At 32.2% G+C, this 71,328-nt stretch overlaps 9 protein-coding genes and 2 non-coding genes across 13 annotated transcripts in view; 5 read left to right on the top strand and 6 right to left on the bottom strand.

The window, feature by feature from the left end:
* The window catches only part of LOC125876108 (H/ACA ribonucleoprotein complex non-core subunit NAF1), a 5,010-nt gene extending 4,161 nt beyond the window's left edge, over nt 1-849 (top strand). The window contains exon 3 of one of the 2 annotated variants that reach the window (XM_049557224.1): nt 1-849. This exon is cut by the window's left edge and continues 908 nt beyond it. In XM_049557224.1, the coding sequence (XP_049413181.1) occupies nt 1-388 (388 nt within the window). In that variant the 3' untranslated portion in view covers nt 389-849. The other variant, XM_049557225.1, reaches the window with a different exon arrangement.
* A 2,526-nt stretch (nt 850-3,375) lies between these two features.
* On the bottom strand, nt 3,376-7,195 carry LOC125876123 (protein ULTRAPETALA 1). Of its 2 annotated transcripts, none has more exons than XM_049557242.1 (4): nt 7,045-7,195; nt 6,610-6,851; nt 5,287-5,599; nt 3,376-3,693 (listed from the first exon to the last, which is right to left on the bottom strand). In XM_049557242.1, the coding sequence occupies exons 2-4, from the start codon at nt 6,815-6,817 to the stop codon at nt 3,519-3,521; spliced, it is 696 nt and encodes a 231-aa protein (XP_049413199.1). In that variant the 5' UTR covers nt 6,818-6,851; nt 7,045-7,195; the 3' UTR covers nt 3,376-3,518. The 2 variants fall into 2 exon arrangements, with proteins under 2 accessions (XP_049413199.1, XP_049413198.1); XM_049557241.1 differs by having other exon boundaries at nt 7,073-7,111.
* An 18,148-nt stretch (nt 7,196-25,343) lies between these two features.
* LOC125876115 (beta-glucuronosyltransferase GlcAT14B) lies at nt 25,344-33,239 on the top strand. The gene is made up of 4 exons (XM_049557232.1): nt 25,344-26,893; nt 31,912-31,987; nt 32,095-32,210; nt 32,530-33,239. Exons 1-4 carry the CDS (start codon nt 26,257-26,259, stop codon nt 33,045-33,047), a joined length of 1,347 nt encoding a protein of 448 aa, XP_049413189.1. The 5' UTR covers nt 25,344-26,256; the 3' UTR covers nt 33,048-33,239.
* Nucleotides 33,240-33,820: 581 nt separating this feature from the next.
* On the bottom strand, nt 33,821-37,089 carry LOC125876118 (uncharacterized). Its single transcript, XM_049557234.1, has 3 exons — nt 36,938-37,089; nt 34,681-35,092; nt 33,821-34,505 (listed from the first exon to the last, which is right to left on the bottom strand). The coding sequence occupies exons 1-3, from the start codon at nt 36,959-36,961 to the stop codon at nt 33,991-33,993; spliced, it is 951 nt and encodes a 316-aa protein (XP_049413191.1). The 5' UTR covers nt 36,962-37,089; the 3' UTR covers nt 33,821-33,990.
* Nucleotides 37,090-40,385: 3,296 nt separating this feature from the next.
* LOC125876119 (uncharacterized) lies at nt 40,386-47,519 on the bottom strand. The gene is made up of 2 exons (XM_049557235.1): nt 47,052-47,519; nt 40,386-41,164 (listed from the first exon to the last, which is right to left on the bottom strand). The coding sequence occupies exons 1-2, from the start codon at nt 47,446-47,448 to the stop codon at nt 40,650-40,652; spliced, it is 912 nt and encodes a 303-aa protein (XP_049413192.1). The 5' UTR covers nt 47,449-47,519; the 3' UTR covers nt 40,386-40,649.
* Nucleotides 47,520-49,462: 1,943 nt separating this feature from the next.
* Nucleotides 49,463-52,449, top strand: LOC125876126 (uncharacterized). The gene is made up of 2 exons (XM_049557244.1): nt 49,463-49,867; nt 50,402-52,449. The coding sequence occupies exons 1-2, from the start codon at nt 49,688-49,690 to the stop codon at nt 52,292-52,294; spliced, it is 2,073 nt and encodes a 690-aa protein (XP_049413201.1). The 5' UTR covers nt 49,463-49,687; the 3' UTR covers nt 52,295-52,449.
* Nucleotides 52,450-59,609: 7,160 nt separating this feature from the next.
* LOC125876124 (protein MHF1 homolog) lies at nt 59,610-60,585 on the bottom strand. The gene has a single exon (XM_049557243.1). The coding sequence runs from the start codon at nt 60,372-60,374 to the stop codon at nt 59,934-59,936; it is 441 nt and encodes a 146-aa protein (XP_049413200.1). The 5' UTR covers nt 60,375-60,585; the 3' UTR covers nt 59,610-59,933.
* A 4,311-nt stretch (nt 60,586-64,896) lies between these two features.
* On the top strand, nt 64,897-64,989 carry TRNAY-GUA (transfer RNA tyrosine (anticodon GUA)). Its single transcript has 2 exons — nt 64,897-64,933; nt 64,954-64,989. It is a non-coding gene; the product is annotated as a tRNA-Tyr (tRNA).
* Nucleotides 64,990-65,773: 784 nt separating this feature from the next.
* On the bottom strand, nt 65,774-68,262 carry LOC125876114 (QWRF motif-containing protein 3). The gene is made up of 6 exons (XM_049557231.1): nt 67,060-68,262; nt 66,858-66,977; nt 66,644-66,760; nt 66,387-66,476; nt 66,161-66,268; nt 65,774-65,866 (listed from the first exon to the last, which is right to left on the bottom strand). The coding sequence occupies exons 1-6, from the start codon at nt 68,260-68,262 to the stop codon at nt 65,774-65,776; spliced, it is 1,731 nt and encodes a 576-aa protein (XP_049413188.1).
* A 1,025-nt stretch (nt 68,263-69,287) lies between these two features.
* On the bottom strand, nt 69,288-69,359 carry TRNAD-GUC (transfer RNA aspartic acid (anticodon GUC)). The gene has a single exon. It is a non-coding gene; the product is annotated as a tRNA-Asp (tRNA).
* Nucleotides 69,360-70,061: 702 nt separating this feature from the next.
* LOC125876175 (homeobox-leucine zipper protein HAT22-like) lies at nt 70,062-70,843 on the top strand. Its single transcript, XM_049557293.1, has 3 exons — nt 70,062-70,334; nt 70,425-70,504; nt 70,600-70,843. Exons 1-3 carry the CDS (start codon nt 70,062-70,064, stop codon nt 70,841-70,843), a joined length of 597 nt encoding a protein of 198 aa, XP_049413250.1.
* The last annotated feature ends 485 nt before the right edge of the window (nt 70,844-71,328 follow it).

Genomic DNA, 71,328 nt, shown 5'->3' with positions numbered 1-71,328 from the left:
TTTTAATCAATCACCTATGGCGATGGGCTTACCAGGCCAATTTACTCCTGCACCCATGAATTTGGGAGGTCAGGTACCAGCGAATGGACCACAATCAGGACAGAACAATAATTCACAACCAAATGCTGTGGTTCCTGGGTATCTTAATGGCTCTCCAAACTTCAATCAAGGACAATCACCTTCGCCAATGGGCTTACCAGGCCAATTTACTCCTTCACCCATGAATTTGGGAGGTCAGGTACCAGAGAATGGTCCAAAATCAGGACAGAACAATATTAATGTCTCTCCAAACTTCAATCGAGGCGCTCATTCTGGTGGTGGTCGGAGAGGAAATCACAGGGGTGGTGGCCGTTTTGGTGGTAGGAGAGGTAGGTCACAACGTAACTGAAGTTGTGGAAGCCTTTACTTTGTAACTTCCATTATAAAGGTAGTATAGTAGTTTTATTGTTTTACTTTTCCCTTCTCCTTTAGGGGGTCAAGTGTGTGTAGGACTATCCACCTTATGTAATGAATTTTGTCCCAAATTCGAAATGTTTGTTTTCCACCAGTCCTCTCCTTGCTCGAAAATGCACAACGATACACAAAAGCATTGGCCTTACACATCTGCTCTCAGTTTTTGCCTTGAATGATCTTAGAGTGTGATGGGATCAGGTACTCATATGCAAAGAACCAGCCTTTGGATTCTTCCATTTTCGGTTTTCCACCAAGCACTTGGTAACTTTCTTTTTGGAGCTCGATTAATTCAGATTTGTACTGGGAAGTCCCACTTTGGAGAGTAAAGTACTTTCTATTAGGACTCCCTAGTCCAGTACTAATATCATGTCTCTGTGTAGTTGTACCATATATAAATAGCTGATGATGTATATTGACTCCTTGAGCCGTGAGTAATCTGTTACACTTTCTATCAAAGGCGACTTCATTTCCAGGACTTGAATTGGAGTCCTCTAATTAGGGCGGAGGGGTATTTTCCCACTCGCCCACCACAACCTTTGGTGATAAACAGACTTTGTACTGATTCCTTGTGAGACAAACCACTTGTGTTCCTGGATTCTTTCTTCATTTTTTATTTTTTTTTACCTTCTCTAGGTTTTCTTACTGTCCAAATATTGTTGACCTCTTTATTTAGATGACAGGTCATTGATATTTGTGGCGTTATAAATCATTTCATTAAAAGTTCGAAGTTTAATGAAGGAGGAGTTTAAAGTGATAAGACTTAATAAACCAACTATTCTCTCGATGATATTATGGTTTATTTCTAATTTCGTATAATATTTTGACTAATATGAACTTTAATGTTTAATCAATTGTGAAGGGAGGTTCATATGGAACTAATCGTACTTTTCGTATAGTTTTTAAATATCTATATTTTATTTATGAAATATTGAGGTGATTTAGCTTAGAAAATTAGTCACATTAACTCTTGAGAAGCAAAACATAACTATTAATTTAAGACGAAGGGAGTGCTCCTAGAATAATCAAAAACCGACTAGGCGACTGTATATTGAGGTTATTTTTATGTAAAATGTTTAAAACTTATAGTACATACTACATACTAATCTTTTGTACTCAACAAGTATCACGTAATTATGTCCACCAATACTAAAATGAAATCACCTAATATTTTTCTTTGCTAGAAATTGAACCTGAAACTTCATGATGCTCACCCCACGTAATCAGCCACCAGGCCACACCCTTAAATACTTGTTAGATAATATTCTTATTCATATATGGTGGTTGCACCAAATTAAATAAGTTGATCCTTTAAGAGAAACTAAATAAAGAAAACATATGGTGAAGTAGTAAAAATATATTTAAGAATTTATTGATCAGTTTATTTACGTCCTTTACCTCTCTCATGGCTTTCGACATGTATATTTGCTTCTTATTCACTAAAGTACTACGTTCTTCTTTTGCCAAACTTTTTGATCAATTATCCAAATTAAGTTATTTTGGAATAAGTTATCGCATATACATGGTGGAATAACTTATCTCATCCCTAAGACAAAATGATGGATAAACAGTCCCAACACTATATAATATCCAATTAAACGCAGAATAAAATGGTCCTGTATTTTTTCTTAGAATTATTATACCTTTTACTAAATGACTCCTTAACCTTTTGCTTTTTCAGTGACTAGATTAAGACTTTGTGCTTTTATGGGAAAGGTCTAATCCATCTGTGTTCCACTAAAGTTGGCACAAATTTTCACTTAAACACCTAAACTAAGCTTTGTTCATTTTAGACACCTCATGTCATGTCTCGTTGTGTCATTTTGACACTTTTTACTGACATGGCATAGTGGGTGTAATACACTCAATACTAGCGCGTGAAAGGCTCATTTAATCATTTTTATTTTATTTTTTTCATGTTCTTCCTCATTTTTCAGCCACCATCTCTCAAAACTTGAACTCCTTCCATGGAGAAATAGTTTTGATGATGCTACAAACAAAAAAAACGAATTTCAACACGAAGATATTTCACAATAAAACAAATTTCAACCCATTAGGAGGGCCAACGATTCATGTTGTTGCAAAGAAGAAGGACATCGAAAAATCTAGAAAAAGACGATGTGGGTGGGGAAGGGATTGGGGTTAGAGTGGGCAGAGGTGGAGAAGATGATCTGGGTGGGTGGGTGGGGCGGAGAAGATGACCTTGGTGTGGTTGGGTTATTTTTTTTTTAATTTTGTGTGTAAAAGATTCCACATGTCATTTAGTCATTGGCTACTTCTTTATTCTACTAAAATATTGTTATTTAAAAATTATTTTTAATATATATGCCATATGTTTTTATTTAATTTGTCACTTTGACACAACGAGTGTGTTACACACACCTTATATATTTGACTGATTGTTAAAAAAGTGTTAAAATGACACAATGCAGTATGACATGAAGTGTTTAAAATGAACAAAGCTTAGCTAAGGTGTTTAAGTAAAAATTGGTGTCAACTTTAGGGGGCTACCGATGGGTTAGGCCTATGGAAATGATTGATTCAGTCTTGCAAATTCATCCTCCATTAATAAAAGAGGTTTACAACAAATGATTTTTCTTTCTTCCCATCACTAAAAAGTGTACATAATGATGTTATATATATATAGGGCTAACCCATCGGTGGAGGCATCTTTTTGGAAATATGAAATACTTTAATAACTTTTAGCAGGTTTATTCTTTGTCAAAATATGCTGTAAAGATCACATATACATTTATTGGTGGACCAAAAATTTGAACTTTATATTAAATATAATGGGTTCAGACATGACGTTTCATGAAGTTTTACTCATAAATTTATATTCCACATTAAAATAATAAATGAAAAAGGGAAACAGTCAAGCACTTGATGCATCAATATATTATAGAGAGAAGAAACCTTTGATTGTGAATGTAAAACGGCAATTTTGGGATTAATGGGTCTTAATATTCTGTCAGTCAGCAAAAACATGAGTAGCATGGATTCTTCAGATGAATTAATGATGGGGAAAACATACCCCATACAAATTTGGAAACAAATTATAGAATAATTCAGCCTTTTGCATTCTCAGTGAAGTCACTGCACGTCTGGCAACTGCAGTCCGAAAATCGGCATATTTGGCATCCAAAACAAACACAGGTGGTGCAACCTTTACATGTCGGAGAACGAGAACATCCCCTGTACACCCTACGGCTTGCTCGTTCTTCATCATCATCACATGAAAATCTGTTACATACAAGCCAGCAATCGAGTAAGTCCATAAATTAACAACAACAAGACTAAGATATCTTGGAGGTCAGCATCACTTCATATTTGACACCTCCAAGAGAAGAGAAAGAACAAAGTAAGCTAACACTCTAACAAACAAATTCGCAAATTTTGAGTGACATTGGAAGTGAGTTCAACAACTGCAAAAGGATAGATCGTTAAAGAAAGCTTTTTACCCCCTATTAAGACGGACATGCATCAGCAAGTTCCTTTATATCACTTGGCATTCTACCAACTAATACGGTGGGACATGCACATCACTTGAAACTACAATATTTCAGATCCAAGGGTACTCACCAATACAAACCAAGAAAGTAGATGGCATGTGCAGGGGAGTGGATGCAATTGCAAGGCATGGCATTTTAAATTCCAATGCTCACAATAAACAATTAAGTATTTATCTCAAGAATAAGTGGTCGACTTCCAAAATATAACAAAGCAAAAAAGTGTTCTCAACTAGAGAAGTAAGTTCTGACCATAAGCAGAGATCCCATGAGCATATGATAGGAAAACAGAATTCTTTGAGAGACACTACTTCTGGAAATGAAATTGGTAGCTATTTCAATGCAGTAATAGCTGTAATTAAGCTTTACTTCCAGTCACCCTCTATCTGTTAACTCTTCATACATCATCAAATCCGAAGTGCCATTCAACTTGGATGTGGGAGCAAAGCGCCTATGAGTTCCCTTCCCACCCCAGAATAAACACTTTTTTCCTTTTTCTGTTTGTGCTTGGGGGTGTGAGTGTAAGATATTACGTGAATATCTGCTACAAAACTAATTTGTAACCAAAAATCCTAAACTATCTTTCCATTTCTAGAGCATACATGGAGAAAAAGAAAATAGAGCATCATATGTAGGTAAATAGAGCTGTACTTTCTAAAATAAGGTTCTTTCAACTTTTACCTACACGGTATTAGTATGCTATAGGTCATACATCACTGCTTAGTCATAGTTCAAATTCAGTCAGATCGTAAAGTACTTTGCTAATGACGGTTCACTAGGATGAAGATCAAATATTTCTTTGAATCCTTCTCCAAAACATGCAAGTTGCACAGCATGCAAAAGTTGCCTGCCTGTACTTCTGTTTCAGCTTTCATGACTTTCCTCCTTTTGCCAGGATTTCACCATTATCATATGAAAGTTTTTTTTTATTATTATTTGGGGGAGAAGGAGGAGGAGCAAAACTAGAAATTAGAATGGACAAGATCCACCGATAAAACACATATTTGCCTGGTCTTTCATGCTGAACTGAAAGACATGAAGTAGGAAAACAAAGCATATACAGATTTTACAAAGGTAAGAGCACTCATGAATTAACTAAAGACTTCCAAGACAAACTAACAAGATGCAACTATTTTATTTTCCCATTCCATGACTTCTGCAACCAATGACAATACCCATTCTGTGAACAAGATACAAATTTTGTTACTTTGATCAATTAAATAAATATTCTTTTAGGAAAAAATCAACCGCAGCATGTATGTATAAGAGGGTGGTGAATCCAGAAAAATGAAGAACAAAATAACAAACTTGAATAAGAGGAACATACTTGTCATAAGGAATACAAGAGCAGTTCCAATGCACATTCGCCAAAGCATCATGGTAAGTTCTGCACTCTTCCTTTGAACGGAGACGGAACCTGCGGTCTTTGTTGCACTCGGTGCATCTTAGGAACTCATCACGATGACAAGCTTTTCCATTTTGAGAAATAGCATGCTTTAAAGACTTGTTATAATATTTTAGCAATGGGGTCTTTACCACAGGAACTTTATCACCATTGAGAATGATCCATACATTATTTTTCCATTTCCTAGCAGTTTCTCTCCCAGAATGCTTCTCAAATGCAGCCGGAGTAAGCTTGTCTGTTCACAAAACACAAAACTCTTAATAGGAGCACAATGCACAACAAGACTATGAAATAATGTAAAAGAGAGAACAATATAGCATAAAGTTCTACTTAACACGTTCAATTAACTCTCCACTCATTTTTACAGCATATACAAGAAGTATTAACAACTAAGAAGCTGACTATCTACATTCCAGACAGAGAAAAAAGAGACTCTTGTTAAGTAGCACAAGTACAAGTGGTAGGACTTAATTTACTTTATCAGATAATTCTTCTGTGGGGTGTTATTTTATCAAGTACATAATCGATTCTTTGTGGCTTATGATTGTAAAAAATAAAGAAAGGAGGAAACCAAGAAGATACATATAGTGAATGATTAAAAAGAGAAATATGCTCTGACAACAAATGCTGTCGAGAGAATCTGGTGAGTGATAGTATAAGATTTCTTTTGATATCACAGCTAAATATTCAACCAAAACACTGCACAAGCCCCACGATAAGCATTAATAAATTAAGAGTTGATAGTTTTCAGAAAGTTGTCATTGCCAAGTTGTAGAAATGGTAGAACCAATGAGTTGTTTAGCATAAGTTGATACCATCAAAAATGAAAACTATCATCAACCAGAAAGAACAATGCTTTGAAGAAAAATCAAACAGAACTCTAACTCTGCATCAAAGGTCAGACCCTTAAACAACCATTATCACATAACGAACACACAATGTATTTCTACCTTTGTGGACATGCTTATCAACAACATATCCCGTATAATCTCACAAGTGGATAGAATGTAAGGTTGACATGCTTATTAGACACACAAAAATGTCAAATAAACATCAAAACCCTTCAACACACACTACCACAGAGGCAGAAACTATGCTCTCTGAGGCAAATTTACATACACATAAAATGTTATACATAAATCAAACCGGCTAAGAACACAGAGTGGACGATAGAATAAAACCCACGAACAACATGCATTTGACGCAAACCCCCTTTTGATCTAAAGTTTTTTAAAAAATAAGAACCTTCAGTGCATCCAGGAGTACATTCACAGGTGATTTCAAGTTCACCAGATGAGAAAATCCTAAGTCTAGCAACAGCATCACCATATCGGTGGCTTGTACACCCACACATCACCTCCACGTAATCATCGCATCTCTTGACCCCACTTATCTCACGCAACTCCTCTTCCGTGAACAACAACGTCACCACGCCGTTACTACCATTCTCCATTGATGATGAAATCTCTTCTTCTCCAACTCTCTCTCTGTTATCGCAAAACCAAAACAAAAACCGTAAATCAAAATCAAATCAAAAAAAGAATCAAATCACCCACTTGCCATATATATGCGTGTCTGGTTTTGTATGTGTCGATGCACAGATATATATATATACATACACAGATTATGACTGCAAATGCATTTGCAGATATAGAGAGAGAAAGTAAGAGAGAGAATGACCCAGAAAAGAGTAGATGGTAAAAATGACCTCCCTCAGCAAGCACGCATCTCCAAGGAGTCAGTCCAAGAGATCTGGTGTAAAAAGCGTTGAAAAGGAGGAGCTTTAGGGCTTTTTATAGAGAGATGAGCCTCTTTACTAGGTGGGTGAGAAGGTAGATAGCTGAGTTGGCCAAACTTAAACTTTTCGGACACTCGAAGAATAGCGACTGCGAATTTTCAAATATGGAAGAAGATGGTTGAAAATCGATAATCGTACTTCTTGCCAATATTTTAACTACTAGGCACTGTTCTCATCGAAGAGATTAACAATAAGTTTGTATTCTGAATCTGTCTCTGTTACTAGTATGGATGGTTGCTACAGCGACTTGCAATGTATGTTGATGTTTTTAATCAAAGGTTTAATTATTGTAGTGTGAATATTTTTGGTGCATGCTTAGTAGTGGGAGTGACTTATGGGTATGTTTATTTGGAATTATCATTCACGACGAAAATTGAAGAGTTTATATATAAACCAAACTCCAATTTAGTTTTAGTTTTGTTTCTTTTCAAAGGAAAAAAGAGATTCCTTCACGACTCCTTTTAAGTTTTCAAGTCATCGCTTTTATTACTTAACAATGAATTTAACGTGTATATTATTACGTGTGATTTGTATCGTTTGTTGAGTTCATTGAAAATTTGTAAATTGCATTGTCCACAAGGTAGAATTGTTAGCTTTATTGAAACGCAAAGTACATGTACACTATATACTAGTATATCCTAATTGAATACATAGTTTTACTACTACTAGTTTATTTGGATTGTTAATTTACTTTACGTAGTAAAGTTGCTATAAAGAGAATTTTTGTGGAAGCACAAATGAGGGTGTATATATATAATTGGATAAAAATGGGAGATGAAAAAAGTTTTTAATTATTGCATAGGAAAAGGTCCTCAATGACCCATGTGACTCTGTTTTTCCCTTTTTCCAACGGAAATGAAGCAAACTATTATACATTTATTTGCATAGGTAAAGTGGTTAGCCTATTTTATTTTATTTTTTCTATTCGGTACCTATATTTAAGTTCAACTAAATTCAGATTCATATCAAAAAAATTTATATTGGAGGTAAAGTGATTACTAATAAAGATGACTTTATACTAAGAAAGGCTCGAATTCAAAAAATTTATTTAAGAATAAAAGAATATTTACCACTCCACTAAATTTTTATTGATAAAGTGATTAGCCTATTTGCATATTACTTATTCATTTATTTACCGGTCATCGCTAACTGTGTATATTACTCCCTCCGTCTCATATTACGTCTTAGTCGCAAAGTAAAAAATTTAAGCAAAACTAAATATACGTTATAAGTAATATTTAAAAAATATGTATTGAACCATTCTTCGTCCAAGGTTGGCTCCGTCTATGACGTATCCATATTTATTAAAAAAAAAAATTGTTACAAATTATATGTTAATTTATAAAATTAAGATAAAATTAATTTTAAAAAATTATTTAATTCTTAAAAGTAATTCTCTTTTTTAAAAGTATAAATGTTAGTATAGAATTTCATGAAAGTTCTTCTATTATTAATTTTGGTATTGATAATAAGACACGTAAATAGAGAGTATTAGGAAGAGTTAAAAGGGTGAATTAATAAAATTATCATTTTTATTAATGATTTCTTATGAAATGTGTAAATAAAAAATGAACAAGTAATATAAAATGAAAAAAATAATATTTAATTCGTCCTAAAATAAGTGCTCTCTTAATAAGAAAAAACACATAAAATAACCGTAGATACATTAAAGAAAAGTGCACAATAAAACAATCAATCTACTTTTGGTAAACACGAGTAATATGTTTTTTTTATTATACATCAATTTAAATTATGATAACACTTATTTTGGAACGAATAAAATATTCAAAGTAGGCAAGTAGGTGGATGGTATATATCATCCATTGGCTCTTAAAGGGCTTTTGCGTATTGGTGCCCTTTTCTAGTATGGTGCTATAAACTTCTTCTCATTTTTGGAGAATCATTTCATATTCTTGTTTTTATGTGATTTTTCTTCCACTTTTTATCATTATTAAATAAAACAATATTTTCATCCTTCTTTTATAAAATATAACCCAAAGATAAAACACCATATTTTCAACGCAATAGAAAATGATAAGAAAAATGCACCATTACATAATTTAAACCATTAAAACACATACACTTAACACTTCATTGACTTTGATCTTGTCTTACATGGAATCATATTCTAAAAAGTTGTGCAAGGGGCTTGATGGTTATATAATATGAGTTATTTTGAGTTTATTTAATGTGAATTTTATGCGAAGTTAAAATTTTTATACGCGAATATAGCTATTGTTTATCGTATTTGTGTTTAGATAAAAATGAGCTTAACTTGAGAGCTCAATTTAAACTAGGACTTCCATCGCGCATAATTTATAGTGTTTTGCGTTCGTTAGGGCTCAACTCGCCTTTGGATAATATGCCAGAGTGATGAGAGTCAAACTTCCGATAGATGAGTGGTATAAGTACCACAAGGCGTATAACAACCTCCTATTAATTAAATGAAAAACTCAAAAAGTGATGAGTCTTGCATAAGATCATATAAAATAAATAAATTGTCATCGTCCCACACATCAATATATGGGATAATGTAACACTCTCGCACGTCTAAGTGTGTCAACTAAAGCGTAAACAAGATAATAAGGGTGAAATAAGAATTAAATATGTCTAACTATAATATCATAATAAGAATACGTTCTTCAGTCTTCATTCATGTATATTTATTTGTTCATATTTAACTTGACACATGTCTTAAAAATAATAAATAAAATTATAAACTTTATCATATCACCCCCTAATTATTATATGTTGAGAAATAAATTAAAACTAATTATATTACTTAACAATTAAAAAAATTATTATCTCTCAATTTTACAAACTGATTAGAAAATATATTTTCAAATTCATAATCCAAAAATAATAAATTCTGACTCCACTTAGCTTTGACAAGACACTTGTTAATGAACTATACAATGATTATTAATTTCCCCTTTATTGAATGTTCCTTTTCACCAGAAACTTACTACTCTTCATTATAGGGGCATCCTTTCTGTGTTTGAACTACCAACATTAACACTACCTAGCAGCTAACATACAACTCTATTAGCCCACTTGCACATATAGTACTCCCTTCGTCCCATTTTTATGTGAGGTAGTTTTACTCGGTACGGAATTTAAGAAAAAAATGAAGGCTTTTAAAACTTGTGGTCCAAAATTAATGATAGAAATTTGTGTGACTGTAAATCATTTCATTAACGGTAAAATATATATTTTATAGTTAAATTGTTACTTAATATATAAATGTGTCATTCTTTTTTAGACTTACTAAAAATGAAAGTAAGTCACATAAATTGAAACAAAATGAGTATTTAAAATCTATCATAACAACTTCTAGAGACTCAAGTTGTCATGTTGGAAGTTGTCTAGTACACCTAGTATCCTTAAAAGTAGAGACGAAGTCAAAATTTAAAATTTATATCCTTTAAATTCAATTTTTTTAAAGTTATTAAATTCAATCGAACATGATATCGTAGTTCGCTTTAAAGACAATAAGGCCGGGCCAGGGGGGTAATATTTCTTCCCTGCAAATATATATATTCCATTCCAATCCCCACTTGATGAATCATGACTCATGTTTACTAGAGATGCTTAGTAGGTGTTTAGAATATTTAAAATTTATACGTTCTAGTCGAAAATGCAGTTATGTTTGATAACATTTTTTTATAAAGAGTATTTGAAGTAGCGTCTATATTTACATATACTTAATTACAATTTCAAAAAATGAAAAATAGAGTTAAAAAAAAAAAAACTTACAATTTCATACCGGGTTTGAAATTGGTCATTTTCAAACACAATGAAAAATTAATTCTAAAAAATTGAATAATTGTTATCCTTAATGTGCTCATTTAGTATATGTATAACACATCCACTACGGATCATTTGGACATACGATATAAAATCAGATTGATTTGAAGTTAAAATTTGTTTGAACATATAATTTTAAAACTTCCTTATAACTAATTCATATATTACTGATATACCCCTCAACTTTGTCATTTGGAGTTGATATGCCCTCGTTACGAAAGTAGCTCATATATACCCTTACCGTTATATAAGCAACTCACATATATCCTACCATTGCAAAATGAGCTCACATATACCCTTCATTTAACGGAAGTGAAAAAATTAGTTTTCAAATTAATATTTTTTACTTTTGATTTCTTTAAAAAAATATTTAGGGGTATATATGATTTTTCTAGAAAATTTCAAAGTATATTTTCATTTTTTCGGACATAAATTATTTTTTGACTTTTTAATTATCATTATTTGAGTTTCTTTTTCTTATTTTATTTTTTCTTTCATTCCTTAGTGTAAAGAAAAAAATTTAAAACTTTTTTTTTTGGCTATATTATAATTTAAAACTATTTTTTCGGATATATTGTAATTTAATTTTTGTATTTGAAGAAAAAAATGGGGTCATCTATTATAAATTTTACAAGAATATTAGCAAAACTTAAATAAATTTGACTATCAAACTAATAATCCTAAATTAGTCATTGAAAAAAAAAACCTAAAAAATAATAATATATGTTTCAGGAGGATTAAATATACCCATATGGATTATATATTTTTTAAATAATTAAAAAAATTAAACTAAAATTAATTTTTTCACTTCCGTTAGAGGAAAAGGGTATATGTGAGTCATTTGTATAACAGTAGGGGTATATATGTGCCACTTTTATAACGAGGGGTATATCAGCTCTAAATGACAAAGTTAAGGGGTATATCAGGAAAAGACAATTATATTTCATTAAATATTCTTTCTTCAAATCATTTTTCAAGACTTAATATTAAACATCATTTAATAGGGATAGTTTGGTAAAATACTTATACCAATAATTATTTTTTAATAAAGCAAAGTCTGGTATTTAAGTGGAGAAGGGTAGAGGGGCGGGCCCATTATCCACTGAGTTTAGAAGGCTGTGATTGGTCCAAAAGGCGGGTCACATACGAATTTCTCGGTTATCAAAAAAATAAAAATTAATAGTGTGTTAAGTCAAAATGTGAAAAGTAAAAGTGAACGGAGGGAGTAATAAGCTATGTCTTGAAAAATATAATAAGAAAATGATTATAATTAATGATAAAGGTAAATTAGAAACTAAGTGTAAAATTATTCATTGATTTCATAAAGTGAACACGTATTGTCAAACATCTCAAAATAATATAATGAACAACTATTATTATATGAGTAAAATATTTTAAATTTAACAATTATTATAACTTACTATAATACTATGCGATATAAATTTGAACAGTAGAAGTACTGTATAGTACTACTCTCAAAAGATACTCTTGTTTTAATTTATGACTCTGTGGCCTGTCTTTTCTTAGCCAGTTTCAGGCCATCTCTTACAGCTTTGCTGCAGCTTGGAGTTACGTATATATTTTCAAGATTCTATTTTCTAAAACATTAACTTCAATGTTTTAAAACCTTTGGGTTCAACCACACCTTCGAAACTCGGAGATGATGGGTTCGTTTGGTTTTTCTTAATCAAAGATATCAAGTTTGAGTTTCTGGATATGCAGTCGCCTTCGATAGGAAATGTTTAGTATATTTTTTGACGCTAATCAAGATTTTATCGGACTTCAATGTGGATATCGAATACGCAGTAAGAAAAAAAAAAACCCACCTACCTAATAGCAACATTTCTGCAACTTAATTACCTATTTATATTAGTAATTTCTTGAAAGTCAATAACCTAATCCAAGGGTTGACTTAGATATATCAACGTCTTCCACATGCACACACAATTATTACTATCTTGACGATTAATGGAAGGCAATATTTTGTTTAATGGAATTAATAATAAAATATTTGTGCTCATATCAATTAAATTTAAATTCACATCGAAAAATGAAGTAACTTAAACCTAAAACTTCTAAATATGATGAAAGTATAATTATTACGAAAACTTTTACAATGGTAGAGATCCAACCAACAATAGTTGTGTGAGGCTTCATTATTCTTGTGACACTTGGATATATAGTGGGCCCTTTTCTTACTTTTTACATGTTATCCACCACTTCTCTTCCACTCACTCCTCTTTTTTTTTTTTTTCTTTTTTTTTTTTTAACTCCTAATAAATATCTATTTTTTAAATGCATAATTAAATAATTATTACATCTGATAAAAAAATATAGATGAACATATTTTCTGTTAAATTATTTAAAAACTTTTAGAACTATTAATTTTAAAAATAAACTTACTGTTCAATATTTTTTAATAACAACCAAGACGAATTTATAAACGATTTTAAAAAATTATGCAGGGTAAAGCAAATCACATAGTGAAATTTAAGTCTTTTGAATTAAAACTTTAAATACTTAATTCATTCTTCAAGGTTTCGACAACATTTAAATTAACTACTCATTATATATTATTATTATTATACGTTTTCTATATATCAAGAGGTCTTCACATTCACTTACAAATTTATTTCTTTAGCGTTTTTCCATTAAGTATTTTAAAAAATTGTAACTAAAAAATTTTAAAAAAAATAACTGATAATCTATGTTAAGATAATGACTGCACATATATGAACTAAAGTCTAAGACAAAACAAAAAGAGCTATCAAATAATAAATTTGAATAAATTTAATTTTTGAAAAATGCTAATAATTAAGAAACTGGATTTTTTTTAGTTAATTTTATACTATTAACAATATTGAATAATAAGATTATTTTTAATATTCAGTCATGAGAACGTTTTCATTTGACAAAAAATATGTATTAGTATTTTTATTAATTATATCAATTGTTTACTTATATAGTTGNCACCATATTTTCAACGCAATAGAAAATGATAAGAAAAATGCACCATTACATAATTTAAACCATTAAAACACATACACTTCATTGACTTTGATCTTGTCTTACATGGAATCATATTTTAAAAAGTTGTGCAAGGGGCTTGATGGTTATATAATATGAGTTATTTTGAGTTTATTTAATGTGAATTTTATGCGAAGTTAAAATTTTTATACGCGAATATAGCTATTGTTTATCGTATTTGTGTTTAGATAAAAATGAGCTTAACTTGAGAGCTCAATTTAAACTAGGACTTCCATCGCGCATAATTTATAGTGTTTTGCGTTCGTTAGGGCTCAACTCGCCTTTGGATAATATGCCAGAGTGATGAGAGTCAAACTTCCGATAGATGAGTGGTATAAGTACCACAAGGCGTATAACAACCTCCTATTAATTAAATGAAAAACTCAAAAAGTGATGAGTCTTGCATAAGATCATATAAAATAAATAAATTGTCATCGTCCCACACATCAATATATGGGATAATGTAACACTCTCGCACGTCTAAGTGTGTCAACTAAAGCGTAAACAAGATAATAAGGGTGAAATAAGAATTAAATATGTCTAACTATAATATCATAATAAGAATACGTTCTTCAGTCTTCATTCATGTATATTTATTTGTTCATATTTAACTTGACACATGTCTTAAAAATAATAAATAAAATTATAAACTTTATCATATCACCCCCTAATTATTATATGTTGAGAAATAAATTAAAACTAATTATATTACTTAACAATTAAAAAAATTATTATCTCTCAATTTTACAAACTGATTAGAAAATATATTTTCAAATTCATAATCCAAAAATAATAAATTCTGACTCCACTTAGCTTTGACAAGACACTTGTTAATGAACTATACAATGATTATTAATTTCCCCTTTATTGAATGTTCCTTTTCACCAGAAACTTACTACTCTTCATTATAGGGGCAATCCTTTCTGTGTTTGAACTACCAACATTAACACTACCTAGCAGCTAACATACAACTCTATTAGCCCACTTGCACATATAGTACTCCCTTCGTTCCATCTTTATGTGAGGTAGTTTGATTCGGTACGGAGTTTAAAAAAGAAATGAAGGCTTTTAAAATTTGTGGTCCAAAATTAATGATAGAAATTTATGTGGCTGTAAATCATTTCATTAACGGTAAAATATATATTTTATAATTAAATTGTTACTTAATATATAAATGTGTCATTCTTTTTTAGACTTACTAAAAAGGAAAGTAAGTCACATAAATTGAGACAAAATGAGTATTTAAAATCTATCATAACAACTTCTAGAGACTCAAGTTGTCATGTTGGAAGTTGTCTAGTACACCTAGTATCCTTAAAAGTAGAGACGAAGTCAAAATTTAAAATTTATATCCTTTAAATTCAATTTTTTTAAAGTTATTAAATTCAATCGAACATGATATCGTAGTTCGCTTTAAAGACAATAAGGCCGGGCCAGGGGGGTAATATTTCTTCCCTGCAAATATATATATTCCATTCCAATCCCCACTTGATGAATCATGACTCATGTTTACTAGAGATGCTTAGTAGGTGTTTAGAATATTTAAAATTTATACGTTCTAGTCGAAAATGCAGTTATGTTTGATAACATTTTTTTATAAAGAGTATTTGAAGTAGCGTCTATATTTACATATACTTAATTACAATTTCAAAAAATGAAAAATAGAGTTAAAAAAAAAAAAACTTACAATTTCATACCGGGTTTGAAATTGGTCATTTTCAAACACAATGAAAAATTAATTCTAAAAAATTGAATAATTGTTATCCTTAATGTGCTCATTTAGTATATGTATAACACATCCACTACGGATCATTTGGACATACGATATAAAATCAGATTGATTTGAAGTTAAAATTTATTTGAACATATAATTTTTAAACTTCCTTATAACTAATTCATATATTATTAAGGGAAAAGGGTATGATATACCCCTCAACTTTGTTATTTGGAGTTGATATGCCCCTCGTTACGAAAGTGGCTCATATATACCCTTACCGTTATATAAACAGCTCACATATACCCTACCGTTATAAAATGAGCTCACATATACCCTTCATTTAACAGAAGTGAAAAAATTAGTTTTAAATTTATATTTTTTACTTTTGATTTCTTTAAAAAAATATTTAGGGGTATATATGATTTTTCTAGAAAATTTCAAGGTATATTTTCATTTTTTTGACATAAATTATTTTTTGACTTTTTAATTATCATTATTTGAGTTTCTTTTTCTTATTTTATTTTTTCTTTCATTCCTTAGTGTAAAGAAAAAAATTTAAAACTATTTTTTTTGGCCATATTATAATTTAAAACTATTTTTCGGATATATTGTAATTTAATTTTTGTATTTGAAGAAAAAAATTGGGTCATCTATAATAAATTTTACAAGAATATTAGCAATACTTAAATAAATTTGACTATCCAAAATAATAAATCTAAATTAGTCATTGAAACAAAAAAAAGTTAAAAAATAATAATATATGTTTCAAGAGGATTAAATATACCCATATGTGATTACATTTTTTTAAAATTAATTTTTTCACTTCCGTTAGAGGAAAAAGGTATATGTAAGTCATTTGTATAACAGTAGGGGTATATATGTGTCACTTTTATAACGAGGGGTATATCAGTTCTAAATGACAAAGTTAAGGGGTGTATCAAGAAAAGACATTTATATTTCATTAAATATTCTTTCTTCAAATCATTTTTCACGACTTAATATTAAACATCATTTAATAGGGATAGTTTGGTAAAATACTTATCAATAATTATTTTTTAATAAAGCAAAGTTTGGTATTTAAGTGGAGAAGGGTAAAGGGGCGGGCCCATTATCCACTGAGTTTAGGCTATGATTGGTCCAAAAGGCAGGTCACATACAGATTTCTCGGTTATAAAAATAAATAAAAAAATTAAATGGTGTGTCAAGTTAAAATATGACAAGTAAAAGTGAACGGAAGGAGTAATAAACTATGTCTTGAAAAATATAATAAGAAAATGATTATAATTAATGATAAAGGTAAATTAGAAACTAAGTGTAAAATTATTCATTGATTTCATAAAGTGAACACGTATTGTCAAACATCTCAAAATAATATAATGAACAACTATTATTATATGAGTAAAATATTTTAAATTTAACAATTATTATAACTTACTATAATACTATGCGATATAAATTTGAACAGTAGAAGTACTGTATAGTACTACTCTCAAAAGATACTCTTGTTTTAATTTATGACTCTGTGGCCTGTCTTTTCTTAGCCAGTTTCAGGCCATCTCTTACAGCTTTGCTGCAGCTTGGAGTTACGTATATATTTTCAAGATTCTATTTTCCAAAACATAAACTTCAATGTTTTAAAACCTTTGGGTTCAACCACACCTTCGGAGATGATGGGTTCGTTCGGTTTTTCTTAATCAAAGATATCAAGTTCGAGTTTCTGAATATGCAGTCGCCTTTGATAGGAAATGTTTAGTATATTTTTTGACGTTAATCAAGATTTTATCGGACTTCAATGTGGATATCGAATACGGAGTAAGAAAAAAAAAAAGCCACCTACCTAATAGCAACATTTCTGCAACTTAGTAATTAACTATTTATATTAGTAATTTCTTGAAAGTCAATAACCTAATCCAAGGGTTGACTTAGATATATCAACGTCTTCTACATGCACACACAATTATTACTATCTTAACGATTAATGGAAGGCAATATTTTGTTTAATGGAATTAATAATAAAATATTTATGCTCATATCAATTAAATTTAAATTCGCGTCGAAAAATGAAGTAACTTAAACCTAAAACTTCTAATTATGATGAAAGTGTAATTATTACGAAAATTTTTACAATGATAGAGGCCCAACCAACAATAATTGTGTGAGGCTCCATTCTTTTCGTGACACTTGGATATATAGTGAGCCCTATTCTTACTTTTTACATGTTATCCTCCACTTCTCTTCCACTCACTCCTCTCTTCTTTTCTTTTTTTTTTTTACTCCTAATAAATATCTATTTTTTAAATGCATAATTAAATAATTATTATATCTGATAAAAAAAATATAGATGAACATATTTTCTGTTAAATTATTTTAAAACTTTTAGAACTATTAATTTTAAAAATAAACTTACTGTTCAATATTTTTTAATAACAACCAAGACGAATTTATAAACGATTTTAAAAAATTATGCAGGGTAAAGCAAATCACATAGTGAAATTTAAGTCTTTTGAATTAAAACTTTAAATACTTAATTCATTCTTCAAGAATCAATTGATTTCGACAACATTTAAATTAACTACTCATTATATATTATTATTATTATTATACGTTTTCTATATATCAAGAGGTCTTCACATTCAATTTCAAATTTATTTCTTTAGCGTTTTTCCATTAAGTATTTTAAAGAATTGTAACTAAAAAATGTTAAAAAAATTAACTGATAATCTATGTTAAGATAATGACTGCACATATATGAACTAAAGTCTAAGACAAAACAAAAAGAGCTATCAAATAATAAATTTGAATAAATTTAATTTTTGAAAAATGCTAATAATTAAGAAACTGGATTTTTTTAGTTAATTTTATACTATTAACAATATTGAATAATAAGATTATTTTTAATATTCAGTCACGAGAACGTTTTCATTTGACAAAAAATATTTATTAGTATTTTTATTAATTATATCAATTGTTTACTTATATAGTTGGGAGTTAGATATTTATTAGGACTCATGAGTAAAAAGAATTTAAAAAAATGAAAGAAAAAAAGAGTGAGTGGAAGAAGAATAGTAAAAAAGTAAAAAAATGAATTCACTATTTAAGTGTCAAAAGGAGAACGGAGCCTCACACAATTATTATTGATTGGACCTCTACCATTGTAAAAAATTTCAATTACCAGTAGGTAGAATTTTAATTCCTCCTTTTAAATGTTTGAAATGAAAGGATAATTACATTGAATAAATACCCAAAAAGTCAAGCTTGGATATAGTTGGCCTACTTTTTTTTATATTTTTGGGGATTTGAATGACTATCCCCTATTTAACCAAACTTTTAAAAATAAAATAAAAATAAAAATTGTGTTGATCAATAAATTTTATAAGTTATTTTGGGAATTATATTTCCTAGACAATCCGTCGGACTTTTAAAAGTGCTTATATTATAAGAATATTTTTTTCAAAAATAGTTTTTTATAAGTGTTTTTGGGTAAAAATTATTTTCTTTTAGCTTTTGATAAATCACTTTTACTACACTTTATACTTATTTTCTTCTAAAAAGTTGGTCAAACGTCAATCATTTTTTTTTTACACTAAATATTTTTAACTTCTCAAAAACTTGAACAAATGACCACTAATCTTCTAATATAATACAAAGTCTTTTTAATCTTTTTAAATTATGTAAACCACTAATTTACTGCGTATATTTATAATGTGTCCCCTAACTTATAGTAATAAATATATTGTAGCATAACTATTACTAGTACCTTTTTTCCTTTAATTAGAAATTTGGAATCCAATGGATTTAAGGTTTGTTTCATTGATATATAAACTGTATATATTATTGATTTTGTTGATGCCAGCTTGTAATGTTTAATTTACAATTCCAATATCTTTTTTTTTATTATATATATAGACCAATGATAGTGACAAGTCTCTAAACATGTTTGTTGAATTGATATAAATGTCAATTGGCTAATAATATGATGTCTGTTGTAATGTGTGTCTACATAATTAATTATTGGCCAAACACATATATAGCCCCTCTAACTTGTCCACATTTTTCATTTTGACATTTTATCTTAACCTTGTTTCATTTTAACCCTTAAACTCCACTTTTTATGTTCCATTTTAACACGAAATATTATTTTTATGATTTTTTTATTTTTATATAAATTTTTCAATGGCAACTTCTTATTTTAAATTGACATGTGTCAGTTAATTTTAGTTAAAAAATTAAAAGTTAACAAAAAATAATTCTTTTTAAAAAATAAGAATTTATTTTTAAGAGTGTTATGTATTTTTGTGTGAAAAATAATCAACGAAATTGTGTTGGTTTTCTTTCTTTAAAATCACCGACAATCTAACAAAGTCAGTCGAGTTTTAACATTGTTTAGTAGTGTTATTAGTAATGAACAAGAGTCTTTTTTTTAGTAGTGTTATTAACAAAGTCAATCGAGTCTTTTTGAAGATGGGTTTTTTTTATTCGTATTGATTTCTATTAAAAATTAAAGGTGAGTATTTGCGTTAAATTTAGATAGCCTAGATGATAAGNGTCATTGAAACAAGAAAAAAAGTTAAAAATAATAATATACGTTTGAGGAAGATTAAATATACCCATATGGGATTATACTTTTTAAAAATAATTAAAAAATTTAAACTAAAATTAATTTTTTCACTTCCGTTAGAGGAAAAGGGTATATGTGAGCCATTTGTATAACAATAGGGGTATATATGAGCCACTTTTATAACGAGGGGTATATCAACTCTAAATGACAAAGTTGAGGGATATATCAGACCCTTTTCCCTTTTATCTTTTTAATGTAGGAAAAATATTATACTTAGATTACTTAAGAAAAGATATTACTCTTTAATACGGAGTAACATCACTAATTTAACATAACGATGGGTAAAATAATAGTATGAAGACTAATAATAGTTTAGTAAATTTGTAAAGATTCACAAGTAGAGAGATTAAAAAGTGCAAATTTCAATTAGTGGAAGGTTAAATATTTTTAGTCAGAATTACAGATTAGAATGAAAATTTGAAATAATTAGTATATTAAATTCGTTTTTATTAATTTAGCGGCTACCTACTATGTGATTTCACATGAAAATATTCACTCTACCTAGCCAAGTAGTTTAGCCTACTTTCTTTAATTTAATTAAGAATTGAATTGAATTATTTAATGTCCTTTGGGTTGCCTAATGTCCCGATAGTATTTATTGAGTTGATAAATGAGATGGTTTGACCCTATTTAGATTCGTTTTTGATTGTATTCATTGATGATATTTTGATTCATTCACCTAGCGAAAATGAGTCGCCTCAAAATAATTTTGTAATTTTATAGGTTGAATTTCTCAGATAGTCACACAACTAACGATTATTATCTCATAAATGTCATTTTTTTTTACTTGATTTCAATTTTCTTCAACGAAAAAAAGATGAATTTTTAAGATAATAACTTATTAGTTGAGTGATCGTGATATTACTTATTCAGTAAGTCTAAAATTTATGTAGTTAGAATAATAACGATAATAGGCCAAATAAATGATCTGTAAAGTTTCAATTAAATGGGAAATATTTTTTCAATCAAACAAAAAAAGTAAATGGATATACACCTACCAATTCCAGTCACAATTATTGACCGATATGGAGTAAAAACTAAAATAGAGCCGTTTCCATTTGTCTATTCATACTTATATTTGCTTATAATTATAATATAATGTGAAATTAAAGTTTAGATTAAAATATCCTTAGTCAAAACACGAAAAATATTTGTATAATGTGTTGATATTCGAAATTCACTATCATAGAATTTTAATATGATGTACTAAATTCAAACTTCTACAAATGGATTTTTAATATTACGAATCTTATCATATTTTGGTGTGCTTAAGGTATATCCAGATACATGTATCTTGAGATACATAGGGCCAAAATTAAGTGTAATTATTTTTAGATACACTGTATTCAAGTGATTCGCATGTATCTAGGATACATTACAAATCTCGCTCGTCTCCCTCTCATCTCGCTCGCCACTTCCTATGTATCTGGAATACATGATTATTTCACCCATCTCACTCGTCCCTCTCTATTTTGATGTATCTGATAGCAAAACTGTATGTATCTAGGTATGAATATATGTCTAATAAAATAGTTTTTCCTAAATGAAAGTGGTTATTGTCAATTGGAATTTAGACCCAAGTATTCTTTCATCTATCCATTATAATAGGCCAAGCCCACCATGGAACTTACTATACCTTGTTGAAGCCCAACTCATTGGATGACAAGAGTTATCCATTTTTTGGACACCTTTTTTGACACTGCTATTTTATATGAATTTATCTTTTAAATTTTTGTGTACATATCTATTTGAATATGTGGTGTCTAAAATTAGGCTTAATAAGTAAAGTTCATGTATTTTTACTCTAAGTTTAGGCAAAAATGGTTAACCTTTAGACATATATAACTGAAGTTTTAAGTAAAAAATGGTTGAGGGAAGCAAAATGACTGAACTTCAATCACGTGTGTTTGAACTTGACTCATATAAAATTTCAAACATTGTTTGAAATGGAAATATGTACAAAACTTACTTCAATAAGCGAAAACAAATTAAATGAATATCAAAATTGGATATTCATGCACTTCGGTCGGAAAACAATCACATCCATACAAAACACTATTACAAGTTCTTTTCTTAAAGCCGAGCTATAAAATGATACTTTGCCAAAGATAAAAGAGATACTTCGTCTATCTCCAAATAAGTGTCATCTTAGCAAATATTACGTTTATTAAAAAATCAATGCAACTAATTACTAAACTATTTCTATCTAATAAATGTCTAGTAAAAATTGAACACTACTAAAAAGATGAAGTATAAAATTGTTTAAAAATTCTTGATAACACTGTATTTTGAATTTCTTAAAATTGAGATAATATTTATTTTGAAACGGAAGAAGTAATAGTAAATTAAAAAAACTACTAAAATAATTAGGACAAAGATTGATAGTACAAATTTAAAAAAATTTGCATTTTTGTCTGCAATGTGCAGGGTCTCCATCAAACAAAAAGTATACAATATTCAAAAGCCCAACAGACAAGATCCATTAATAATAATTACATGTATTCCATAGTAGTATGATTAATAATTTGAAAAGTAGTTGAAAAACAATTACATATATTTAGTTATAATAATTTGAGAAGTAGTTGAAAAATAATTGCTTTTGTGATGGAAATAATATTTGGACGATAATATTCGTAGCTAAAACGTGTAACAACTTAGTCACATGATGTTCAAGTTTGAACTTTTGGTAAGTCAAATTTCTACGCAATGTGATGAAGTTCAAAAAAATGTTGGATTTAAACTTTCATCCAAGTGTGTGATAATTTGTTGGAGTTTTAAAGTTCATGAGCGATTTACGGAGTTTAAATCTTTATCAGTTCAAATTCCATGAACGATTTATAGAGTTTACCTTTCACAATTAATTAAGTGTGAAAATTTGTATGAATTTTAAGCTCGATGAAAGATTCATAGAGTTCAAACCTTTATGAGATCAAACTTCAAGAATGATTCATGCTATTCGAACTTTCATAATCAAAGTGTGATTTTTTATTCCATGAACAATTTATAAAACTCAAACCCCTAAAAAAGGACTAAACAAATAAATAATTTTAAAGTACTCGCTAGAACTTGATTAGCGAGCCAAGAATGACACAATTTCTTCCAATATATATAATATCATATCGATGCAGATGATATTTTTTTTGTTTTCTTATATGATTTTGAATAATTTATAAGTCATGAGATCAAAAAATTGAGTTAGACTTGATTTTTTTTTTTAAAAAAAGAGTTAGGTGAATCTTTCATGTGTATAACTTTTTAAAAATATTTACTTTAGTCTACACCATAGTTAAAATTATCGACATAATTATGCCCAAGGCCTATTTTATAATCTGATCAAATTGTAGTTTGGTGACCTTCTCTGTACAAAGAAAATAATTATTTTAGACCCAAAGAATTATCAAATTTTGTTAGGTGAAAGTTCTTTGTCATTACTATGAAAGTACATAAATTTTGAATTTGCCGCATTACCTCAAAAAAGCATTTGTTTTAAAATCACTTGATTCGTATTCGAGGACGGTCTAATAAAGATTGTGGTAGATTGAATAGTATTTCATCTTTAATTTAAAGGTTTCGAGTTCAAATCTCCATGAATACAAAACCACTTTTATTTGACAGTGACACATATTTCAGTGACACTCATAAATTATAAAGTTATAAACTATAATCATCTTCTCACTCACATATGCTTAATTTTGAACATATCTATTAGGTTAAAATCAAGAAAAAATAGAATTCAACACGTCAAAAATATAAAAAACAAACATTCAAAACTAAAATCTCCAAATTCCTGCATATATCCTATTTTAAATGTACAAGTGAAGAAATCTAGTACCTCTACTTTCTTGTTACACCGGTAGTTTAGTAACTTCTTTGAACGGTGGATATTATGATATCGTGTTGTTAGTTTAAATATATTATTTATTTTAATAGTTAATTTTATTGTATGGTATGTTATAGGAAACAACAAAAAGTCCTATTTTTTGTGTAGCAATTGATTCAGTGTGATTATATTGTTATCTTATTTTCCCCCCTACTTTGTCTTTATTTGTTATTAACAATCTCATTTTATATTTTATCCTAGATCTATCACATATTCTACTTTTTTGATAAATTTGTCTTTCAAATTATTAATGTGTGATATTATTAATTCAACATAATAAAATATAATACCACACATTATAAAACAATGCGCAACAATCCTTCCAACGGAATTAGGTTACCTTATAGTAAGTGATACTCACAAAACCACAATCATCTCCTCAACATATGTTTAATTTTGACACTATCAATCATGTTAAAATTAGAGTCCATCACTTGGGTTGAAATCAAAGAAAGTATTTAATATATCATAACTCACAACATAAAAACTAAGATTCATAACCAAAAACTCTAAATTTCTGCATATGTTTAATTGAATATACAAGTAAAGAAACCTTCAAACCTCTAGGGAAATAGAGTTCAACACGCCACAACTTATAAAATAAAAATTGTTTAAACATTCAAAATTAAAAATATTAAGTTACTACATATATTTAATTAAAAGAAATATTTGACTTCTAAAAAGATAGAGTTCAACACGCCACAACTCACCACAATTAAATGTATAAATGAAAAAAACTTTTAACTTCTAATAAAAAGAAAGAAAGAGTTCTAACACATCATAACTCACCCGGTAAAAAGTTAAAACTAACATTCAAAATGAAAAACATCAAATTTCTGCATATATCCAAAAAATAAAGTTGGTTTTTATTCGGCTTTCAAAATCTGCAGATCGCATTGGAGTTTGATTAATCTAAATTTGCACTGTATAAGATTCTTTTGGAGGGAAAACATTTTCTATCAAAAAATTTATGTAAAAAATGAGCAGTTTCATTCACTACAACATATTTTTCGACGGAGCATATAACCAATTGAACTTACAAGTGAAGAAACCTATAAGACCCCTCTATACTTTCTTGTTACCTCCAACAAGTAGTTTATTACTAATCCCTTTTGCTTATTTTAACCAAGTACTATTAACATTATCTTTCTTGTTCTTAACTCCAAATTAACAGTTCCATTATATATATAATACTGTACTAATCAAGCGTATAATCATACACAAATTAGGTCATTACCTACACTTTAAGCAATCTGTACGGTCACCTCTCCCTCTCCTGCTTTCAAACCCCAGCTCTCTCTAATCTTGCAACACAGCAAAATCAGTTTTTTTTTTCTGATTAATTCAGCTAAAAGGGGGTTCTTTAAACTTTTGCTGCCTTTTTTCCCCTACCCAATTCATTTTTCTGCAATTTTTTTGGACTTTTATGCTAAAAGACCAGTTCTTGAATCAAACCCATATGGGTTTTGAGTTTCTTTTATTGGTTAGATCACCAACTGTTTGATATAAGTTCTGTGAGGTCCTGAAACCCATAGGCTTAAAGTTAGTTTCTTGAACTAATTTGTTTGAATGGGTCATTAGATCTGAGGTTTAGGAAAGTGGGGTTAAGCAGAGGAATCTATTTGTTGTTTGTGTGAAATCTGATTACTTTGTTTGAATTTGTTTAGATATTTTCATATGTTTTTTCCCCTTTTCTGTACTCCACCACAGTTTAGTCGTACATTTTTTTAAAAAAAAATTTCCAGCATTGCCTTTATTGGTTAGTTTACTTGTAATGGTTAGTTGCTTTGCATAGTAAAAACCCAACAACAATAATTTTACTTTTTCGTCGGTGGAAATTTGGAAGCTTTTGAGCTTTTAGTGCTGTTTCTACAGAAACAACCATTTCTGCTGATAGCCCATATCGTCCTTTTTTCATTTTGATGGTAAAGTTCCATCCTTTTCGTTCTTTCGAGGAGATCAAGGCGAAAAGCTTGAGTCTTGGAAGCTTTTTGCTTGCAATTCATTTGTAAAATTCGGGTTCTTTTGTATACTGGTTGTTGAGCATGAGGAAATATGCCAATTCTTATTCAGGAAGAGTGTTTAATGATAAAAATGGTAATTCTTACTCGGGAAGGGTATATGGCGATAGACACTGGAAAATACCATTCTTTGTGAGCTTGCTTGTGTCGATTACGCTGTTCACAACAACGATTTTTGGGTTATATTCATCATCCTATGGAAGAGATCAAGTGCAGTTGGATATGGTTTCTCTTGCTAGGCCTGCTGAGTCGGATGTATATTTTGTGGAATCTGATTTCCAGTCATTTCAATCAAATGGATTTGCCAAAAATGAACCACCTAGGTTTGCTTATCTCATATCAGGCACAAAAGGTGACAGTCACAGAATGATGAGGACTTTGCAAGCGGTTTATCACCCAAGGAATCAGTATATTTTACATATGGATCTTGAGGCTCCACCTAGAGAAAGGTTGAACTTAACAATATCGGTGAAGAATGATCCCACGTTCCGCAAAGTAGAGAATGTTCGAGTAATGGCACAATCAAATTTAGTGACTTATAAGGGCCCGACGATGTTTGCTTGTACCCTTCAAGCTATATCTATTCTGCTGAAGGAAAGTGCAAAGTGGGACTGGTTTATCAATCTTAGTGCTTCAGATTATCCACTGATGACTCAAGATGGTAAGTGTGCTACTTCCATGTGCTATAGGTTGTGATCATATATTTCTTTATATACTCTTTATTAGCTTCTTTTTACTTGGTTAAGAACTTTTGAAGGTCCAGTTGCAACATTATTTTTTTGGTGGAGTAATGACAAATTTCATTACTGGCATTAGAGTAGATGCATCATATACAAAAGTTAAATAAGCAAAAAAAAACTCTGTTAGCTGCTTTACATCAGAGACTATGTCAGGACTAGAGAGCTAACAGTGGGCAAAAAGCTATAAGGTGATGCATTATGCCAGCTTATAAATATACTAAATGTCGAGCCTTAAGGAAATGGATTGGAGTTGATAAACCATCAAAACATCTTCTCTGTCCAGACACACCAAAAAATACTTGTAGCGATCATCTTTCATACTTGTTTGATGGACTTACCAATCCTTCAAATGCTCCTTAGTACTCTTTGGTATTCCCTAGCTCAGCCCAAAGACAGAGAAGAGCTCATTCCATATGTCTGCAGCCACATTCAGTGAAGGAATAAGTGGCTGTTTGACTCAAAATTCTGCTGGGTCATATAACATCTATTGACAATGTGAATGCTCCTTTTACTGAGATTGTCCTGGTTTGAACATGCTTCATAAAGGGCTGTCCAACACTCTAGCTGAGTGTTGGCAGCTTGATCTTCCATATCAACTTCCATGGCTAGTTATCAATCAGGTCACATTGCACATATTCTATTGGCAGCTTTCATTGAATATATTCCTTCCTTATCATTGCCACATCTTAGCCTGTCTGGTGCCTACATATTGTTTTGTAACCTTCTAGCCTATATAACAGATTGCTCATATTAACAATCTCACAGTCTTATAGCCTTATAGGTTCCTTCTCAAAAGAAGACTCCATGTGTTATTCTCCCTGTTCTGGAGTTTGGTTTATATGAAAATTGATAGAGGTTGGGTAATCATTTATCAGGATAGTGTTGTTCAACCACCTATCATTCCAGAACCTAGTGTGCAAACTATTTCCTCCTCTTGACTATCAATATCACCCTTAAAATATTCCCTCTCAATACAGTTTGCAGGTTACAGCTAAAATAAAAAAAATATTCACCCTTGCAGAACATTTTGTCTACTACTGGTAGATAGTCGTTTGTGCAATTAGCGCATTAGGTAAATTCACTGCTAATTTACATGATTAAGACATCCTAATTATTGCAATGTTTAGACTTCATGCTTAGGATGATTTAGCATGACATATTCGGTAGAATTATTGTTACAGTGATCGAGACCACTAAAATGTAGTCACTGGTTTTTAACCAACTTACAGAGCAAGTACCTATTCTCTAGGGTCCCTTCAAGTAAGCTTTTTATCTATTGCTGAAGCTCTCTTTTGGAAAATGCCTAAAAACGTGTAAAAGAAAATTGAATGAATGAGCTTTGTTGATTAGGTTCCTTTTACTGAGAAGTAGTTCAATAGGTTCTATTTCTAGTTTATAGTCCCTGCTGGTAAGCGGTGTGCCTACCTTCTGTGGTTGACATTCTTAGGAACTTGGCTAGTAATATTCGGTAGGATAGCAGGGAAGAGTCAAATTGTGTTGATGAAGTGGTGATTAAGTCAATGTATAAAATTTATTCGTTTGACAAATCAGATAGCTTTTTGATGGTTGATCCACTTTTCAGATTAGCTTAATCCAAAAAAAGATCGTTCTTCCTTGATGCCAAATTTAGTGATACTCCAATTGTCAAGGCACCTTACAACCCTATGATACGGGTTTTGAATGCCATCTTTACACTCTTCCCAAATATTTCAACAATCACTTTAAAATATTCCAACAAAGCAAATGCAATAATCACATTTAGACTTTCTTCTCTCACATTGTGCTTTAGTCAAGAAGGTTCATTTATATTGGAGGGAGGTAGTAATAAAGTATAATTAACTACAATGGGTGAAGATCTAATGTGGTTTCTAGTTTGCAAGCCTATGACCACAAGGATGTACTTGGTTCCACTTCTGAACATAATGGAAATTTAAATCCACTTACATATGTCAAGCGCCATTTAATGTGGGTAAAAAAAACATGTCATTTCAATTTATAGTTTCGTTTACCAATCTAAGCGCAAAGCGGATTATTATGGCAATCCATGGTGATCTATAAGAGTCTTATAATCCGCTTTGCGCTTAGATTGGTAAACGAAACTATAAATTGAAATTACATGCAAGGTTGATACTCACCAACTATTTTCAGCATCATAGACAATAACATCATATAAGACTTATATGTTGTTATTGTCTATGATGCTGAAAATAGCTGGTGAGTATCAACCTTGCATGACAAGGTTGGTTTGGTTGTCCATTCCTTATCATGTTTAAGAACTGTTCTTATGGAAATTAGTTATAGTTTTGTCACGTAGGACAATTGCAAAGGTCTTCCGCTTGTTGAACCAAATAGATCATTATGACGGCTTCATCTCAATGCAGGGGTTTGGGGCATTAAAATCTTGGATCTCATGGCTCAAAATATGAAAGATAACTTATGCTGATGTTTGGGGGAGGTGGTAGGAATGTGCATTAAAACAAAATGCGCATTAAAACAAAAAAATAGGGAAGTAGAATTCTCAATTCAAGTTTGACTTTTAACTAGTTAAGACCTACAAATCTTTTGCGTTCTCAATGAAATTGATTGAGGTATCAAGCACATATCGAAGGTTATCAAAATATCAAGAACAAAGAGAATTGGGCTGGAATAACAAAGTTGGAAGTGGTAAAAATAAGTAAAGAGACAAATTCAAGGAATTACTTACAGAATTAAAAAAAAAGGACTCTTAGACATATAAATGGTTAAAAGTAATCATATTTCTGATGGGCAATACAACTTTAGGTGCAATTTATCTATCAAATGAACTTTTGAGGCTATGCATAAAACTGTTGTCAAGAGGTGCTTGTGCTTACAGGAGCACTGTCTTGCATATGCATTTGGTTTACCAAAACAATTAAATAGCAATAAGTAATTTACTTCTCCTATCTCTCATTTACTATTTGATTACCAATTTCTCTCTTCTATATCATTTTTAGTGATCACACAATAGATCTTACTGGTGAATTTTCTCTATTCCAACAAATGCAGATCCTCCTCAACATCCCACTTAACCAATTAGACATTATTAGATATTTTGATTGTACCTGTTAAGAAAATGTATATTGGCCCCAAGTAACTCAAAGAATTAGCTCATGAAATGAGGATTGCCACGGCCATATGAGGAGACAACCTGTTACCCCAATTAATGTGGGACATTTTTACATCCACATGCCCAGAATTGGATATTTGGAGCATGAACAATAACATGAGCACCCGTAATTAGTTAAAACTAAGAATGAGTATGGCTTAGCTCTCATATGTTAAAAAATGGACATTTGGGAACTCATTTTCTCGACTTGTGTGGGATCATCGGCAACTCATTCCTTCAACCATGATTTCAAGATTGCCCAATACCGTACAAGGAGATAAAAAAAAAAATTCCCGGCCAATGTGTGACATAGGCGTTTGGACTAGATATGATTGAAGTAGGAAAAAGAAGAGTATTTGGAAGTTGATAACAACATCTAAAGCTAAATAAATAGTAGCACATAAATCCTTTTGGATCAATGTTTTTGTCCCTGTGATTTCCTGACCCCTACATTTTTTCTTCTCGCAAGAACATAGAACAATCCTGTTCAAGTTATGCAAGGCACACATATTGAAACAGTAACCATAACAATTCTGCCCTTCAATTTGGTGGAGAAAACAATAAATACTGAGAAGTGCGAGGAAAACTTTATTATTGGGTGACATCTTTAGAAAATAGTAGGGAAAGACTTCTTCATATGACACTCTGATAATAGAGACATAGGGCCAAGGAAGAAAAAGTGCCTTTGTAATAAGGGAGGAAAGGTGTAAGTAGCAGGAAATAAGGGAACCTGTTTCATTTTGGTTTAAAAAAATATGTAAGAAAATGCTGCATTCAGGAGTTTGCCGGTTCGCTGCCACGGACGGGAAAGTTTCTCCGCCAATCTTCCAGATCATTTAGCATGAATTGAGATTATCTCCATCTTAATGTTCAGTTTTAGAGAGTTAAAATGTCAAATGTTGTGGAGATAATACCGAATCAAACATGTTTTAGAAGTTTAAACTGTAGAAGACGGAACATGTGCCATAAATAGTATTCTTGTGGATATGAAGGCATGGAAACTTTGCAGATATAGGGGGATCCTAGCGTGAAACTACGTATATTTAGAGTTAACTAACAAGACCTTCCTAGACTTTACACTCCAAATTAATCACCTATCTTGTGTAGTTTAAGTATTACGAGAAACCTTCTTAGAGTCTTGCTTTGAAGTTCCTCCCTATCCTCAACGTCAATCTATCATCCCACAACCTTCATCCTCTACCACTCGAAACAACAAATTCCTGAAAACCTTTTTTCCTTGCTGTCCACAATTCCTTTGTCCCATTAGTAAGTTCACCAAATCTGTTACGCCTGCATCATCAGCATTATGGCGCTTACATTTGCTTTTAAAGATGGAAACTTGCGGGCATTAGGTGGTGTTTGGGATGCCAAGGGGGAATGAGATGGTGGAGTATATGCAAATTTGCGAGGAGCTGATGCACTTCACATTACCATAAGATAGCACTCGCTAAAAAGAGGATTGATCGTCTCATGTGGACATTATAACCTTCTGCATAAAATTGAAAGATATAGGAAGAAATGATACATTGGCAAGTGATGCAAATGGTTGTTCCATATACTGGGATCCAATTGTCGGCTTGTGTCTTTTGACTGGACTTTTCTAGTTAGTTACTGGTTAGAAGGTACTTTATCACGAATGCATATGAAAGAAACCAAAAATCTGTTGTTTAATTATTATTTTTTCATAATAAATCTTTTTAAAATGTTAGGTTCTAGAATCTAGGGCATTGTGTAATTTATTAACTTTTCTCTCCTTCAATCACTCCTTTCTTTCACAGAAAATGAAGTTCATTTGTCTGTTAAATGTTGCAGATTTGCTCCATGTCTTCTCTAATATGTCCAGAAACCTGAATTTTATTGAAAATATGCTGCTTCATGGGTGGAAACTGTAAGTGAGTTAAAATTTTCAATTTTAAAGTGCCCAAGCATGGTATTTTTTCTATTTGTACATAAAATACTTGAAATGCTAATTTGGGTGCTGTTGTTGTGTTGTAGGAACCAGAGAGCTAAACCTATTATAATTGATCCTGGTCTTTATTTGTCCAAGAAATCTGACCTTGCCACAACTTCTCAACGGCGATCACTACCTACAGCTTTTACATTGTTTACAGGTAAAGTTTATTTAACAGTTGGAAGTGGACCCAACTAATGGCACATGGATTATGTCTTTACCTGTTATGTTCAGTTTGTGCTTTTTTCTTGAGTTTTGAAATACAAGAAACTAATAACCAGAGACTCACAGACCAAATTTAGTACATATATTTTTCTCTTATATGTTCATGATCTGCCCTGCTAGTGATGATATATTAAGAGGACTTGACTTCTAGCCACAATGTTTTTCTCTCCTTTTGAAATTAGTAAAGAAGGATGCACTTTGAAACTTTTATTCATCTCATTCTTATATCTAGAGTTCTTCTTTTTGATGGTTAGGCTCAGCTTGGGTGGTTTTGACACGCTCTTTTGTGGAGTACTGCATATGGGGATGGGATAACTTTCCAAGAACTCTGCTCATGTACTATGCAAATTTTGTTTCTTCACCAGAAGGTTACTTTCACACAGTAATTTGCAACACGGAAGAGTTCCGTAGTACTGCAATAGGCCATGATTTGCACTACATTGCTTGGGACACCCCTCCCAAGCAGCATCCTGTTTCACTGACAGTGAAGGACTTCAACAAAATGGTTAATAGCAGTGCACCATTTGCTCGAAAATTCCGCAAGGATGATCCTGTCTTAGACAAGATTGACAAAGAATTACTTGGTCGTACACATCGTTTTGCACCAGGAGCATGGTGTAATGGAACCTCAGCTGATGGAGCTGATCCCTGCTCTGTGATAGGAGACGACTCGGTGTTTAGGCCTGGTCCTGGCGCCAACAGGTTGCAAGAGTTAATGAACAAACTGCTATCTGAAGATTTTCGTAGTAAACAATGCTCAACTAAGAGTTAAAGATTACTAACGTTGTTTTCTCATTGATCATTATGTTCTTTATATAACTAATCAAAGAAAATCACAAGTGATTGAGCCTTTTGAGATGTAGTTTTGTCTCATAGGTGAGAGTTCAGATGACCCCAAATTGTACATGATTTGTATGGATAGATCACAGTTTCAAATGTAAAATTTTGCTCTTTTCTTTTCTCAGTTGGCAATGGTCTTTCAAGTTCAGTACTAATCCCTACTCTTATCACTTGCATATTTATTAACAATATAAAAACTTTTGGAATGTAATTCTGGGCATGTAAAAGAATTGCAATGGTTTTGTTGATTTCTCCTTGTGGATAAGTGTGAATCATTGGATAATTTTTAGTACTTGTTACTCCATTGTCAACATGACATGGAAATTTATATTAATCAATTAAGCCTCAATGTAAATTAGCTGTTCACCGTATGAATTATCTACCGTCAAACTTTTCTATAGCATCATCATTCGTCTCAATGTTTTTTAATGCCACAACGGAATATGATTATAGAGAATATATAATATAACCTAACATAACATGAAAGACCAGTTCATCAAAAACTTGTATGACTCTTGCTTTGTAATGCAAATCTCACAAACAACACCATCATACTCGGTATACCTAGTGTAATCCCATAAGTTGGTCAGAAAAGGGTAGAGTGTATGCTGACATTACAGAGATAAATAGACTATTTCTAATAAACCATAGGCTTAAATGAAATGCAAATATCACAAACAGCCATACAATCATAAAATATGAAAATTAACCACTAGAAAGTAACCATTCTATTACATTATTGTATGTCAATGCATTTTCAGATCCATTCAAACATCATTTGACATGAATGGAAAATACAGATGAGTTGAATTCTCTTATTGACAGAAGCTTAAAGGCAGAGTTGAGTAGCTTTATACACAGTTTACACTGGTGAATCAGCTTGAACTGGAAATTAGTTTCATATATCTTTCAATTATCATTTCAGGTGATAAATCAGTAAAATAACCTTTCTCTACATCCAAGCTTTCTTGAGATGCCAGTGTCTCAACATGGTTCTGGACGCGATCAGCTCCAATTTGGTTCGGTTCCAGAAGAATGCAAGCTATCTCAGTTGAGTCCTCACCATGAAACAGGCCTAGAGTTTGCACAGTTGGTAAGCCTCCACCTCGAGCACTCACTCTCTGAGCAATACGTCTAGCAACTGAGAGATCCGTGGACATAATTGGGATGTTGTACATTGCTACCCATTTATGAGCTCCAATCATCACGACACCTCTAGCACGAGATACCACCTCTGGACCTTCATCAGGTTTGATTGGTACCTGCTCTGGTTGAGCCCATCCTGCCCATTGGATGCCTCTGAAGTTAGGCCGGTAATAGCCTAGCTCCCTCCTTATGGTGTCCAGTGCTTTCCCCATTGGGTGAGCAGCAGCATATAAATAAACAGGTACTGTATTCAGAAGGCGAATCAAGAATTTAAAGTCAGAGGGTCAAGAACGCGTGCAATTTCATATATACACTTACTTTGAGCTCTAAAACCGGTTCGTTTTACATTTTCAAGTCAGTACAGCATATCACGTGATAGAAAAGAAGAAGTCATTTAAAGTTACAAACTTTTTACTAACCTTGAAACCGGTTTCCAATATCAGCTGCAACCTTTTTAGCAAGCCAAGAAGCTTCATCCAGTGAAGCTCGCGCCAATGGATGAATGAGAATGTCATCCACAACGCCAAGGCGAGGATGTGTGCCAGAGTGCTGCTCAAGGTTTATCGCGTCATAGGCTGCAGCAACCATGGCTACGACAGTTTGATGCAAGGGGCTATAAATGGGACAGCCTGTGCTGTCATGAATAACATATGATACAAGAGTATAGTTTACGCGGTTGTAATCCCGATCCGGAAATTTGTTAATGATGACTGTTTCCGGATCAAGTTTGGCAGCACGCTCAATAGGTTCAAGTGCTTCTCTGTTGCGTGATTCGGATATGTACAGCTTGCAGCAGAGCAGCATTGATTGTGTTACACTTTTCTTCTTGTCCTAACAAATAATGACACTAACATCAATTCAAGGTGATATGGTGAGTAGCACAATTAGGTTGACTATATGATTAACTCCTACTCAGAGGCGATTCTACAATTTGTAGAACGTGGCAATTGATCCCTACTCCCTACCTTCTAGGTAAATATATACATATCACGGGTTCACGTGCCCCATATTTTACCCTTAAATTCGCCCTTGCTCCTATTGAAATGGCATGGTTGAAATGCATCATTTTTTTCTTGTATTGTAGTTTTCATGTTATAGTTTTTTCACATGATTAGTTGTGATGGCTTGTGTGAGTCCACCATGAGCCAAGAGACCAGGTCCTTGACTTAGTACTAGTACTAGAACGGAGGGTAAACAACTACAAAAACAGTAAGTAAAGAACACACGATGTTTACATGGAAACCTCCTTGCTCAAAAGAGTGAAACCATGACCTACCAGAGTAGGAGGATTTCACCAACAACTTTACTAAAACACGAGCAATGTTTTGATTATAAACTCTTGTAATCCTAGGAATTAACCTCTTAATCCCTTCCCTCTCGTAACAACTCCATTACAAGACCTCAATGCAATAGCTTTATTGCACTCTAACTAAACCAACTAACTCTAATTGATACAAACTTCGTAAGGTAATGACACTCTAACATTTTACCCATATTGAGTCTCACTAATTTGACAAAAACTCCACAAAGATATACCTTTTCATTTAAGAATTCACTTATTTTAAGGACAATTTTAGAACATAGCAAAATCATCATATATTTCTCAAACTTCATGTCCAGTTAAACTATATCACATAATTGTGGTGGAGGTGGCCAAGAATATAATATTTGGAAAAATTATTTGGATGGATGCCTTTTATAAATAATTACGGATTTTAGCGATACTTTTTATTTATTACCATTTATAGCAATACTATGTTAAATCTGCAATATATATTAAAAGTGAATTATATATGCAATATATTATGTTTGTTTGGTAAGAAATTGACACATTGTATTACTAGTGTATTAAAATGTGTGAAAAATGTATTATCCATCAATAAAACTTGTATTATATGTGAATAATAATTTGTTCTTTGTAATATGTATTAAAAGTGATCAACTAAAAAAAAATGTTATTACTATAAATGGTAAATATTTTTTTAATATAGTATATTTATGTAAGTTACCCATATTTTATGGATAATTCAGCCCATTATTTTAAGGGATGTGATTGGGCTATTTGGATATTTTGAGGCCCAAATATTAAAGGTTCAGACAAACGAGAATCACGTGTCTCACAAAGATAGTTCTAGAAAGTGGACACGTGTGTTGTCCTTATTTTTATACTACTAGTATACACAAACAAAGAAAAATAAAATACAAAAATGCACAATGCTAGTACAATATAATGTGACTCATTGAGTAAATATCCAAAGAAATCTTATCCTTTAGCAAATTTTAAAATATACACATGGAATATACAAATTATAATGGACCAACAGAATAAAAAATAAAATGTGTGACTATGTTAGAGAAAACACACTTTTATTAGATAAAAAATAGTCACACATTTTAACACGATATCATAAAAGACAGAGATGCTAGGATTAAATCTCACTGCTACCCAAATTAATGTACTTGGCCCTATGAGATGGTTACAGACTTCAACATACTACACTGAGGAAAATCTTCAACATTCTACACAAAAATTGAGGAAAATTACAAAACAGCTGATTCAAACACCACGATTAAGTCAAAAAATATTAGCAAAACTGAAGAGAGCAAAATGAAAAGAGAAATTTTGCAGAATGAATGAAGAAATGTTTATAACTCTTTAAGAGGGAGAGTTCTTACCTTGCACTCTGAGTTGGAATCCATTTTTTTTCTTCTTAGTGCTTTTGTTTCTCTTGTATTTTTGTCTGTGTTTTGTTGATGATGAATTTAGTTTTTTTTTTTTGAGAAATGAATTGAGAGGAGGAAGGAAGGAAGGTGCTTTATATATAGTATACTATAGGAGGAGTCTATTTCATGGAGCTAATTGACTAAGCAATGATGGGGATACATTACAAATCAAATGTCACAATACCACTAATTGACCCTCAATCTTCGTGCTACTTTACGTGACACTATCTAATTAATGAAAACTTTTAAATTTGCAATTTATAAAATATTTTTTTAATTATTTGTATAGTTATAAATCATTAAAGACGATATTTTTTGAGAATTTTACATAAATTTTATGGTGTTAAAAGTTAATTACGTCATATTTCTACTCTTTTTAAAATTACAAAAAATTCTTAAATTTGGTGGAATCCGGACACATTCCAAAACGTTATGATACATCACATCCCGATTTCGGATACATCACTCAATATCCTGATACTTCGCGTCTCGATTTCGTATACATCATCCAACGTCCCGATACATCACGTAAGGTGATTTATCTGACTTATATGTCGCGTAAAGTGATATATCCGACCGATATATCACGTAAAGTTTTCTTTATTTTCATAAACATGTTTAAATGAGATAAACAAATTGAAGAGGAGAAAAAAAAAAACCTAATCCTAATTCCAATATCCAAACCTAATCCTAATTCCAACATCGAAACAACAGAAAAAAAAAAAAAACAGTTGGCCACACATGGTATGTTTATAGTTTCAGAAATAAAATAAAGTTGGTCACACATCATCTTTTGTTTTACGTGTTAGAAATCTGCTATCGTCTTATTTAAAAATTTAAATTATTTTAATTGAATAAATTTTATTTATTTATGTATCTATCGTTACGCGTGGTTTGGGTTAAGCACCTGATTTTTTTTGTTAATGAGTGACAAGGAATATTGAATGCATGTGTGATGTGACTACTAAATTAATGACGTTCCGCTTGTGTCAAAGTTGTTAATATTATTTCGTTTATTTTTATTTGTCATATTTTATTTTTCAAATGTCAAACTATATAGACTTTGATCAATATTTTAAGATAGATATTTTCATCATATTAGTGTGAGAAGAATTTTGTATAGTTTTCAAACAACTAAATAATTTTAAAATGTTGATTTGATCTAATTTAATTTAATTTTAAAAATTAGTCTACTTAATATAATTTTTAATAAGCGAAACGTAACCATTAAAAAAAAGGATGGGAGTGAGTGTTATTCAAGCAACAATTTTAATGTGAAATGGATGATTGAATTAGGGATATCTTAATTTTTTTTAAAATAAAAAAATTATGCGATACTTAATTTCACTTTCTGAGAATCAATTTAATTAATCTTTGAAGCTAAATTGAATATGATCAAATTTTTATTATAAAATAAAAATTTACATACTAAAAAATTATGTAAGAAATATAATAAAATATTGTTATTCTTCTCATATCAATATAATTGAAAGAATACATTTTAAAGATATTGTTCAAGCTTCACTTTATTTGAATCTAAAAAAGTAAAAAAAAAATATCCTAGAATTATTGGAACCGAAAAAATGATAAAGTTGTGTTACGTGGGTTTCTTTATCCGTTATGATTTTAAAAAAACAAGTTTTACCCTGCCCCATTGTCACCCTTGACAATATAATATAAATTAAAAGGTGTATAAGCGTTCTTTCTTCTCGATTATTGTTTGATCATTTTTGTTTAGGAATAAACTTTGCAGGATTAGAACTTTTTGTCAACCCCCCCTCCCCTTTTCCCCATACACACATAAAATAAAAATTAAAAAAATTAAAAAGAAATAGATCTCATTCTTATAAAATAATACACACTTTGGGGGGNGGGGGGGGGGGTTGGTTGCTTCTCAAACTAGAGTCAAGAGTATAAAANTGAATCTAAAAAAGTAAAAAAAAAATATCCTAGAATTATTGGAACCGAAAAAATGATAAAGTTGTGTTACGTGGGTTTCTTTATCCGTTATGATTTTAAAAAAACAAGTTTTACCCTGCCCCATTGTCACCCTTGACAATATAATATAAATTAAAAGGTGTATGAGCGTTCTTTCTTCTCGACTATTGTTTGATCATTTTTGTTTAGGAATAAACTTTGCTGGATTAGAACTTTTTGTCAACCCCCCCCCCCCCCCCNATAAAATAAAAATTAAAAAGAAATAGATCTCATTCTTATAAAATAATACACACTTTGGGGGGGGGGGGGTTGGTTGCTTCTCAAACAAGAGTCGAGTATAAAATAGGCTACTAAATTAATTTTGCATCCAGCTGCCCCTTTATTAATTAGTAATATTATTATTCAAGCAACAATTTAATTAAGAAATCCATGATTTAGGGCAGTCTAATAGTGTTTTTCAAATACGGATGGAAATTAAAATATTGAATACAACCAAAAACACGTACGTGAATCAATAACGTAATTAAGGACATTGAAAATTCCCTTTTCCATCTATTTTATTTGTCGATTGTTTGATTTGACACAATCCTAAAGAAACATAAATAAGTGATGATTCATTTATAGTCTTTTGAATTCTATAATCACACAATAGTTAATAAAGACAGACGGAGTGAGTATAAAAAAAGAAAAAAGAAAAAAGAATATAAATATAAAGATCATAGTCCCTTTTTTTTTCTTCAATAAATGGTAATCCATCAACTTTATTTATAGTTTTTTAATTCTACGATCACCCAATAATCTCAAAATCTCGATAAAAGATATTGTTGAAGAAAGTGAAGCCTCAATTTTCTGATATCAAGAATATGACAATTTGTAAATTGTAAACAAGGACAATAAGATATAAATGAATTGACAGTGTGACAAGGCAATGACTAGGACTAACTAGAAAACACATTATCTATCATTTATTCCAACCATTTTGTATTTAGCTTTATGACAAACTCATTTTCTATTGATATGAGAGTCGAAAACACATCTAAACTATTTATTTTTTAAATTTCACATCTAAACTATTGAGAGTGTGAGTTTCATATTTAAACTATCTTGTTTCTCAAACTAATAAGTGATAGTTTAGGTATGAAACTAAAAATAAAATAAAAATTTAGATGTGTTTTTGATACGTCTCTCTTTTCTATTACAAAAACCTCACCTTTTTCCACAGAAAGATATTTTTCATCAAGAAGGTACAATCAATCATATTAAATGAAGAACAATGCTATCTAGTTCTCAACAAGGTGTTACATCTTGTGTTTGTATTAAGAAATCCATGAAATTATGTATAAATATGTAATCGCGAGCCAGTAACTAAAACGAACTATGAATAGGTGGCTATTTCAAAATTCATAAAAGTCAAATACTAGCTCCACCGCTGGACTTCTTAAGATAGATGTCTTTATGTATATGGAGAGAATCCTTAAAACAATGAGCATTAAGATTACAAAATTGGATATACAATAAGAATGTTTCAGAAATGTAGTATGAGCACAATATTGTGTGCTATGACCAAATGTGAAAAAAAATATTCAAGATTTTACACAAACATATTATTGCTTAGTTCTGGAGGCTAGAGTTCAAGATCAAATGTTCCAAAAATCTTGGCAAAATGCGCGAAAAGAGAGAAGGAAAATAGGAACGATGGATAGAATAATTTTTTCCTATAGCTTCGCTAGTCAGAATGTTGAACTAGTTTCAAGTAACTTTCGATTATTTTTTCTTCTGAGAGATCGGTATAGTATCCTTTCCCCACAGAAATACCTTCTTCCCTAGCAAGTCGCTCAACTTCAAGCTGCACTTGGTTACCACCAATTCTAGCAGGTTCTAGTAAGTTGCAAGCAACCTCAATTGTCCCACCTCCGTGAGTTAACGCCATGGATTGAACTGATGGAAGTCCACCTCCTCTGCCACTGACTCTCTTTGCAATTTTACGAACAATGGATATGTCATTTGTGAAGACTGGAATGTTATAGTTGTCAACCCACCTTGTAGCTCCAATTGTAATAACACCTTTTGCTTGAGTCGCGTGAGCAGGACCCTCGTCAGGCTTTAGTTGCAACGTCTCTAATTTTGTCCCACCTATCCACTGGTTCTCACTTGAATTAGGATGGAAATATCCCAACTCCCTTCTGATTGAATCAAGTGACCTTCCCTCTTGCTGTGCTGCTCCATATAAGAAGGTTGGAACTGCAGTCTACGTTTAAGACCACTTTTAGTGACATTAAAATGGATAAAAAGCAGTAACAACTTTGACAACGTAAAGCACAACTTCATCCTATTACCATGAAATGGATTTGTCGACACATAGCAAAATGCAACAAACACACAAAGTAATTGTGTTCAAAGAACGTAAACAGCACTTAGTCAATGGCTATGATGGTAGGTATTAGAGGTTATCTCCACGATTTAGTAACGTCATGCTTAATATCAGATCTTCTCCAGGAGATACAAAAATGAAAAAGGAACTTGCCTTAAGCAATAGCTTTTGTATAATGATTTGATCCATCAAAGCTGGTCCAAATACATCGTCCACTAGATCTCAAGTTTATGTAGATCTCGGCATGTGATATGAGAGAAATGCAAACTAGCAATTATTTACAAACATCCCAAGTAGCACTCAACTAAAGGGTATGATGGTACACCTTTTTTTCTATGATGGCAAACTCCGTGTCCGTCATATTTTCTGGCTTCTTCTCCTTTCATTCTAGTGACATATCTTGAATTAGGATAGCCTCCATCATTGCCACATTCTAAAGTTTGCACTTCAGTACAAAATTCGAGCAAACACTCTAATTAATCCCAAAAACCTCACTCCAAAAAAAGGGTTCAAACAAGTGTTTCCCAACACTTACTCTCTTCCAAAATTACTCTTAATGGAAAGAAAGCAATGAAATGTTTTCATATGCTTCAACTAATGTCTAACTTTCCTATTTATAGAGATAAAATAGGTTTGTCGATATTATGGATGATGTCTTTGGAAGATACAAAATATTCAACATTTCAATGTGAATATATCAAATATTATGGCTTCCAAATCTTTGACAAATATAGTTGCCAAATCTTTGACAAATATAAATGCCAAATTTCCACATTTGTGGCTTCCAAATCTTTCACAAAAGAAAGATAAAATAACTTTCTTCAATTAAACAAAATGCCACATTACAAACCTCCACTTTGGCTTGAGTTTGGTGAATATAGTAAATTTGTTTCATTCTCTCTTCGAAGCCCATATGGGCTAAATTATTCTTCATAAATGTCAATCAAGTTCAAACAAAGCTTGAACTTGCTGACTGGAAGAGACTTCATGAACATGTCAGCAGGGTTGTCTCTTGTGTTAAATCATTCGGGAAACCATCTCTACTAATTATGAATTTTGGTGACTTGGGATCAGGATACCAGAGCGTGTATCCTTTCACCCCAGATGCATATCTAAGGAAAATACACTTGTTAGCCCTTGGCTCTAATTTATCATCATTCACATGCATGTACGCAAGACAACCAAAGATTTTCCTTCATCCGGGAAACCATTGGTGAAGGAAAGGTCTCTGGATAGAAGATTAACACAAGAGACAACCCTGTTGACATGTTCACGAAGAATTTATGAAGAATAATTTTGCCCATATGGGCTTCTGTGGAGAGAATGAAACAAATTTACTATATTCACCAAATTCAGGCTAAGGTGGAGATTTGTAATGTGACCTTTTGTTTGACTGAAGAAAATTATTTTATCTTTCTTTTGTGAAAGATTTGGAAGCCACAAATGTGAAAATTTGACAGCCATATTTGTCAAAGAATTGACAACTATATTTTTAAAAAATTTGGAAGCCATATATTTGATATATTCACATTGAAATGTTGAATATTTTGTATCTTCCAAAGACATCATCCATGACATCAACAAACCCATTTTATCTCTATAAATAGGAAAGTTAAACATTAGTTGAAACAAACCTTGAAGCATATGAAAACAATTCATTGCTTTCTTTCCTTGTCCTTCTATTAAGAGTAATTTTGTAAGAGTAAGTGTTGGGAAACACTTGTTTGAACCCTTTCTTTGGAGTGATTTTGTGAGGTTATTCTCTTTGGGTATTTGGGATTAATTAGAGTATTTACTCTAATTTTGTACTCTTGTTGATATAGTGAAATTGCTCCTCTCTGCATGTGGACTAGGCCACACCGACTAAACCACATTAAATTTGTGTCATTTTATTTGCTTTACTTTTATTATTATCAACTTACTATTGTCTTTGCTATTGTCATTATAACATTGTTTGGCTAAATTCTGCATTACCCGAGTTCTCAATCCTAACAAATTCGTATCAGAGTCAGATTTAATTAGATTGATTTCAGTAGCCAAAAATGACAGTAACGAAGACTTATGTTGAAAAATTTGACCAAAGTGCAAACTTCGGAATGTGGCAATTAAAGATGAAGGCTATCCTAATTCAAGATGACCTAGATATGACACTGAAAGGAAAGGAGAAGAAGCCAGAAAATACGACGGATACGAAGTTTGCTGTCATAGACAAAAAAGGCAAAATCAGGTATCATTTTAAACCTTTCAAATGAGGTTTTACGTGAAGTACCTGCAAAAACCACTACCAAAGGCATGTGGGAAAAACTAAAAACCTTGTATATGAAGAGGACAGTGGAAAACAGGCTTTACCTAAAGCAAAAGCTTTACACATTTCGTATGGTTGAAGGTACGTCTATACTCTCACATCTTGATGCATTTGATTCTATTCTTATGGATTTGAGTAATATCAATGCTTAAGTTAATGATGAGGATCAAGTTGTCTTATTACTTATTTCCTGACCCCAATCATTTAAGCATATTAGAGATACTATACTTTATGGAAAGGATAATATCTCTTGCAGGAAAATCAAATCTATCTTAAAATCAAAAGAACAGATAGATAGAGATATTATTGAGAAAGTAGTGTAACTCATGGGAAGGCCTAAATCAAGGTCAAAGTCCAGATACAGAAATCTGGTGCGCAAATATTGTCATAAGAAAGATCATATTATTTCTGAATGCTATAAGTTGAAAAACTAAGAAGAGCATAAGGAAAACAAAAATGAGCATCAAAATACTGACCCCGCTGAAGCAAGTGTAGCTGCTGATGAGTCTGACGGAACAATATTTTTAGCTACTAGTAGTAGTTTTAAATCTAACGATAAGTGGATTTTATATTCGGGTTGTTCTTATCATATGTGTCCCAAAAGGATTTATTTACCATATACGAATCTATTGGAGGTGGAGTTGTCTTGATGGGAAACAATGCTCCCTGCAAAGTTTTTGGTAAACGTACGATTCAATCAGAATGTACGATGGTGTGGTAAGAACTCTATATGTTCCTGACTTAAAGAAAAATCTCATCTCATTGGGCACTCTAGAATCTCTTGGGTGCAAATACACAGGTGAAGGCGAACTTATGAAAATATCTATAGGTGCCCTGGTGATAGTGAAAGCACACAGATCTGGTACGTTGTACACTTTGTTGGGATCCACTATTACATGTGTTGTTACAGTTCTGCCCAATCTGATTCCGACATCACCAAATTGTGGCATATGCGATTGGGGCATATGAGTGAGAAAGGTCTTTCCATCCTCAGTAAAAGAGGTCTTCTGTGTGGACAAAGTATCGGGAACATGGAGTTCTCCGAACACAGTGTGTTCGGGAAGCAGAAAAGAGTCAACTTTAAATCTCCAGCAATTCATCGAACAAAAGGTACTTTGGACTACAATTATTCAAATCTTTGGGGTCCTTCTCGTACCCCGTCAAAAGGTGGTGCCAGGTATATGTTAACTTTCTTGATGATTATTCAATAAAAGTTTGCGTTTATTTCCTGAAAAACAAAAGTGATGTTTTCTTAACTTTCAAACAAGGGAATTTTTTTTATTGAGAAACAAACAGGAAAACAGGTCAAGCGGCTTAGAACAGATAATGGCTTGCAGTTTTGTAATAATGAGCTCTTTCCAGGAGTACGAAACAAGACAATCTTGTGATAAGCCTATTGTTATTGTTAAATGATTTAATTGATTAATGGCAGTTATCTACAAGGTGTCAAAATTCATTTTCTACTAGATCTTAAGCTTATGTAGAGCTCTGCATGTAGTCTCGCACCATCTTTGCAGTGGTTTAATCGAAGTTTCAATAATGGCACTAATGATGGAATGCTAAAGAGAACCATACATATCAGCTATGCTTGCCTCACACTAGTCAGAAGTCAAAACATCTTAAAGGAAAGTTTATTGGCAAGAGATAAATTAACCTCTGGGAAACGTTGATTGAAATAATGATGTAGATCAAAGTGACACTACTTCAAGAAGGCCTTTCACAAGGAGTCAAGCTAAGGATCTTCAAGCATTGCAAGCTTTATGGATGAAGATGGAACCTTTGGAAGGCACCAACATGGAAGACTTGAAGATATTTAATATATTAAGTGCCCTACCATTTTAATTACCTTGTAATTTTAATGAAGGGCAATTGAGTCTTTCTTCACTATTTTAGTTTTAGTATAAATAGTAGATATTAGGGTTTCATAAGGAGTTTTTGACATGTTATGCCTCTTGTGAGAGTTTGGAAGCCCTTTGTTGAACTTCAACATTTTGTCCTAGAATTTGCAAGTAAGATTATTACTTTCTTGAGGATTCTAATAGATTAGGTGCTTTTATTTCCCAATTAAGTGGTGTTGTTGGTTAGTTTCACCATTACATCTCTTAGTTGTTTGAATTTAATTGTGTCTATCTCTTTTATCTAGCTTTTTCTATTTCTATTTTATTTTTATCTTCTTGTTTCACATCAAATAAGGTAATTGTTTTTGATGAAGATGAAATAAGGTAATTGAATTAAACTCTTCTATTACATTTTGAAAAACCATCAAGTAGAAGATTATCGTATGAATGAAAGCGAGCATGGAAGTGGTGAAGCACCTTCTTTACATCATATGGAAAATTGACTAATGAAGAATTGTGATTCACTTAACATAGAATAATCAGCTATAGGTACCAAACACCATCCCAGCAGTAGCTTTTTCTCATGTGTCTCTTCCAAATGTAAGAACTATATACCACTCAACAATCTGATTTCAAGTCCATAGCAGCATATATTAATCACAAATATAGGTCCATTAGTTTCACCTAGCCTTCCCTATTCAGTGTTTCAAAACTTATCTTCAATTTATATATAACTTTAAGCCTTCCGAATTCATGTGTAATTTCACTTGTGTTACAATTGCCATCTTTTTGAGCAGCCTTTAGAAAAATGAGTGAACTTTAGACCACAAAAAAAGTGAATTAGTGACCAATGCAACACTCCTAATGTGAACAAACAGCCATTTATTTGTCCTTTATCTTTATACCATTGAACAATGAACAAGCATAGATGAAACACGATCAATACCTCTCTATTATATCAACATTCAGAAATTAAAGACAAACAAACCTTAAAATTGACTATGGTTCTTCCATGGTTTCAAATCAAAACACAATAAGTATCCATGTTACTGATCTTCCTGTTAATGCAAAATAAAGACTCAATCCTTTTTAGAGCAATGTCACTTCCAAGGGGCATAAGTCAAGTGGGACTATAAAAATATTTGAAGGACTCACAACATTTTGGGTCAACTTGCACTCTCGACTAATTCCAGGGGTACATGCTAACTCCCACCAGCACAAGTACCCCCAACTATGTCCACCAAGCCGTACAGATGGAAAGAAATCACGTTTCTGCCTCCCCTAAAATTTGAACCTTCACACCTCATGATTCTCAACCCCACTTCATTGATCACTTGGATGCAACCTTGGGTGCCATAAAATTAATCTTACTACTAATGCAAAAATTCAATCTTTCTAGCTACAATAAATGCCAAACATACAATAAGCTTATCTATCTATGCAAAACAACAAGATTCAATCTTTTGTAGCTACAATATGTGTACAGAGTTAGTACGCGTGAAATTAGTCAACATGCACACAAGCTAGTCCATACACCACAATTATGAAAAAAAAAAGAAAAACATCATTTATAAGGGGTATGTGTAGATATCACTAAAAATATAAAAAACAAACCTTTAAGATTAGAACCAACTTCAAATGCCAAAGACTTAGCAGTGTCAGCAACCAGGTCCAAAGAAGTTGTACCCAAAGGGTGGAAACAGATATGGTCCACAACCCCAAGCCTAGGATGAGTTCCACAATGTTCTTGGAGATCAATTGTCTCAAATGCAGCTTTCACCATAGCAAAAGATGCATTCTTTAAGGGTAAGGAACAAGACCCAGATGAAGAATTGGGAGAAATTTTGGAAACAAGGGTATATCCAACTCTGTTGTAAATCTCATCTTCAAATTTGTTGATAATGGGGGATTCTGGAAACAATTTGACAGCTTTTTCAATTGATTCAAGAGCTCCCCTGTTTCTGCTTTCTGATATGTACACTTTGCAACAAGCCAACATCAATTTTAGCATTTTCTTGTTCTTGAGATAAAAAATTTTTGGTTGAGTGTAGGAAGAAATTGATTATGTAACATTCATTTCTACACCACATGAACAATTTTGAGATTATTTGGAGTTTGGGCCAGTGATCTATGTTATCAATTGGGCTTCAATAGTTGTCCAAGTCCATCCTTTTTTGAAGCCCATCTTGTAAATGTTAATTTGAAATTTGAAAAATTAGTTGAGTTAGTACTTTTTTAATAAATAATTACTAGTTTTAGTGATATTTTATTTATTACCATTTATAGAAATACATAACAATAATACGATAAATATGCACTATGTATTACACGTGATTTGTGCATGCAATATCTGTATATTATGCTTGTTTAGTAAAAAATTGACACAATGTATTATAAGTGTATTAAAATGTGTGATAAATGTATTTACATCAATAATACTTGTATTATATGTGTTTTTTAATAATTGTTCTAGTGAAAAAAAATGTTATTACTATAAATGGTAAATATGTTCTTAATATAACATATTTATGTAAGTTTCTAGTTTCCCTATATCGGAAGAAATGTGCATATAGACGAATTAACAATTTCAGCTTCAAAACTATTCAACATTAATTTTTTTTGTCCAAAATATTCCTAGCTATTGGAGTTTGAAACTTTTACATGTGATAATCTAATACAATGTATTGGAATTAAAAAATCTGTAAGTTTGAAATACGTAGTTCAAACTCCAAAAAAATTCATAGAGCTTGAATTGTCTTGCCTCTCTTGGAGTTTGAACTATACATTTGAAACTCCAATATATTGTGCTCGAGTTTTTTCAAAGTTGAAGCTAGATTTTTTTTTCAAAATTTTATTTTTACTTTAAAAATCATTTTGAATAATTGCTAAATATTAATAAGCGATCCAAAAACTAGCCATACTAACTAGTAGCTTTTACCTTTTTGTCATGAGCAACGTATGGACACTTTGTATACGATAGGGGTCAATTCGTTTGGGGTTGTAACAACAATAATATATTCATTATAATTTCATAAGTGGAGTCTGAAAAGCGTGAATTACAGATAAGAATTCTTAATAATTTTTAAGTTTAGGTGCAGAATAGTTCTATGGATTTATTCTTAAGAGTGAAGCTAGGCTTTTGTATCAGATCTGTTTGGTTCTACTCAATCATACTGCAATTACATAATGCTTATTAATAAAGGGTCAAACAACATAATTGAGATTGATTGCTTGTTGCTAAATATAAGGCCAAACCTTTTGACCTATAGCTCACTGCAAAAATACTAAGGAAGGATTATGGATACTTGAAAATACGCGCAAAAGTTTATTCAATTTTTGAATTCAAAGTGTCTAATAAGAACACTTTATCATGTGTTCAGATGCTCAATTGGAACAAGTGATAGTTCAAGTTTCTAAATAAAATTTACTGACAAGTTTGAGAGGTGGTCAATGTATTAAGCGTAATATATATCTCAAAGATACATGTTATGCAACGGACATAAACATTCGACAACTTGTTTGGGATTGAAACATGATTATTATATTCGGTCTCTTACGTGCACATCAAATAAATTACCAGAAAATTACAAGTTTTCCCATCTTTTCACTCTTTCACATCTTGGAGAGACGAAACTTTGTACAGAGTAAAAACAACTGCTTTGCCTGCTTTGCGTGGCTTCAAATAGGAAAATCTAGCCAATTCCACAACAACGACATACCCAAGTGTAATCCCACAAGTGAGACTTGAGTATGGTATAATAATTCCAATGTAATCTCGCAAGTGAGACCTGAGAAGGGTAGAGTGTAAGCAAACCTTACTCCTACTTTGAGGGATAGAGAAGTTGTTTCTGATAGACCCTCGGCTTGAGGAAAAAGAAAAAGCGGAAGTAAAGATGTCATAGAAAAATACTATAGGAAGCATGACAAAGCATTCTCGAGAAAGGAGCAGCAACTACAAATAAAAAATTTAAGAAAATTGTACAGTCAACATGCCATGCACATGTATCCTTCAAACTCTCCTCTACTCTTCCTTAGCTCCTTATAGATCAGAACTACAAATTTATGTGTCTCTTCTGCATGTAGAGAGAGAGAGAAAGAGGAAGCAGTTTGAGAACCATTTTGAGATGACAAGCAGCACTCAAGCTGTGAAACATTAATCTAAATTTACTAAAGACAGCCAAGTGAGGCCATTCTTGTTAGGTTATCCACAACTCTTTACACATCTTCTGGACATAAGATAAAGCAAAAGCATGAAAAGGAACCTGCACAGTCAAAACACTGGAAGATCATATGGAGTTCTGCTGCTGCTCGCATTTGGTGCTGCCGTATTTGGAATTATGACTCTCCACAAGCTCAGGGACAGGCGCATCTGCAACCTCTTTGTCAAGGAGAAAGAACGTGAACTCGATGGCCTTAAACTCCTCTTGCAGGTTCCTCTCTCTCCTCTCTGTGTGTCTGTGTGCACTGAATGAAAAAAAGAAATCTTGTCCATGGCTAACATCTATTTACATGCAAAATCAGGAAACAATACTTCCCACTAGACTTCTGTTGTTAGACTTATTTTGATAAAGTATGCCAGGAATTAGACTTGAAACCATATCTGCCTCTACAACGAACATCTAACTGAAAGAGTACATGTTGCTTAACGGGGTTAAAAAAAACGGTTTTATACAACAATTTTCTGGTAAAATCTGATGTTAAATCAGATCAGGTGACAAATATCACAGACCCTGGATGTTAAATCAATCATTGAATGAACAAAAGTGCATTTTAATTTCATAAAAGGGAAAAGATGGATGATAAATTTGTAAATCTACTGTGTTAAGCAGCTAATTGTACAAAGTAATCTATGATCAGTAGAGTTTTTCAATGAGACTAATAACAATAGTCTTTATCTTCTGCCATTAGCATAATTTTGTGTTTATTATGCTACCCAAGCTAACATTATTTGTCACCTGTGACAGAAAGAAAGAGAAAAGGCAAAAGAAACCAGAAGGCAAATGGAGGACATGAAATCCAATATATACTGGCTTGGAATGCAGAAAACAGATCTTGACAGTAGGATATCAGAGATGAAGTCAACGATCTCTTCCCTTAAAGAAGAACAAAGAACAATTGAAGTTGCTCTTGAGGAAAAGCAGAGTGAGATTAAGATGCTTAGGGAAAAACAGATGGAAACAAAGTCCGATGATTCCCAGGTTACACTACTTTCTGAAACTTTGAGACAGAAAGAGGCTGAAATTGAGGATTTAAAACACCGTCTTGAATTTTCACCAACAAAGGTCTTGTCAGTAAGTGCAGATGACCCATCAAATCCAGCAACAAATTTCACCACCGAGGCTGCTGGAAGAAGAAGCAACAGTCGAAGAAGAAGTGGAGAATTGCACGAATCCATCAAAATAGAAGACCAGGAAAATTCAGTAAAAGAGACAGACAGCAAGGCCAATGAAGCTACCCATTACAAAAAGAAGGAAGTCACTGGAGAAGGTGAAAACACGGGAAAAACTGGGGAGAGATTTGACAACGTGAAACGGAAAGCTGCATACGAGCAGTCTAAGCAGCTGGAAACTTCTCAAAAAGATGTTCCAAGCAGCAACACCACCATTTTTCAAACTAATAAAGGCCAAATACAAAACACTGACAATCATAAGAATAAGGAAGAATCTTACCTAGATGAGAAAACGTACACCAGTGACAATGCATCTAAGGAAAATGAGCATGATAGAAATCAAGTGCAAAAGCAAAACTATGACGTTGGAACGAACGACAAAGGAGTGACTAAGATAGAAATGCAAAAGAATTCAAACAGCAGAGGAACATCAAGAGTGAGCAAGGACCACATGAGAACCACAAGAGGGAAGAGACGGCAAATAATTGCTAAGCGCCAAGTAGATGAAAGTGGCATGCATCTTGAAAGTCGTGGAATTGCAAGCATGAGAAACAGAAAATTCTTGAAAGTAAGAATGGGAACTGAAAGGGTTGCGAGGGTTAGAGGCAGCATACTGGAAATAAGGGACCATCAGAAAGACAATGACATGGGCGTGGACATGAGGAAGAAATCTGACGAGGAAGATTACGGGATAGAAATGACCAAAAAAATTCAACAAGGTGAAGATTCAGCATTACAAAACAATAACCAGATAAGGTCAGAACAAGGAGCAAATCCAGATACAGGGAGACACAGAATGCAAGATGTTGGCACAAATCATGATGATAGTTCACCTGGTAAGACACTGCCAAACCCTAACAATTTTGCAGATGCAGAGGAAGGGAACCAAGAAGTCATGAATCATGACATGACTCAGAAGATTGAGAAAGAGCAGGAAAGAGAAGTCAGCAACAAAGAGACTGAGCTGCTCCAGAGTTCTCAAGAAGAAGGGTCCGCAAATACACCTCTTTCAAAGAAGAGTAGCATCTCAGAAGAGGCCAGAAATAAAAAAGCAGATGAAGTAGTACAATCAGAGGAAATAATCAGCACCATCAGAGAAGATACAGAGCCAAGGCAAGCTCAAAATCTTTCAAATTCTTCTGAACATGTGACAATTGCTGAAAGGGATGTCAAAGAAGATGACAACCAAGAGGTTGACTATTATCAGGAACCAAAAGAAGCGGAAGATCATTCTGGAGGATCACAAGATGCCAGAAATCAAAAACCAGATAACACTGCACGAACGGAAGGAGAAACCGACAGAGTCAGAGAAGATAGAGACCAAAAGCATGCGCTCAATCTTCATTATCCTTCTAACCATGTAAAAACTGCTGAAAGGGATTTAAGAGACGATTACCTTGAAGTTGAGAATGATAAGAACACAGAAGAAGAGGCAGGCAATACGACAGGCTCTGCTGCCAGCTTGTGAGAGGAGGGAGAAGATGGGGACCACAACGATGAGGTCTGAATTTTAGTCTAACAGCAGTGCAAGAAAGTGTTATCATTATGCTCCATTTAGATCACTGAAAGTATTCATAACTAAGCTAGCTTAGGGAAATACTTCCATTTCTATCCCCAGATGTTAAGTTTAGGCATTTGTTGCTTCCATTCACTAATTACTTTATGTCTTTTCTAAACAACTCAATGTCCCCAGCCCAGCCCCTCTGATCAAAACCACATACACACAAAAAAGAACTCATGCCCTTAAATAGATATTGGAAAAGGAAAATCAGAAAAGTATAACCAGGTACTATAAAATAGAGCAAAGGAAAAAGGAAGCCTCCTCATGTTCACTGGGTAAAGGCAAAATCGAGGCATTTAACTTTTAGCCCCATGGTTTTGGAAGACAAGTAAATGGTAAGAATACAGATTGAAACTAAAACACCCTTACGAATGTCTCATCACTGTCATTAGATATTCACAGATTGCATGATATTCAAACTACGGGCTCTGAAATGAAATTTAGACACTGCATAAGCAAGACGAAGATATCCAAGAGAAGTGAATGGGCAGAATCATTTCGTATATTGTTATAATATTAGGAGAACTGCACTGTACTGGTGAGCCAACCAAGTTTTGTCTATGAGTAACTAGCTCAAGAACTCTAATTGTCATTTATAACAACAGGATGAAGCCAATACAAAGAAAAGAAAGGAACTTATGTCATGTCCACCAATTGGATTATTAGAGAGAAACTTTGAGACCTAGGACTTGAAAAATTCTCAACCATGGGATAACGCCCTGTGAATTCACACCTTACTGAGCTGCTTGCACCAATGTCTGCAAAAATAAGAAATAAATACGAAGTGTATGTCATTACTCACGATCAAAGAAGGTTCCCCTTCCTAGGAAAGAAAGAAGGATTTACAAATGAATTGATTACTTTTCAGCATATACTTGCTTTCACAAAAAATAGGCAGCAACTATTAATGCTCCACACCCATCCCCACCCCCGAAAAAGGCATATTATACTCTCCGTCCCAATTGATAGCACACTCATTCTAATTTGTGTACTAATACCATTCTACTAATATCAGTACCTTGTACTCCTGTCACAAGTTTCAAAAAATCAAATTCATTTTACAAATCAAATTTGAATTATGATGCCAGTTCTTTTAATAATCAAACTAACTTTCTTACCACTTCCACTTTAATATTTTCTTCAACTAATATATATTACAATACTCAAATTATGTCTTAGATTCTGCATTTAGCAAATGTGCGACATAATACAACTTCAATCATATAGTGTGACATAAAATATGACCGAGGTACCAGCAACATGTCACGACCCAAACTAGAGAAGGCGTGATTAGCACTCGACACCTTAAGCAATCGAGTTGCCCACATAAACATACCAACTGACTCAACTGAGGGCTTAGAAGGTCGGGCAGCATAACATCTAAAATACTATGACTGGACCCTTAAGGTCATAACCTGAATATCGGTAAGTCATATAGACGAAGGTAGACAAGCCAAAGATAATAAGGTACTAGCTAGCCGACAAGGCTACAATGAAGATATACACACATACATACATATCTATACATGCCAAGCCTATGTGGCTGGAAACTGGAAGCTTCAGAAAGAAACCCAGAATACTGTGTCCACAATAGCCTCTATAAGTGACATAAGCACTGGTCGGGACAAGGCCCCATTATACCCAAACTGTACAATAAAAGTAACATCCTATGAAAGCTCCAGGAAGAAGTGGAGCTTACCAACTCACCGCTGAACCCCGAATCCTAGCAGAGGGGTTAATAAGAATCCCTACCTGGACCTGCACGCACGAAATAAAAATGCGGCCCAGGCAACGGGATGTCAGTACGAATAAAAATGTACTGGTATATGAGGCAGAAAATAGAATAATAAATAGTTACTGTAAAAAGGGGAATTAAGATACCACCTGAAACAGAAACTCTGGTAGCCGCCATGGCTGACATCAAACCTTATATAGATTAAATATGCATGGTATGCTTGCATAATCGCATGTCGTGAATATATATATATATATATAGATGCAAATGCATGTCATACCCAACCAAGTGCTAGCAATGGTGGTGCCTTCCGGTAGCGAACCGAGATCATATTCGCCAACTTGTGGCCATTTGTGTCTCATACGTATAAATATAGGCAATAGGCCCCATACCTTCCGATTATAGCTCGGAAGTAGAATGCATAGCATGTAATGTCATGGATCCGTAATGCATTTGTTACCTGAATCATGTTGCCAATCTTGGCTCATTGGTACTCTTGTCCTCATAATCTCGTAATCACTTTCGTATCACATGTAAATATCTCGTGAAACTTATATACTTGTAGATTAAACTGGAACACTTAACTTGGATTTAGAAATGCAACTTAAACTTGAGGATGTTCATAAAGAGCTTAAAGTGCTTTACTTAGTATCTATATATGTTTCCTTAGTGGTTTGTAAAAGAAAGTATTTCAGAAAAACCCGTACTTTAGTAGTTTAAACAATTTACGTTTAACAGTTTTGGAGATCGATGTTTTATTTTAAAGTTTTCAAAAAAAATATAAATTAGCGAGGAAGGAGGACTGATTTCATATTGATATTGTTCATCCCTAATCTTCTTAAGTTACTACACCTAAAGAAGAAGAAGAATTTGTACACATGGACCTATAGTCAAGAGAATCAACAAAATGACATAAAGACGCCAAATACCCTATCTAACCGAACGAGTGGAATAGCAACATAATGGAGTCACAAAAATACGCCAACTACAATCTCAATGCCTTTCACAAAAGGTTTTCTAGCAATAGAGTAGTAAAACAATATTTGACAATTTAGGATTCAAAAATTCGTGCTCAATGGAAGTATAGTGCTTAGCCTTAACATACCTCGATTTTGGGTCTTGTTGTATCAATATGGATTGTACCCCCTTCCTTACCGTATGTAGTCTACAGAAAATCATGTCACACAACCATTACAGGCAGAATATTAACATCAAAGTAGCAATTTAGAGCTCACTAGCAGAGTGATTAGCTAGCCAGACCATTTTTAAATGTATGCTTCATTCATTACCTTTTCTTCTCCAAATTACAACCCCAAATTAATGACGTAACATACATTTTTGCAGCAGCTATTAGCAAGTGGATGCGTACGCAATAGTCAACAACAACCAAATAGAGGATGCCTGCACAACAATTAAAACTCGGCGTATCGCCATACCCCTCTTTTCCAACCCAAAATAACCATAACCAAATCCTAACCACGAGTATTCAAACCATTAAAGCCATAAAAAAACATGTATAATATAGTCCTATAATTGTTCAATATAACCATAATAACTTGAACTCGCCGCTTCCAATCATCATCCTATACGTTCGTCCAATAATTACATTTGGAGTCATGTCTTTCTCTTCATATGCAATAAGAGCTTAAAAGGACAAAACCTAAACTTAAACTTGATGGAGCTTGCAGTACATTAACATGTCTTGTCAATAACAAACGGTCTCCTTAAACGCAAGACGTTGAACCAAGAAGAAACAATTTAAAAATTGCAATACAATAATAGAACCAACGTTACACTAATTTATGTTACAATTAAATATCCATCTATACTTCTTCTTTTCTTCCAGACTCATATCAACAAAAACCACACACATACAAAACATTTCCAAAAAAATTCCAGCAACAACAATATCAGAAAATACTTCAAAACAGCCCAACATCACGTAACTATCCAAATACTATTTTTCCAGCCGTCTATTCGTGTTCTTGCTTATATAGCATAGCTATAACTTGGACTCACTCAATAAAATGAAGAGTGAGAATTATTACCTCCAAACAGCAGCAACACCACATAAAAACGAGACTCCTTCACCATGAAGAATCCTTCAAATCACAACCAATGAGGAGGAAAGAAATAACACAATCTCTATGAAAGTTCCGAGGGTGAAACCACGTTGAAATCTTGTAGATCTTTGCTTCGATGATAGGTGAACCTTTAGAGAGGATTTAGGACTGGTTTATTCTTATTTTGGTAAAAAATACTGAGATAAAACGAAGGGAAATCTGATCTTATAAAACTAAACCGACATATGGGCTAGGGGCCCACCTTCACGTGCCTGCTTGTACAGTCTCACTAAAATCTGAATATCTCTCAATTCTGAAGTCGTATGGACAAATGATTTAGTGCGCTGGAAAGTAGACTTGTAGACCTTCGATTTCATATATTGGGGTTCTTCTAAAGCTTTATAGATTGGGAGAAAAGCTCCGAGACATTTAACCCAATTTTCAGAAAATTTATCAAAGAAACTTACTCCAACTTTTTATTTCTCAACTTGCTTGACTTCAAAACTTAACTTACGATCATTGGGCGACTATATCACCTTATAAAACATCCTTATTAGCATATAAGACACTCTTTGTCTTATCCCCAAAGGTACCGGTTAACTTAAGCGTTCTGAACGAGCGGGGTGTTAGAATAGACATTCTTTAACTCGAACTTGTTTAAGGGCATCCTTGACCCATAACGTTAGTCTACTTCTTTGATTTTTTTTTTACCTCCCCTTTTTTAATCTTATTCTCCTGAAATNCGTTCTGAATGAGCGGGGTGTTAGAATAGACATTCTTTAACTCGAACTTGTTTAAGGGCATCCTTGACCCATAACGTTAGTCTAATTCTTTGATCTTTTTTTTTACCTCCCCTTTTTTAACCTTATTCTCCTGAAATGATACACCAAGTCATATAAGCCTCATACACTCATTCAATGATACACATATTATGCGAAAGAACCATGGGGTCTCACACAACAAATCTGTAACCCTACCATTAGTTTTTTTTTTTAATAGGGAAAAACATTAGTAAGACATGTCCATTTCTGTTCAGTATTTTATAGAAACACTGCCTTTGGGGAATTGTTTCCTAAAACTAAAAACAAATATACCAGCAAAAGTTTCAAGTTTAACACTTATACTAAACAGCCCTTAATCTTTTTTTTCTACTGGTTCACTAAAAGCCTCTTACTATTTTCAAGAAGTCATTGAACTGAATGTCTATTCTGTTTCATTCAGTTAATCAAATGGCATTGAAACTAGAATAGTCATTCAATCTGAAAGTCATTCTTTTTTTTTCGATACATCAGTTGAAAGGCATTCCTTAAGAAGCACTGTTGTTAGACGAGAATCAATGTCAAACAAGACCTTTTTTTACTTTCTGAGAACTCATATGAAAGTTGAACGAAAAAAATTTAGATAAAGAATGAGAATAATATGGATGCTAGCTAGAACACCCTCATCATCAGGTGAAAAAAATCAAGGTCACTACTTTCAGGAATCTATACAAGAAATGCAGGATCCTGTTTTCCTCAATCTAATAGTGCTTAAATAACTATTTTACCATACCATCCGACAGTATGAGATTTCCATATTTGGTCTTCAGTAATGCCTGCCAAATATTCTAGCTCCACACAAATACAGGTAAGTAAGCTACTATAGTCTTTGCCTTCGTCTATTTCCTAATCAGCTTTTAGTGGACTGGGCTTACAAAGATCTACCATTTGCAAATTGAATAGGTCACTGTGAAGTAATTGATTTCGAAGCCACATTATTCTTGCAGAAGATTTGATTCTATCCAATTCTTGGAAGTTGGACTAGTGAAAAGTACAAGTATAGCAATGTTCAGGGTTTGTAAGAAACATGTGAATACCTCTTCTTTGCTCTTCTTGCCTCCAGTGAACAACTTGTATCCACCTTAGAAAAGCAAGCCTCATCCAGACAATGATACAATCACAAACAGCAAAGTTTCAGATCATATAAATATGACACTGCAACTTATATCAAACGCTTCGAAAGCATGCCATATTGAGTGTAAAATAGACAACTGACTCCACTAACTGCAATTGTCACAGCCAGCTAAGAGAATTCTATATTTCTAGATTAATATTTTTTCTTCATCTCTACTAAGAAAACACGTGGCACAAATATATAGTACTCCCTCTGTCCCACTTTAAATGACTTACTTTCCTTTTTAATTGGTCCAAAAAAGAATGACACATTTCTATATTTAGTAACAAATTTACTTTAAAATGCCTATTTTCTAGCCACACAAATATCTATGACTTATTTAGACCACAAGTTTCAAGCCTTTTTTTATTTCTTAAACTCCGTGTCAAGTCAAACTTACTCATATAAATTGGAACAGAGGGAGTAATGATTAAGGTGCTGGAGAAAACTTTCCTTACACATAAAGGGTCTGCTAAATCATTGAAATATCTTAGGGATTTTCCCATCATTGTTGCAGGGGGTTGAGGAAATTTTCCAGAAGGTCTCTTGTGGTGACTACATCAAGACCTTTGATGTAAATCCAAAGTCAATCTTTAGTGTATCCACATTCTCTCTTTATGAGGAGTCTCATGAACTCTAAGTATAGAATTATTCTCTGCTTATATTATCTAATTAAACTTTGTTCCATACTTGCATTACTTTCATAATTATAAATATAGTCAGGCTTTCAACTATCAAGCTAGTGTGACAGGTTTGAAATATACTTATACCTGTCTTTGGTAGAAGCAGAAAAAGAAGCAATCAAACGAACAGGTTCCCAGTAAAGTAGAGTCCACGTTTCAATTCTATTATTATCATATTGTTTTCTGCTTCCTATTAACGTTATTCAATCTACTACTCCATAAAATTGAGAACGAGAAGGTTCTCACTGCCACCTACTACTTCCATTATGTGACCCATTCACCAAAAATCTCTAGAAAGAGCTTCAAGAAAATGAAAACTAAATATGCAGATAATAGATAGGTTGTCAACAGCAGAGACCTAAATAGCCTCCCCCTTAAGATTATTGAGGTTGTTTTTCCCTAATGTGCCAGATGGCTACTTTTGCCCCGTTTAAGCTCTCACTTCTCGGACAAGTACAGGTCCAAACCAAAGCCAAAGCTTCCTTCACTATGAAAGAAAGAGAGTGCCACAACTATTATTTCAAAAGCTCGGAAACTCATTCTACTCCAGAGCCTGATCATTGAACTTCTCCAATCAATACGCATTTGCTTTTTCCAAATCACAACATACAATTAGTTTTATGTTAGTTTAGTGCTGGTCAATCTATTTAGGCGAAAAAAAAACATAAAGTTGGAAAGGACAGTTTCGAGTGTCTAAATATACGAGACACACTCTCTTCCCTTGGTAAAGTAGAATTTAAGATCTCAATAAGTCATTTTATCAACTAACAAAAGTACTTGGACCTTAGAGGCACTGAAGCAAAGGAAATAGGAATACAGGCAAACATTTCAACCTTTGCATAAATAATTCTATTTTCAAATCAATCACTATCCTTGTTACAAACACCAAACTTGCACAATCATTAGTTTATTGAAGCTCCAGATACTTTAACACAAAACTGAAATAAAATGTAGAAGTAAAGCATATAATTAGAGTTTTTCTTGTCCTTCCACTTTAGGCGCTACTTTGAGGTAGCTTTTCAGTAATGTTGTCAACCTGTTTACTTCAAAAGGTTGTGGTTGCTGCACAGATGCTGCTCTCACTAAGCTATTAGGCTAACTGGACACATGGTGAAACTGGGCATACCTCTAATCTAAGTGTCTGGAGTACGAAGTAAATCTGGAGCAACTCTACCTTCCCTTCTGGGATTCTTCTTCCTCTTCCTCTCCAAATTGGGCTCTTTTGTTTTGAGGTCATTGCAGAAGGACCTCAATGAGGCAGCCAGGTGATCATTCCGATGTGCGGAAAGAATAACGTCTTCCATGTTTACGGACTTACGACCAGCATGCTGTGCAAATAATTCTAAGTCTTTTGATAGCTGTTCTGCAAACTTGAAGGCTAAATCAGATATACATGTGATGATAGGTTGAGAAACCTCCATACCGCATTGTTTCGCCTCACCTTCAGCAATGGAGATGGTGCATAATCGGAATCGATCTCGGAGTAAGTCGGTCACAGCTTCTTCCTCTTCTCTCTCTACATCACTTGCCATTCCTCCGTCGAGATCCTCCATTGTAGGAGAATTGTTTAGCATATCGCACTTGCCGATTGCGAAGGCTGCGCGGGAAACAGGACGGTCTAATTGAATCGATCTAAAAGTTTGGAAAAAAAAAGAAGAAGCTGCTTGTTATGAATGGGCCGAGGCCTGTTATACCAAAACAGCCCAATACCATATTAAGGGGTTATGCATGGGATCCAAGTTAATAAGTAGCACATTTTAGGGAAAATAGGGTTAATCAAATTGTTGAGTAAAGAGCGTTCTTATCTTTATCTTTTAGTTACTTGTAATTTCAGTATTTTCATCATAATTCGATAGTTTGAGTATTGTAATAGTGCTTCAGTTCTTATTAATATAGTGAGAATTTCGGGTTTGTTACACTGCTTGAGACGTTAGGCTTGAGAAGGGGAAGTGCGTGAAGGTTGTGGCTCGACGCGCCGTCATTGCTGCCAATGAAGTTGGCAAAAAGTAATAACTTTTCACAAACCAAAATGTCTCAAATGGAATAAGTTAGTGCTGTCCATAATTACTTGTTTTTTTACCCTCAATTAATTATTTTAAAAAAGATAGAACTTCTTGAAAATCTTAAGTTTTTAATTCATCCAGTTCATCATTAATAGGGATAAAATGATAAAATCACTATATCAAATTGTCAATTATTGTTTTTTTAATAGGTGTGTCAATTCAAAAGTGGACAAGTAATTAGGAACAGAGGGAGTAAAATGGATTTATCGACCAAAATGTTTTTTTTGTTTTTTATTTTCCCCTTTTCACTTAAAAACACTATCATGAATGAAATAATAAGTACTCCCTTTGTCCCTAATTAATTGTCCATTTTTTATTTTTTTAATTGTCCCTAATTACTTGTCCATTTTGACAAATCAAGAAAGAACAAATTTTTTTCATCGATTAAACCCTCAATTAATTACTTTGAAAAAAAGTAAAACTTCTTGAAAATCTTAAATTTTTAATTCACCCACTTCATAATTAATAGGGATAAAAAGGTAAACTCACTATGTCAATCATTGCTTTCTTAATAGGTATGTCAATTCAAAAGTGGACAAGTAATTAGGGACAGAGGGAGTATATATTAGTCTATCTTTTAATTATTATTTTTAAAAAAATAGTTCCTTCACTCGTAAAATTTCACTATATATGTTATTGTTGTTCCTCCACGAGATAATAGTAAGATTTGCATATACTATATCCTCGTCAGACCTCACTTAGTGAATTTTCACTACTATAGTATTGTTATTATTGAAAAAAATAAGTTATGGTAATAAGTACTCATACTTTTAACAACATATTGATTAAAGTTCATAATAGAAAAATCTCACATTTGTGAAAGAGTCAATTCCCTAAATGATCACCCAAGTTTAGGGAATTGCCTTGAAATATCATTTATGTTTCATTTAGGACCAAAATATCACTCAGCTATCACTATTTTCCTCCAAATATACCTGACACTCCAAAAGTCTCACTCTCTCCTAGTTGGCATGACATGTCATTAAAGTTTTTTTTTTTAATAATATACTAATTTAATTCATTAAACCCATTTAACTAAAATAACGATCATATTTTTTTTTAAAGATTTATTAGTTTATTAAGAATAAATTTTCATACTTAAGAATCATTTGTCATAATTAATTTTTTTTTATTTTTTTATGTGATGATGAATAGTTTTTTAAAAATTATCATAATGTCATCAATTTTGAATAATTATAAACACATATATTCAAAAAAAAAATATTGATATATAAGTCACTTACCAACTTACATCAATTAATCATATACTATATAATGGATCAATAATATTAAGGATCAATTAACTACTAAAAAATAATTAATTGGGTGCTTTGAAATTCATATATACTTGCAATATCTTTTTTTGGAAAAGAAAATAGAAAGTGAATAATATTTATATTAGAAAATAAATTTTGATCTTTATTTATCAGTATATTAATTTCATATAATATGTATATTATTGAATTAAAATAGGCAATTCAATTAATTATTACTTGTATTTCATAAATTTGGGATGAGATAGAATATATATTGGTGTTTAATTGTATGAGAAGTTCAAATATAATATAATATAGAATAAAACAATAATAAAAAAATTAAATTAAAAAAAAAGCTAAATAATAATTTTCTCTTTCATACCAACCTTTTTGTCAACCTTACAAATTTATTTGAATACTTTTATGAAAAAAATTTCTTAAAATTTTCAAATAATTTACTTAGAAAATTGAAAAATTACCGGGTAATAATTGTACACGGAGATTTTTTCATTGAATTTTGTTTAGTAAAAATATATAAAGGAATTATATTTTTTAATTTTTTTTTATAATCTTCACAAATTCTCATGTAATTTATATATTTGTTTTGTAGAGACATAAGTTTGATGAATTAAATAGGTCTATTATTTTTTAAAATGATGATTTAATGACATGACGTATCAACTAGAATAGAAGGAGACTTTTGAGGTATTTAGTATTATTTTTTGGATAAAAAATATAATATTATTCACTTTCTATTTTTATTTAAAAAATATTGTAAGCATGAATTTCAAAATACACAATTAATATTATTGTAATAGTTAATTGACCTTTAATATTATTGATTCATTATACAATTTATGATTAACTGATGTAAGTTAGCATTCATGCGTGATTTGTATATCAATTTTTTTTTTTTGAATGTATGTGTTTATAAGTATTCAAAATTAATGATATTATAATANCGAAGGCTGCGCGGGAAACAGGACGGTCTAATTGAATCGATCTAAAAGTTTGGAAAAAAAAAGAAGAAGCTGCTTGTTATGAATGGGCCGAGGCCTGTTATACCAAAACAGCCCAATACCATATTAAGGGGTTATGCATGGGATCCAAGTTAATAAGTAGCACATTTTAGGGAAAATAGGGTTAATCAAATTGTTGAGTAAAGAGCGTTCTTATCTTTATCTTTTAGTTACTTGTAATTTCAGTATTTTCATCATAATTCGATAGTTTGAGTATTGTAATAGTGCTTCAGTTCTTATTAATATAGTGAGAATTTCGGGTTTGTTACACTGCTTGAGACGTTAGGCTTGAGAAGGGGAAGTGCGTGAAGGTTGTGGCTCGACGCGCCGTCATTGCTGCCAATGAAGTTGGCAAAAAGTAATAACTTTTCACAAACCAAAATGTCTCAAATGGAATAAGTTAGTGCTGTCCATAATTACTTGTTTTTTTACCCTCAATTAATTACTTTAAAAAAGATAAAATTTCTTGAAAATCTTAAATTTTTAATTCATCAAGTTCATAATTAATAGGAATAAAATGATAAAATCACTATATCAAATTGTCAATTATTATTTTCTTAATAGATGTGTCAATTCAAAAGTGGACAAGTAATTAGGGACAGAGGGAGTAAAATGGATTTATCGACCAAATTTTTTTTTGTTTTCGCTTTTCCCTTTTTCACTTAAAAACACTATCATGAATGAAATAATAAATACTCCCTCGGTCCCTAATTACTTGTCCATTTTTTCTTTTTTAATTGTCCCTAATTACTTGCCCATTTTGACAAATCAAGAAAGAATAAATTTTTTTTACCGATTAAACCCTCAATTAATTACTTTGAAAAAAAATAAAACTTCTTGAAAATCTTAAATTTTTAATTCACCCACTTCATAATTAATAGGGGTAAAATGGTAAACTCACTATGTCAATCATTGTTTTCTTAATAGGTATGTCAATTCAAAAGTGGACAAGTAATTGGGACAAAGGGAGTATATATTAGTCTATCTTTTAATTAATATTTTTTAAAAAATAATTCCTTCACTCGTAAAATTTCATTATATATGTTGTTGTTGTTCCTCCACGAGATAATAGTAAGATTTGCATACACTATATCTTCGTCAGACCTCACTTAGTGAATTTTCACTAACTATGCTATTGTTATTATTAAAAAAAATAAGGTATGGTAATAAGTACTCATACTTTTAACAACATATTGATTAAAGTTCATAATAGAAAAATCACACATTCGTGAAATGATAAATATTATATATAGCGAATAAAATATAATTCAATTATGTTGATGTGATTAATTGTGAAGGAATTTAAACATATTAACGAGCAACATTCCCTAGTTAGATGAATATGTAATAAATTCAATTCACGTAATTGAGTGCTCTTTTCAGGGTTGGAGGAAGAATTAAGCGCAGTAGTTATAGGTCTTCTTTGTGGTATGACAGCAGTAGCAAAGAAAAAAGTTACTCACTCTACTTTATTGAGAAAGGGGTGACTATCATACCGAAATTCAAATTTTTTAAAAAATAGTAATGAATGATTTGACGATATCAAAAATAACAATTAAGCCATTTGTAACGTAGACTTATATTTTGAATTTTTGATAATGTGACATATATGAAAAGTGTGTAAGGAAAAAAATTGAAAGAAGTATGTACTTATGACATATAATCTACTATATACTAATTATAATTACTAGGTGTAGAGAAAGATGGCAAAAAGAGATTTAAATTTTGATAAATTTAGAAGCAATCATCTTTCAGCAACCGACCATAGCTCAGTTGGTAGAGCGGAGGACTGTAGTGGGTAAAGCCTTTCAGCAAATCCTTAGGTCACTGGTTCGAATCCGGTTGGTCGGATTTTTATCTTTTTAAATTTTATGGATAAAAGGAAAAAAAAGTATGTAAAAATAATACAACAAATTTTGAATATGCAANCAAATATTTTTCTTATTGAATCAACTTCTTTCACATTTTTCTTATAGTAATATATTGATGTTATGTGTACAATACTTGTGTAGGTTGATTTCATGAATGGTCAGTGAATTTTAACCGAAGTTATTAAATTAATTTTTATAACAAAAACATTATTCGTTTTCAAGTTGTATTACAAAAGAATAAAACTATGGTCAAAATAACATTATTTTGCAATCGTTAACTCAAAAAGAAGTGAAGAAAAAGAGTGGCAAGCTTTGTCAAACTATAATTGAAGTTAAGCTACCAATAAAAATTATGATGGGGCGGATATGATCTCTTCACTCCTTGAGATTTTGGATATGAAAAAAGTTTCCGTTAAAAAGGTTTCTCCTTAAATGGACCTTACGCAACACAAATCTGAATTAATTGAAGTTCCAATATGAATACCTAATTAGATGGCCACACCACTATCTTCACGCTTGCACTAAATTAATTTGTGTACGTCACTAATATACATACAGTTGATAATCAACAAAATAATGCTACTCTTGCTCCTGCCTCCAGAAAGTTGAATACATTTAATTCACTAAATATGTAAAAATATTAAATTTAGAATTCAGTTATTAATACTTGAAACTCGTCGTTCTCAGCACTCATAAAATTGAAATTCTGACTCTGCCTCTCTCTGACGGTAAATCCTTGAGCATTGTCTTCTGAGATCAAATGATTAAACATATACCATTCTCTTCTCTTTTTTGCAGTACTGTTCTTGTTGCTGTCTAAATTGGATAATGCTGCATATTAAATACCTTTCTTGACTCTGCCAATACAAAACACAGTAAAGATTTACAAAGAGAGCTCAAATGCTAATCTTATCAAGTTATGTTGAACGTACTAAAATGTTCTTTAATCTTGTGATCTTAAACATGTCACGTGAAAAGTTAAAACTAAAGAATTGCCATAAAACAAAAATGAACATTCTTTTTGAAATAGACTAAAAAGGAAAGTAAGACGGACAAATTGAAACGTAGGGAGTATATCATATGAATTAAATAAGTAACTTTGTATAATGCAAGCAATGAAGTTGATTAATTCTATAAATTGAGAAATTAACCTCTAGTGTAGAAATGTTTTTGAAAAGCTCCAAGCATTCTTCTAACAACAACTTCTCTTGTACAACTACCTCTGCCATGTCCTTCATTACTTCTGCAGTTTTTTCAGCCTGATCGAAAATTTCAAATAAGTTAAACTAACTCGTATAAACTTTTATATTGTCAGCATATAAATTAAATCCGAGACAATATAAGCAATGCCAGAAACTAGAGCAACCAAAATCTTACTCCTGATGAGAAATTGGATAATCTCAATGTGATCGATGTAGATACATCTGATGCATGTTGAAGAGCAATAATAGCCGATTGTGGTTCCACCTACAGGCTTAATCTTGTCAGTGAAATGCTCTGTGGCATATACGTAGCCACATAAAGTGAAGGGTGGTTAGTTGAACATCATCCATTGGAAAGTTTTAACACATGCAAAAATTATAGTATAAACAGATCAAAAGTTATTTTTTAGGCACATTCGCCATTGGACTTACCGTTGCTCCTTCAATGAGAGGAACCCTACAGACTGCTGATTGTAAGCAATCCAGGGAATTTGACACTGCTGAAGAATGTTGCCTTTCAATAGAACCCCATCCTTCTAATAACTTTATCTGCACAATACATCGCGAAAAAAATCATATCTTTAATTGTTGTGATGGTTTTTATTACTGTCTGACCAATATTCGTCAAGGTTAAATTAGTTCTTACTTGAGAATGAAGAACAAAACTCAATTTCATTTCCATGTTTTGCCTCTGTAGCTGCAACTTTTTTTGTACCACAGATTGTCTCATTTTTATTAGACCATCCCAAGCATATACTAAGTTTGCCTAAGAGAAAAACCAAATAAACAAGGTCAAAAATTATTTTTTATAGATAATATATTAGTAAAATTCCTGACTCCGCACTGACCTCAGCTTGTCTACTGATATTGTGATGGACTGAATCACCTCTGGCATTTACATATCTCCACTGCAACAATTTATTATGAAGTATCCTTAAATGATGAACACTCTCCGTCGTGCCTGGCCTAAGAGGAGATGCTGCACCAGAAGAAAATTTCTTACCTTTGAGCAATTCAAGCCCCATGCTAAGGAAATTCCCAACACTTTTCCCCTTAGAAGGACTCGTAGGGGGCTTCATATTCGACGTAAAAATCCCTCTATTTTCCATCAATACAGGAGGCAAATTCGGTCTTCTAGGAGACAAAGCCCATTTAGAAGTTTTACTGCTAAGTGAAGTAGCAGCCCTTTGTATTGGATTGTTGAATTTGAGTCCTAATTTCGGAGACTCTGGCTTTGGAACACTGCAATCTGAACTCCATCTTCGCGATTTTGATAACGAATCTTGCATATACTTAGATGGAACTTCAATACCAGACTTTCGTGAACTTAATGTTGGTGCCATATATGATGGTGCACCAATATTTCTCCCAAAAACAGGGGAATCAAAACTGTTATTTGAACAAATGTCACTGTATTCGGATTCCGATTCATTTGCTATATCAGATAAAATATCTGATCTAATTCTTGCTGAATTACATCTTCTTCCAAGCAAATTCGCATCAACAGAAAATCTTCCAGAGGCAATCTGGCCACTATTACCATCCGATAAATTCGAAGATTTCGATGAATTAGTCGAAAATCTCCCTGGAAACTTGATTTTTCCAGATCCACCAAAAAACGATCTTCTTTTCTCCTTCTCTTTCGTTCTTTCGTTTTCATTCTCAAATCTACTAAACCCCGTGCAGCTCTTTTGCTTACTTAAAAACAGGGGATGAGAATTTGAATTTGAAATTTCGCGATTTTTTCGCTCTTCAACATCTTTTAATCTCTCATTTCCTAAGTGATTACCAAAAGTATCCATGATTGAACTTGGAGAAGAAGAAGACGGCCAAAGCTTACCCATTAATCCCGATTTATCGAGACTTTTATGCTTATTATAATCAGTAGATGATCTTGTTTTCGGTACTATACTTTCTAGAGACTGATTTTTATCATCAAGAATTGAAGAATTCGAAGTTGGAGACAAATATCTTGAACTTACTTCTCTAGATTTCGGTTTTTTTGGCTTCAATGAATCACCAAATCCCACATTTTCATAGTTTTCCTTCATAGTAACAAACAAAATTAGCAACAAAACAAACAATAATCTCACAAAAGCAAAAAATATAATTTTTTGTTTGTTTGTTAGAGAAAATGAATGAAGCTAAAAACAAATACGTAAAATGTGGCGGCAACTTAGATGCTTAAGCCGGTTTCTAGTGAAAATATGGAGAAATATATGTTGTGAAGTTACGAAAAAGGGTTTTATAATGGGGATTTTGGTGAGAAGGGGAAAGGGTAGTTTTGGGTTTTTAGGTATGGAAATGAAAAATTTGAATGTTAATTGACTTCGATAGAGTCCTTAAGAAAACAAATGACATAGATAAGGATTATGTTTTGGGGTTAAGAGAAATTAATACTTATTTTTTATTAAAAAAAGAGTGTTGTTTGAGGATTCTGTTTGATTAACTTAGCCGGCATTTTTAGAATTAGCATTACATGGTGCCACTTGGTGAATTTTAAGTTTGGGATTTAACACATGGTATATGGTATATGATGTAATTAAGTTGACGTTTGATCGTAGATTTAAATAGATTCAGGAAATTTATTTTAAAAAAAGATAATTAAGTTTCAAAAACTGGGTACAAACTAATTTATTGAAGTCATCACATTGAAAATCCAAATGAAGGGTAAAATTGGAAGAACACTCTAAAAGTAATTTTGAAAACTGAACAATTAAGTTAATTTGAAAAATTGAAAATGCCTCGAAAATTCAATTAGTATGGAATGGAGAGAGTAGTTTTATAGGTAAACAAGGAACATTGATTATTCCCATAACACCAATAAATAAACAAATAAACCTTTTGAAATTTATATAAAAATGTTAAATTAATAATTAGCTTAATATAATCGTAGTTACATCACATATTCAAGGGTAAGTAAGTTTGTAACTTGTGTTCTAGATAAAGTTAGTTTATATAGAAGCAAACTTAAATATTTCTTAGTTCCATACTTCAAAGTTAACCCCCCACAAAAAATGAAACAACCAACAACAACAAAAAACACACACACATATTTAAAAAAATAAAAATAAAGCGCCGCTGCCGGGGATCGAACCCGGGTCACCCGCGTGACAGGCGGGAATACTTACCACTATACTACAACGACCTTGTTGCTTGTTAAATTATTTAAGTTTAATTCATTCGTTATCCTCCAAATCATTTTCCAAGACCTAATACAAAACATAGGATAGTGTGGTAAAATACCTACATAAATAATTATTTTCTTAATTGGTGTGTTAAGTCAAACAGTAACAAGTAAAAATGAACGGAGTCATGAAGAGAGTATATATATGGTTAAAAGTATCTTAGAATATTTGTCAAAGTTCATGTATTTAAACTCTCGAAAAGAAAAAACACGATAATTATTTTGGAACGGAGGGAAAATAAACTCTTAATGGGGTTCTTATTCTAATCGTTACTAAATGTATGAGTCAGTCCTATCTCATTTATCATAAATGTGTTTAAGAGTTTCTATACTGAATTGGAATAGGAAAAGCCCTTTTGAATACATTAAAATTATTATGGGAAATAGGGTGGCAAGTCAAACAAAAGTCTTGTTCAAAGTGTAAGTTATTGGTTTCCTTAAGAGGAGTCAATTGTTTTAAACGCATGCCATAATTATCATTAAACTCATACTTAATTATTAATGACTTTTGTATAAGTAATTAATACACAATTAATCAAAATCTCATTCATTTTCTTGAAAAACTAAACATACCATATAAAGATCCTTCTCAATGGAACAGTTTCACTACAATTCTCAAATCATACACACACAAAACGTTTCCTAACAAAAACGATTCTGACTATGGGAAATAATAGCAATGAAGCTTGTGACACCAGGCTCACACTTGGACTTGCCACAAGTGATCATCATAAGAAAATTACATGTCTAGATCTATCAATTATTCCTCTTCATGACACCAGCAAGATTGATGGATCTAGCTCAAAAACTTGTAAATTTTTTAGCAAATTTAACAGTGAAAGCAAGAAGATTGGCATGAGAAAGAAACTGAGGCTTACTAAAGAACAATCCACTTTGCTTGAAGACAGTTTCAAACAGCACACTACACTCGCAATGGTATCGTTAAATGTCTTTATGGATTTAACTTATATACGCTGACAGGCTAAAGAAATCTTACACTATTGGTGTATGTATAACCTGATGCAGGGTCAGAAACAAGAACTTGCAGCAAAATTAAAACTCAAACCAAGGCAAGTAGAAGTTTGGTTTCAGAATAGAAGAGCAAGGTAATTAAAATCTTATTTACTATATCTATTTTATTACTATATAACAATTCTTATTTTTTTTTCTTCTTTTTTGATTCTAAATATGTGTTATAAAGGACTAAACTGAAGCAAACAGAAGTAGACTGTGAGTTCATGAAGAAATGGTGCCAGAGTCTGAATGATGAAAATAATAGGCTAAAGAAAGAGTTGCAAGAGCTAAGATCAATCAAGATTGATCAACGGGCGACGCCGTTTCATCTTTCCAAGACTAGGACACTGGCACTGTGTTCATCATGCCAGAAAATTTCAAGAGGTGACACTGATGAAAAACATGAAACAGGGCGGGGAAGTGCCCAGTGATGGAATGTCCAAAAGAGCAAATTGAAACAAAAATCTTGTTTATGGAAAGAAGAAATAATAGCCCATTATTTACCACAAAGTTGTTATTTAAAACAAAGCATGACATGCTAATATAGATATTCAATCTTACCAACATGAAATGAACCTTTATGTTTCTTATATTCCTCTAATTCATCAATGTTTGGTTGATAATGTATAGTACAAGCTTTTAAAATCTGCTTATTTCGGAAAGTGCTTTTCGAAAAATAGCAGATAGTGTTTGGTAAACCAATTTGAAAAATACACTTGTCAAGATTAGAGTAGAATTTGTGCTTGGCCAAAATTTCAAAAGTGCTTCCAGAGAAAACCTCTGATACTTTCAACTTCTGAAAAATTCCTGATAGTACTCGAAAGTACTTATGCTTTCTCTAAAAGCTTGGCCAAACACCTCGACTCTCTAAAATAAGCACTTTCAAAAAGAAGCAGCAAAAACACTTCTGGTTTTC

Source organism: Solanum stenotomum, chromosome 9, assembly GCF_019186545.1.
Source record: "Solanum stenotomum isolate F172 chromosome 9, ASM1918654v1, whole genome shotgun sequence".
In the NCBI taxonomy this organism is placed as follows: Eukaryota; Viridiplantae; Streptophyta; class Magnoliopsida; order Solanales; family Solanaceae; genus Solanum; species Solanum stenotomum.
The sequence above is the reverse complement of the archived record's forward strand: the minus strand, read 5'-3'. Positions and strand labels throughout refer to the sequence as shown.

Bases quoted from the DNA above. Each gene is read 5' to 3' on its own strand.
- LOC125876123 (XM_049557242.1), bottom strand. From the start codon at position 6,817: ATGGAGAATGGTAGTAACGGCGTGGTGACGTTGTTGTTCACGGAAGAG. The intron at 5,600-6,609 runs GTTCTTATTTTT...TTTTGTGAACAG, and splicing joins TACTCCTGGATGCACTGAAG to ACAAGCTTACTCCGGCTGCA. The intron at 3,694-5,286 runs GTATGTTCCTCT...TGTATGTAACAG, and splicing joins TCTTGTATTCCTTATGACAA to ATTTTCATGTGATGATGATG.
- LOC125876115 (XM_049557232.1), top strand. From the start codon at position 26,257: ATGAGGAAATATGCCAATTCTTATTCAGGAAGAGTGTTTAATGATAAA. The intron at 26,894-31,911 runs GTAAGTGTGCTA...TAAATGTTGCAG, and splicing joins TCCACTGATGACTCAAGATG to ATTTGCTCCATGTCTTCTCT. The intron at 32,211-32,529 runs GTAAAGTTTATT...TTTGATGGTTAG, and splicing joins AGCTTTTACATTGTTTACAG to GCTCAGCTTGGGTGGTTTTG.
- LOC125876118 (XM_049557234.1), bottom strand. From the start codon at position 36,961: ATGGATTCCAACTCAGAGTGCAAG. The intron at 35,093-36,937 runs GTAAGAACTCTC...ATTATTTGTTAG, and splicing joins ATTCCAACTCAGAGTGCAAG to GACAAGAAGAAAAGTGTAAC. The intron at 34,506-34,680 runs GTTAGTAAAAAG...TTCTGAATACAG, and splicing joins TATTGGAAACCGGTTTCAAG to TACCTGTTTATTTATATGCT.
- LOC125876119 (XM_049557235.1), bottom strand. From the start codon at position 47,448: ATGCTAAAATTGATGTTGGCTTGTTGCAAAGTGTACATATCAGAAAGC. The intron at 41,165-47,051 runs GTTTGTTTTTTA...CGTAGACTGCAG, and splicing joins AGTTGGTTCTAATCTTAAAG to TTCCAACCTTCTTATATGGA.
- LOC125876126 (XM_049557244.1), top strand. From the start codon at position 49,688: ATGAAAAGGAACCTGCACAGTCAAAACACTGGAAGATCATATGGAGTT. The intron at 49,868-50,401 runs GTTCCTCTCTCT...CACCTGTGACAG, and splicing joins GCCTTAAACTCCTCTTGCAG to AAAGAAAGAGAAAAGGCAAA.
- LOC125876124 (XM_049557243.1), bottom strand. From the start codon at position 60,374: ATGCTAAACAATTCTCCTACAATGGAGGATCTCGACGGAGGAATGGCA.
- LOC125876114 (XM_049557231.1), bottom strand. From the start codon at position 68,262: ATGAAGGAAAACTATGAAAATGTGGGATTTGGTGATTCATTGAAGCCA. The intron at 66,978-67,059 runs GTCAGTGCGGAG...TTTTTCTCTTAG, and splicing joins ATATCAGTAGACAAGCTGAG to GCAAACTTAGTATATGCTTG. The intron at 66,269-66,386 runs GTAAGATTTTGG...ATTTTCGATCAG, and splicing joins TATCCAATTTCTCATCAGGA to GCTGAAAAAACTGCAGAAGT.
- LOC125876175 (XM_049557293.1), top strand. From the start codon at position 70,062: ATGGGAAATAATAGCAATGAAGCTTGTGACACCAGGCTCACACTTGGA. The intron at 70,335-70,424 runs GTATCGTTAAAT...AACCTGATGCAG, and splicing joins AGCACACTACACTCGCAATG to GGTCAGAAACAAGAACTTGC. The intron at 70,505-70,599 runs GTAATTAAAATC...TGTGTTATAAAG, and splicing joins TTTCAGAATAGAAGAGCAAG to GACTAAACTGAAGCAAACAG.